Here is a 72,089-nt window from a genome sequence, read left to right on the forward strand (position 1 = left end):
TCTAAGCTCAAATTCTTGAACCCTAAACCAGAAATTCTGGGTTCTTTTCCCCAGCAGAGTCGCCAGAGCTGTCACACCTCCTTTTTTACCTATACCCGTGAGGGGATATAAGGGAGTTTTTTTCAATTTAAGTGACAATCGAAATGAGATTATTTATTTATAATTCAGAGTCGCCACTTAGGATAATTTATGGTGTTCCAAGTCACCGGTTTAGAATCCCGAATCGAGAAAATTTGACTTTATTTACGATCTGCGAACATAGAAATTCGGGTAAGGAATTCTGTTAACCCGGGAGAATATGTTAGGCATTCCCGAATTCCGTGATTCTAGCACGGTCCTTTGATCATACTTGGTTTATCAAAATTGTGTAATTACTCATTAGAACCTATGTGCTTTTACCTTTCACTGCTTTTTAATTAAGAAATTTATCTTGAAGCGGGTCACGCGTACGTGTACCCGTTTGTTTGGCGCGTCAAAAATCATGTCACGCGAACGTGTCCACAATTAGTAACGCTTTATTATTATTAAGAAAATTTGGCCGAAGTTGCACGAACGCATACTCCGATTTTGTTTTTAGAAATCGTAATCATTGTAAGCACGTGATTTTTGCCCTATGAAAGAATTACTCCCAAAAATTCAAAATAAAAACGATTTTCCTTGGTGTGCAATTTTGAGAATTTTTGTGACATTTTGGATAATTATTTGTATTTGTCTGTGCATGTTTATTTGTTAAATTAATAAAAATACAAAAATATGTCGCATTTGCATTTAGGATTTAATTATACAAATTAGGAATAATTAGGTTTGTTTTCAAGAATGAAAATTACAAAAATATGCATCGTTTGCATTTTTAGCATTTAATGTCCAATTGTATAAATTTATGCTTAATTATTACTTAATTGTGTGCTAATTGTTATGGGGAGTTAATTTGCGCTTTTATGAATTAATTTAGTTCTATATGATAATTTTAGGATTTTAGAATTTAGTTTCAGTTTAAGAAAAATAAAAGAAGAAAAGAGAGCAAAAATATAAAGAAAATCGGAATTGGGCTCTTCTTCAAATTCAAGCCACAAGCTCAAAAAATACCCAACCTTCCCCATGACCCGGTCCATCTCAACACGGGTCGACCCGGTCCGCCCCATAACCCAAACACTCCCCTTCTTTCATTTTCATTTTTTACTTCCAAACCCCAAAACCCTAAAACTAAACCATCCGCCCCTCTCTTTCTCTCTTCTCTTTCACCACTCCTTCTCCTCCAATCTCCATCGCAACCAGTCATAAAACCATCCCCAGGTACACGAAAAATAATAGCTCAAACCCCGTCGTACTTCGTCTTCCTCACGTGAACCAGTCCGGCAACCCCCCCCCCCCCATTAAATCCGGCGACCTTCATTTTGTCTCGAAACAGCCCACCTCCACATGCCCCCAGCTGCAGAACACCTTCAGCATCCCTCTCTTCAGCATTCCAACCTAAGAATCCCACCCTTCAGCCATGGCTTCACCATCTTCAACACCCTAAGACATTAGATCCGTTGCTTCATCCAAAAATCCCACCCCTGACTTCGTCTTTTTCATGCTGGACCTAGAGCAGCAACGCCACCAACGACCACCGTTATTCATCTCCTTCAACAGCATAACACCAAGAATAGACGACCCACCCTCCCATCCGTCCTGCTTCATCTCCAAACGACCACCATCTTGCTCACCAAAACAGTCCCCGTCGTTCGTCGTCGTCACATCCAAATGACAACCAACATCTCCATAGCCAACTAGCCACACCAAACGATCATCTTCTTCGTCTCCGTCGAGCTCCCATGGCTGCTGGTTGTTGCGTCTTCTGCTTCACGTCTAGCTGAGTTGTTGCTTTGCTACGTCTTCACGTTCATCATCTTCAACCAAATGACCCTACTGTCCCGTTGCTGCTCCTGCTGCATCCAGCCTCATCGAGCATCTAGTTCCAAACAAATCCTATCGCTACTGCGTCACCCTTTTTCCGTCGCCTCCAGTCCAAAAAACGAGACTCGACCATCTCATTTGTTCGAGCTTTGGTCGGGGTTTGTCGAAGTAGTCCATACATAGTCGAGGACGTCGAGTTGCAGTGCATCGAGGTTGTCATTCGAACCCAATCCCTTTTAATATGGTAGGATTCCGACCTATTTTTGTGTTGTTGTTAGCTTTCGTTCATCTTCTGTTCAATTCTCATTCCGGGTAAAATTAAATGTTTGGTTTATTCTGATTTTTCTCCTTCTTTGTATCGTTGCATATTTCAAGTTAGGAAGTTCAAATGTTTGGTTTAAACTGTGGCTATTCCCATGAGTGTTTATTCTTGTATTGGTTCAAATGGTTTCGTTTTGTGTATTGTTTGGTTTCCTGCTTTTTGTTGTTCATCATATGATTTCAGTTTGCATTTTCGTTTCCGTTAATTGTGATTCACGTTGTTTCAGTTTACTTTTGTTGTTAATATTGTTGTCTCATTGCTCGTTCATTTGTGTCTAAGTTAACCAGGATTGGTTCCCAATATGGTTAACTTATTCCCATTAATTTGATGTTGTTCAATTTGTGTTCATGGGATTTGTTGTTTGAATTTGTTTAGAAATTGGTTATATTTGTTGTATTTTGGTTGGAATTGATTAGGTGAATTGGTTATAGTTGATGGGGTAGATTGGTAAATTGCAGTACGTTCAGGGGTAAAATGGTAATTTCAGTAAGGTCGGAGGGGTATTTTTAGAATTGAACATTTGAACAATTATTTAATCTGAGTGCTCTGTCCACTAGGCTTTAACAATATTAAAATAATACATTGTGGGGGACAAGACATAAGTTTGTGGGGAGGTGATATAATTGTTTAATATAGTGGGGGACAAGACATAATGTAGTGGGGGAATAATATGATTATTTAAGTTAAGCATGGGGGACAAGATATAATGGAGTGGGGTTGATATATTTGTTTAATATATTGGGGGACAAAACATGTAGGCATGGGGGACAAAGGAATTAAATAAGAAAAACATTAAGTAGTGGGGGCAAGACATGCAATTAAAAGAATATTTCGGGTTAGTGGTTCAAGACAAGAGTCTTGCTATAAATAAGAGTCATTTTATATAGAGAGGGGGAGATTTTTGGAGAACATTTTTTGAGGAGGAAAAATTTGGGGGAGAAAATTTTTGAGGAGGACATTTTTTAGGGATAGTTTTTGAGAGAGGATTTTTTGGAAGAGGAAGACATTCTGAAAATCTCAAGAGTGTTGGAGAGTTGAAAAAGAGAAAACAAAAACAAAGTGAGAAACGAGTTTAGTTTCGGGTTTAATACACGTGTGGTTTGTTGCTGTTTAGTTTGTTTTACAAACTTTTGGGTTTATTCTATTGAGCTTGTTTGGCTTTCTTCAAATTTTTCCGGGCCTCGAATCTGTTTCGAATTGTTGTTGTTGGGTTGCTGTTGTCTTGCAGTGTTGTTACTGTTGCTGACTTCTCTTTCATCTTCTTTTATTGCCATTTCCAGGTACATATTTGTACATTCTTAGCTTGAGGCGAAATGAAGTATTGACCAGGCTTTGTTCCTGTTGAATTCCTCCTGTTTAGATTTGTGCTTGAATAGAGTTTTCCTTTCTTTTGTATAAAAATGTAGTTGACTGATTAATGAGTAATGGGGTTGCATATGTATAATAACTCCTTCATTTAATAATGTTAGTTTAAATTAATCAAAGAATAGTCAATTTGTTTTGATATTATTGTGTGTCAATCTCATGTTCTAGTGTTATTAAATAATAGAATATAGAATGAAAGCAATCTCTCTTTGTACATGTAAGCGTGTGATTTTTGCCCAATATGAGAATTACTCCCAAAAAAAAAATTCAAAAATAAAATGATTTTTCTTTGGTGTGCAATTTTGTGATATTTTGAATAATTATTTGTATTTGTCTGTGCATGTTTATTTGCTAAATTAATAAAAAATACGAAAATATGTCGCATTTTGCATGTAGGATTTAATTCTACAATTGTTAGTAATTAAATTTGTTTTACAAAAAATGAAAATTACAAAAATAGGCATCTTTTGCATTTTTAGCACTTAATGTCCAAATATACAATTTTATGCTTAATTATTACTTAATTGTGCGTTAATTGTTATTGGGCGTTAATTTGCGCTTTTATAACTTAATTTAGTTCTTAATAATAAGTTAAGTATTTTTATAATTTAGTTTTAGAGAAATAAAAGAAGAAAAGAAAGCAAAAATATAAAGAAAGTCGGAATTAGGCCTCTTCTTCAATTTCAAGCCACAAGCCCAAAAATTGGCCCAATCTTCCCTACGACCCAGTCCATTTCGAACTGGGTCGACCCACTCCATAACCCAAAAGACCCAAACCCCTTTTGTCTTACATTTTACAAAAAAACAAAACAAAACAAAATGTAGAAAACCCTAAAAAATTTGCAAAATCATCCGCCACCCTCCTATCTTCTTCTTCTTCCTCAAGCTCCAAGTTGCCCTCCCATGTCCGCCCGTCGACCACCGTCCAACAGTTGACGCAGCAACAAAGCTGCTCTCCGACCACCCATGACTACATCGTCTTCATCTTCTTCTTCTTCGTCCGAAATTCCTAACCCTATCCGCCATTGACGAAGCTCATCGAGCTCAAGCTTGAGCTCGACGCTCATGGCTGACCATGCTGCTTCTGTCTCAACCAAACAACCAAATGAACACAGCCCTCGTCGTCCAGCTCATTCCGCCATGGATGAGCTTGAGGCCAGCTGCTTCCGTCGAGCAGTTTGAGGCCAAAACAAGCCTCCGCTGCTCCGTTACTGCTTCGCTTCTCCGAGCTTGGGCATCTACATGGCCATGGCTGTCGCCGAACTGCTGCTGCTCGACATCCAGTTCCTCCGAGCTGCTGCTACTGTCGTCTGCTCGTGTTCGTTGGTCATCTGCTTCATCTCCCAGTTGCTCCTGCTTCCGTTCATCACTTCTATTTCGTTCCAGCTGCTGCCGTTCATCACTTCTCCTTCGTCCAGCTGCTGTATCTTCAGACGAGCTGCCCGGTTGAGTTTGGTCGAGGTTCGTCGAGTTAGTCCATACATATTTCATGTCAGTCCGGTTAGTAGATTTTTGAGTTTTATTTTGTCCGTATTTTGTTTTGATACTTTCGAATCTAAAATCGGCAAATATTTGTTTTGTTTATCGTTTGAATTAATTTTTAGTTCATGTTCATATGTTGTTTGTTAAATTAATTTTCAGATTTTAAAATAGAAGTTTAATTAGTTGTTTTCATATTCATTTCATGTTTGTATTATTGTTTAAGTGAATATTTGTTAGTTTGATGTTTGTTAGATTCAAATTGAAATTTAATTAACTATTTCTTCAATTTGTTTCATGTGTTTATGTATTGTTAGAAATTGTTAATATTGTTAAGTTCAAGCTTAAGTTCATAATTGTTTATTCATCGATCTTGTTATTTGTCTAAAAAGAATTTAGTTGTGTTAAAGGAAATATATTGATTTAATCGTTTAATCCGTCATGTTTGTTGTGTTAGAATAGATTCATTCATGTTCATACTTTGTTTGGATGATCTTGAATCCGAATTTTGTATAGTTTGATTTCTTGTTTATCATTTATGATTATTTCGTGAATTTGTCTCATAATCTTATTTAAGTTTGATATAGGAATTGTTGGTTGTAATGTTGTTATGGTTGATTTTAAGTTCAATATTATTGAATTTAATCTAAATGTACTTGTTTGATTGTTGTTGTTGTTTAAATCCGAAAATAGGTTTGTTGCTAAAATATTGTTCAATCAAATTTTAGTTGTTCTTTGTTGTTCAATTTGTGTTCATGTGATTTGTTGTTGAAATGTTATTAAAATCGTGTTCATGTGATATTGTTGTTATGATGTTCATCCGTGTTCATATTGTTGTTTGAACATTGTTAGAAATTGATCATATTGTCTATATTTTGGTTAAGTTTGATTAATTGATGTGTTATAGCTGATGGGTAGTTTGGTAATTTATAGTACTTTCGGGGGTAAAATAGTAATTTGCAATAGGGTCAGAGGGGTAGTTTAGGAATTGTACATTTTGTAATTGTTTATTTGAAGTATGGGGGACAAAATGAAATGGGGTGGGTTGTGATATAATTGTTTAATATAAAGGGGGGACAGGACAAAATATAATGGGGAGGAATCTTGTACTTGTTTAATATAGGCATGTGGGACAAAATATGATGGGGTGGTGTGATATGTTTATTTAATGTAATGAGGATGAGTGGGAAGATAATGGGTTGGGTAGAGAAAAAATATGGATTTTAATTAATTGAAAGGTTTATGGGATGGGTTATATATATGAAGTCTTGAAATCAGATTTGAAAAGAGACAATACAGAGAGAAAAAATAGAGAGAGATAGAGAAAAATACACAGATACGAGAGAGAGAAACAAATCTGAAAATAAGAGAGAGAAAAGGGCTGAACATTTAAGAGATAGAAAATTCCGAAAAATATTTAAGCTTTCAAATAAAAAAAACTAAGAAAAAACATTCTGCTTTCTTTTGTTGTTTGAAATTAGAATTAATTGTTGTTTCATCAAAGCTGGAAGCTTTTGTTTTTTTGGGATTACTACTCCACCGGTCTGTTACTGGGTTGTTACTGTTGCTGGGCTATTGTTGCTGTGTTGTATTGATTTTACTGCTGCTGCTGATTCTCATATTCATTTTCTTTTGCTTCCAATATCAGGTACACAACTGAAAAGCTGGTTATTGTAATCCGAAATATGAAGCGTGAATACATATGAAGAATGAAAATTTGAAGTTTTTATTTCGTTTTTTTTTTCTTTGTTCCTTTTGTTGATTGTATTTAAGCTATTTCATGAATTACTAAATAATGACTGAAATAAAGAAATAAATCCCGTTTCGATTGTCCTTTAATTGGAAAAACTCCCTTGCACCCTCGGGGGCGCGGAAAAAGGAGGTGCGACAGCTCTGGTGACTCTGCTGGGGATGAAACCCAGAACCACTGGTTCAGGGTTCAAGAATTCGAGCTTAAAATAACTGTTATAGTTGGCTTTATTTATTATCTGATGTTTACATGATATATGCCTAATGCGCTAAATGATGTTTTTACCGCTTTAATATTATTTGAATAATGAATATATACAACTGCTACGAAACCCCCTTCTTTCTGAGTCTTCTAAATTTATGGTGCACACGTGTGCGTGGCCCACCTTTCTGTTAAAGTCATACCAAATAAGACGAAGTTGGGACAAGTAACTAGGCCGGGTAGACTTTCGTGCTCCCGGTACGTTGCCCCCGCTTCGGCTCAAACTGTCCGTTTGGGTAAGCCAGGGCTAGATCAATATGCCTCAGGTTTTTTCACTTAGAATAACTCAGCTTCATGCCGGATCCCTAGTAGGAGCGATTGTTTGCATCACGTGCATTTGACTTTGGAGACTCAACACAGGGGTTGGGTCTGTCTAGGACAGGTGTACCAAAAAAAAATGACCATCCTGTACTTGCTGCTACTTGCGCATTTATTTGATCCGGATTTGTGTGTTGACTGACTTTTGAATATCATGAATAATATTTTAAAATTGAAAAAAAAAAGAAATAGCGGTTAGGGAATTGACTGTTTATTTTTGAAAAAAAAACCAATGCCCAAATACTGTCAAAACTCTGCCGAAATTTTGAGAAAATGAAAAAAAATGTTTTATTAGTTTGTTTTATTAAAACCAAAGAAAAAATAGAAAGAAAAAAAAATCGTTGTTCTGTCTTATTTTTCAAAAAAAAAATAAAAATATAATAATAAATATATATATATATATATATATATATATATATATATATATAAAGGAAAATAGTTTGTCTTCCCCTGAAAATGACAATGAAAAAGAGTCTTACTTTTAAAATAGTTTTTTTTATTCGTTTATGAAAAATTCAAAATAAGAAAATGAAAATAGTCGTGCTTTGAAAGTGGTTTTGTTATTTGTTGCTGAAAAAAAATCCTGTTTTAAAATAGTTCGGTTAATGGCCCGAACTACGCGGGTTTGATTCTCACCGGATGTGAGATACGTAGGCAACCCTCATCGGGTCCAACCCCCATTTTTGCTAAAATAGCCAAAAACCAATAAATAAATAAAAAACATGTCAAAATTTTAATTTTTTTCATAAATAAGTCGGGCAGTGTCCAGCCTCCACTTTTTGCTAAAACAAAATAGCCAAAAAAAATATGTCAAATTTTAGTTTTGTCATAAAGAAGTCGGGTGACGCTGTTTTATCAAGACATAGCCGAATGTTCCCGAAAGGGACGCTGGAAGGCTGACTTTGCATAAACAGCCACCTTTGGGTCATTTTTTAAAATTTGGTTCAGTTGACCCACACAGCCTTAAAAAATCTTCGTCCCCGAGGCGCTGAAGGGCCGTGTTGCACCACATGGTTTTTATTGTAATTTGAAAAAAAAACAAAGAGTCAACGGTCAGGTGATTTTTTTTTTAGTAAAAAATAAGCCGAGCTAGCTTCGACAGTGTCTTAAACCGTTCTTGCCGAAATAGCCTTAGAGTATCTTTCAGTTGTCGAAAGGCTATTTTCGTAAAAGAATGGACAAGTTTTTAAAGTGTCATAAAATAATCCTCTCCGGCCTCAAAATTTGGAAGGGGCCACATTTGCAAAAATAGCCGTTTGATTGCATTTGTCAAACGGGGAAAGGAAGCTGGCCGTTTGTTTTTGAGTTTGTAAATCTTTTGATTAAAATATGTGGGTTGTTTGATTTTCGAGTTTGTAGGTCATCTTCAAACCATTGAAACCCAGTTTATTTTAATATGAAAATTGAAAAAAAATGATTAGTATTGTTCATCTTTTATTGGTCCGAACTACGCAAGGTCTGATTCATGCGGGGTCATGATACGTAGGCAATCTCCATAAGATTCGACCACAACAAAAAAATGAAAAAAAAATGAAAAAGAAAAAATGAAAAAAAAAGAAAAAAAAAATGAAAAAAAAATCGAAAAAAAAAATGAAAAAAAAGATGTTGTTAATAATGGGGACCAACTGAGTCCATTCTAACCTGTTTTGTTTTGAATCGCAAAGAAAGAAGGTGGTTGGTTTGTGGTAAGTGACAATCGAAACAAGATTATTTATTTATAATTCAAAGTCGCCACTTGGGATAATTTAAGGTGTTCCAAGTCACCGGTTTAGAATCCCGAATCGAGGAAATTTGACTCTATTTACGGTCTACGAACACAGAAATCCGGGTAAGGAATTCTGTTAATCTGGGAGAAGGTGTTAGGCATTCCCGAATTCTGTGGTTCTAGCACGGTCGCTTTGATCATACTTGGTTTATCAAAATTGTCTATTTACTCATTAGAACCTATGTGCTTTTACCTTTCACTGCTTTTTAATTAAGAAAATTATCTTGAAACAGGTCACGTGTACGTGTACCCGTTTGTTTGGCGCGTCAAAAATCATGTCACGCGAACGTGTCCACAATTAGTAACGCTTTATTATTATTAAGAAAATTTGGCCGAAGTTGCACAAACACCTACTCCGATTTTGTTTTTAGAAATCGTAATCATGTCACGCGAACGTGTCCACAACCACGATAGTATATTAAACGTGCATAAAGCAAACTACGAACATTTGTCATTTTTTATATCTAAATTAATACGAGGGCTATGTATGATTAAATTGTTGATGGCACACCTCAAACTATATGAATTAAAATTAATTTAGATGCATTGAAAGTTAGATCAAATCTATTCCCAACATTCATTTCTCAATTGTCATAGGCAATGCAAAATAGTCAAGTACAATACAAATCCAGTGGCCGCTTGAATTATCGAAACATGGACGTAACTTAACATATTAATATGAGTTCATTCATCTCTTTCCTTTGAGCACATGAAATCTAGGTGAGACTACAAACAGTCATTCAAACTAGTCCAATTAGAATTATCATGAAAGATTGTACATCTCCAAACCAACTAATGGGAAAAGATCGACAAATGCAGAAAATTAAAGATCCATTATTCAATTTGCAAGAAAACAGTTACACTAGGCCCAAACGATGCACATATATGAATGAATTTCCAATTCTAGCATGACAATCAATATTAACTTACTAATTCAACTAAACATCTTTTTGCAGTTAAGTCATATTGGACAGCTCCAGCTACCCAAGAATCCTAGACTTCTTAAACCCACTAGTTAATTTCTGTCCTTTTTCCTTTTATATTCCCGTTATATGGCTCGTTCATTTTCTTTCTTTACTTAATTCTATTACTTAAAAAGTGTTATATATGACGACACATTATTCTTTAACTATTTTATTCGAGGCAATTCTGTGGAAATGATATTAAACAGAATGACAAAGCGACGAAGCTCCTTTAGGGTAATTTTGGCTCATTTCAGGAATAGTCTTTCGAATTATTGTAGTTGGATGCATGACCTTTCTTTTTCACGTCATAAATACATATTATTAAAGTACCTTATCTTATCATGATAGGGCCATCAAAACACCGGATTTTCATTCATCAAACTCAAGCTCGGGTAATTATAGGGCGTAGAACTTACCAGATATATTCAAGCAATAGCAGCAACAGAATGAACTTGAAAGGAAGAAAACAGCTGCTAAAATTTAAGCTTCAACAGTAACAGTGACCGGAAATGGACGCCTCAAACGGCCAATTTAAACTGCGATAAACTCGAATCAATCAAACTCCATTTTTCTCTTTCTAAAGTTTCTTTAAAATAATTGAAGAAACCAAATATTTGTCAAACTCTCTACTCAATAAAATCTTTTTCTTCCTTTCGTTCTCTTTTAACATGGTCTTACACTAATTATCACTTAAGAAGACAAATGAATGGCAAGGCAGAAAAAGTTTTAATACAACATACTCTAGCTAACATTATTGACACAGAACCTAACTAATGATTCAATTAAGCAGATTTCCATCAAATTTGTGACAGTCCAAAATCAAGTACAGTAATATGAGTTCATTTGTCACAAGCCTGCATCTAGCTATAAGATACTTGATAGAGAAATGAATTCCCACTAGGCTTAAACCACATGCAGCTTTCAGAAGAGTAATACGGAACACCCAGCAAAGGTGCAGTCCATCATACAGTCTTGGGTTAATGTAATTAAAACAGAAATAAAGCTAAACTATGAACAAAAAAAAAAGTTGACACTAAATTCCAAAGCTCCAGGTTTCTATTTCAACTCTGAGCCAAGTTTTACATTAGGTAGAACATGAGAAAACTCGTACCTGGAAATGAAAAAGGAAGATAGAAATAAAGCAACAATAACAGCCACAGACCAGCCATCAGCAGCAATTTAAACCCAGTTCCAAGCCTTGAAAGTGAAGTAAAACAGTCCAGAAATACAATTTCAGTCCAAGTAATGAACCAGAAAACCTCAACCAGACTCGATTTTAATTCATTTCAACTGTCAGCTAGCCAGAAATCGTTTCAGCACTTAGGAAAACTTCAAAAGTCACTAGAAGAACTCATGAAACAGTGTTTTTCTAGAGTTTTCAACCGTTTAGGAATTTTTAGGACTTCTAACTCTTAAAATTTCCTCTGTTTTTTCTATGGATCTCTCAAGCTCTCCTTCTATATCTATACTCTATCTCTCTTAAATAGGCAACGGAAAATGCCTCTTGGATTTACAAAATGACCTTTCAATATTTTAAAATGATTCCACTTACTCAATTAATGCACTTCTAACCCTACCACTATTAGAATCTTCTTAAGTTAGGTGAATACCGCTTTTTATTAAACAATTCTCAAGTTATACTCTGAAATCCTAATTATTTGATCAGAACTACTGAAAGTTTTGATTATTTGCAAACTTGCACAAACAATTCTATAAAACAAAATCATCAAGCAGCCTAAACCAAACAGCATCAATTTCTGAATATATAAGGGTTTAATCATTGAAAATAAATCAGAAAATACCCCATACATGAGTGATTAGAATTGAAACAAGCAAGAACTAACCAACGAATGAACTCATTTGTGATTCGACCTTTAAAACAATTAACACCAAATTAACTAGACTTGTTACTAAACAAACTTAATAAAAAAATCTAATTAAACAGACTAAGTTAGTGGACCAACAACCAGAGAAGTGAAATAAATACTAAAAAAACAATAATCAAGAAAACTTACCGGCTCAATTGGACAACTTGGTACCTAAATTTCTTTTTCGATTTCATCGCCAAATGATTTTAGTCACTTATTCTTTGTTAAAAACAAATGATTAACACCATATCGTGATGAAACCGGCTCTAAAATTATCATCAATTCTCGAGTTTAGGTTTGACTTTAGAATTTAGATCCCTGGATTTAAGATTCGAGCAGATTGGGCCTTATTCAAAGGAAACTGGTTATGGATTAGGGAAGAGGGAGTTGTGGTGGTCAAGGGGTGTTAGTTTGGGGTCGATTGGAGGTGGCGCCGCCACCGGAGAAAGTTAGGGCGGCGCTAGGGTTCATCCTTTGAATCGATATTCGAAGGGCTCCAGGGATGTTCGAAGGTAACATGTTATGGATTTGGGAAGAGGGGAGTGAGGGGGTTCTATAGTGTAATTTTGGGGCTGGTTGGCCACCGTCCGCCACAGTGGGCGATTTACGGCGGGCGGAAGGCGGTGATGTGTTGGTTGGTCTCTGAAGAGAGACGAGAGAGATGAGGGGGGTTCTGAGGGGTTTTGGTATTATTAAAACGGGTGATTTAATTTGAGCCGTTGGATGATTGAAATCCAACAGCTCCGATCAAAGATTTTAAACAAAATGAGGTCGTTTTATTTGACTAGGGATGGACCGGTTCAGGGGCGGGTCAGGGTCGGGTAATGAGGAAGGCTTTGGACCGTTTGATCAGGCTGATTCAACGGTCCAGATTGAAACGCCTGAAACGACGTCGTTTGGTTGAGGCTGGAGACGGATCGGGTTGAAGATGGGTCTGGGCTAGTTTGGGGTGGGTTTGGACGGGTTTTGTTTGGGCTGGGGACCTTTTGGCCAAATTGGCCCAAAACCAGATTTTCTCTCTTATTTTCTTTTTCTTTTCAATTTTCTTTCTAATTTCTTTTTCAAAAATAAAAACTTAAAAATCCTAAATTAAGCTATAAAAACCTAAATTATTTATAAATAATAATTATCACACATAATTAATATCAAATTAAAAGAAAATCGCAAAATTTTGACATTAAACACTAAAACGCAAGAATACGTTATTTTTGTGAATTTTTCATTTTTGTAAAACAACATTTTACTAAATTAACCAAAAAATATAAAATCAAATCCTAAGTGCAGATGCTATATTTTTTGAATTTTTCAATGCATTATAAAATTAAATATGCTCACAAAGATATGCAAACAATCAGGAAAATCGCACAGTAATTCCTAAAATAACACATAATTAAAGAAAAAACCTAATTTTGGGTATTCTTTTGGAGTAATTCATATGAGGCAAATATTCACGTGCTCACAACTGCCCCTCTTTGCCCGGAAACACGAAGAGTTTTCGTGCAAAGATAAAGTGAGTGGATATGAGCGATTTTTGCCCGTTTGAATACTCCGTGGGAAGCATTTTTTGAAAGATTTGACCGAACCTCTGCTTCAAAGGTTTTCTACATATCCTTGGCTATAAAGGAATCAGGTCAATATAGTTCGGGAAGTTTCGGTAGCTGGGACTACCATGAAGATGTGGTTTCACTGTTACTGCTGCTGATACTGCTTACTGACCTCCTTATTACATCATGACAAAATGAAGAAGCTAGACTAAGCTATGATCTATTCTTTACAAAAATTTATTTTCAGTCTTGATCTTGCGACTGATGTTGCCTCGTTGATTTGTATTTCCCTTAGAAGTTCCTTTGTGGCTGACTTGAATGGTATTTTTTGAAATGCTTTCCCTCTCCTCCAGGTGGGCACCTCGTTGCTGAACCTTTAAACGTCTTCCTTTGATCATTGTTGCCTATCTCTTTTCTCCAGGTGGGCCCCTAATTTCTTGGACTTGAATTGCATTGCCTCCCTTGTTTTCCAGACGGGCTCCTGATTACCGAAACTTGAATTGTATTGCCTCCCTTGTTTTCCAGGTAGGCTCCTGATTACCAAAACTTGAACTGCTTTTTATTTCTTTGAAATTAGTGTTGTCCTTCCATGTTCTTCAGATGGGCATCTGAATTCTAAAGCTTAGGTTGTGTTCCCTTGTTCTCCAGGTGGGCTCCTGACTGCTTGACCCAAGTTGTATTCCCTTGCTCTCCAGGTGGGCGCCTGATTGCTGAAACTTTAATTGGTGTTCCTTGTTCTCCAGGTGGATGCCTGATTACTGAATCTTCAACTTCTTTTCCTTGTTCTCCAGGTGGACGCCTGATTGCTGATACTTGAACTGTTTTTCCTTGTTCTCCAAGTGGACGCCTGATTGCTGATACTTCAACTGTTTTTCATTGTTCTCCAGGTGGACGTCTGATTGCTGATACTTTAATTGTTGTTCCTTGTTCTCTAGGTGGATGCCTGATCTTTGAAACTTGGTCCATCTTCTTCTTGCAACTGCCTTTCTTTGACTTGTTCTCCCTTGTTCCTCCAGGTGGGTGCCTGATTACCAATACTTGTGCCAATCTTCCTTGAAACTTGATTTGTTTTTCCTTGTTCTCCAGGTGGGCTCCTGATTACTTGATCCTGAACTATTTTTTGTCCTTAACATTCGTGTTGCTCTTCCCTGTTCTTCAGACGGGTATCTGACTTTCAACAAAATAGACAAAACAAAAGAAAATTTTCTGCCCCAGTTTGGTAGCCGGGCACATCTGTGAGTGTTATTTGAATCATTTTATCAAATATTTCTAATAATCTGCAAGCTAGATCCCGTTATCCAGGAGGGTCCTGAAAATTTCTAGTAAAATGCAAGTTTCAAAGCTACATTATATTCTCTAAAGGTCTGACTACAGTTGAATCTTGTTATCTAATACAGTCTTAAAACTACATCTCATTATCCATGAGGGTCCTGAAAATCAAAAATCAAGTTTTACTTAAGAGTGACTATTTTACGGCTGAATTATACTACCCTACAACAGAACCTATGCTAAATCTTATTATCTAATGGCAATCTTAAAACTAGGTCCCATTATTCAGGAGGGCCTTAAAAACTCCTAATTAAATCCTATCTTGAACATGGAAACTTTGAAACCAACTTATATTCCTTAGGCTAGACTTTGCTACTTACTATTGTTTCGATTTTTAAACTAGGTCTCATTTTCCAGGAGGGTCCTGACAACTCTTAGCTGAATTCTTATATTCTTTTGGGGTACATTTATGCTAGATTTTGCTACTCATGATTGTTTTGAATTTTAAACTAGGTCCCATTTTTCAGGAGGGTCCTGAACACTTAAAACTAAATCCCATTATCCATGAGGGTCCTGAAAATTTCAAAATAAATCTCACCTTAAGAGTGACAACTTCAAAGCCAAATCCTATTTCCTAAAGGTAAAACTTACACTAAATCTTATTTTATATGAAGGTCTTAGAACTAAATCTCATTGTCCAGGAGGGTCCTGAACATTTAAAACTAAATTCCATTATCCATGAGGGTACTGAAGAGCCGAGAATGAACTTACCTGAGCCGTGCTTTCTTTCTAGAGGATCTCTGCAGAACGAACAAAATTCCTTGCCTCTGAACCATGCTTTTCCTCATGGAGGGTTCCTACAGATCGAACAAATTTTCCTTTCCCCTTCTCAAACCGCCTTTGCACTGACAAAATCTGGGCATGACACTTGAAAAAAATTCAAACTTCCAAGCTTTGATTTAGACACAATTTTTGTCCCTGTTTCAAACAAAGAAAACTTATGAGTTTATAAATATGGTGGTTGGTTTGTGGCATTGATTTTGAGGGCCATTGCTCCTTCACTTCCCATGATAACTTTGGTTTCAACTTGAAAGACCTTGCATGTTTACTGACTGACCACTTTCTCGGTCACCCTTATCACAGAAAATACCTCTGATCCGTTCAGACCCAATACCTTCTATTTGTTGCATTGCTCATGAACCGACATCTACCAAACCTTTGTGTTTCACATGATCCCCATGGTATATTGATTATTACCAACTTCAATTCACACGTTGTTCTTTCCTGATTTAAATCACTGGCCTTGGTCTTGAGGTCTATTGCTCCATCGTTTGCCATGATAGCTTTGATTTCTGCATGGAAGATCTTGCTTGTCACTGGTTTACCACCCTTTTTTTTTGTATTTCACATGGATCCCAACGCATGTTGATTGTGACCAACTCAGTGTATATGTTGTTCTTCCTTGACTTAAACCACTGGCCCTGGCCTTGAGGTCTACTGCTCCCTCGCTTGCCATGATAACTTTTGATTTCTGCTTGGAATACCTCGCTTGCCACTGGTTAACCACTTTTATCAATCTTACCACAAAAGATACATTTGATTCGTTCACCTAATACCCTCCATTTGTTGCATTGTCCAAGGACTGATATGTACCAAAGCTTTGTATTTCACAAGGATCCCAAAGCATGTTGATTGTTACCAGCTTAGTGCGCTTGTTGTTCTTTACTGACTTATGACACTTTGATGTGCTAGCTAGATCTCATTTTGTGCACTTGGAAAGCTGGTGGAAAATTTTGAAGTCATTTCTCACTTGTTTTGACCAAACAGACTCAGAAAAAGGAAGTAAACACGACAAAAGAAACAGAGTAAAGGACAAGGGAAAGAGATGATTCCTAACAAGAAAACTACAAAGGAGAAATCTATCAGATTGGATACAAACTCTAACGACCATGACATGCACCTGTGACCTATTCTGTCAAGCAAGTCTGATGTTCAACTATTGTTGTACCCTCTAAGCCATGAAACTGGGCTTCAATGCTCCGATTATCCAATCCGATTTACAATCCTTATTGGACTTGTAGTGCCCAAAGGGTTTTCACCATCAAGCCTCTCTCATTTTGATTCTTTCTCTCAACTTTCAGTCGCCTCAAGGTGCCTGTAAAGGTTTTCACCAATAACACTCTCTCATTTTTAATTCTCTCAACTCTCATCGCCTTACGGTGCCTGTGAGAGTTTTCGCCGATAAGACTCTCTCATTTTCATTATTTTTCCTGCTTGGACCAGAGTGTTGCCCCTGATATGAATCACCTCTATTTGCTCGACTTGGCATCTCTTGAAGACTGATTGGAAGGTCTTTCTTTGGACCGTAATGCGGGCTTTTGGATGGGGTTAGAAAGAAAGGGTATCAAAGGCTCAAAACAGTTCGACAAAACTTATAACTTTTGGAATCAGATTTCTTACAGCAAACACAACTTCTGCCCTAGTTTCTTTGCTTGGGGACTTTTGGATTTTTATTTTGATGGGACCGAACTGTGAGGCGTCCTACGTATCCTTAAAAGGAATCAGGTCGAACGTAGTTCATGTCATAGAAATTACTTTATTGTTGTGATTTTTCTTTCTTTTTTCTTCCTTTTTCTCTTCTTTTTTTTCTTTTTTTTGTTATTTTTTTTTCTTTTCTCTTTCTTTTTCTTCCTTTTTTTCCTTCTTCTTTTTCCTTTACTTATCTTTCACGCTTGCTTTTATGATCTTTACTACTGATCCGAAAGAGGGGTATGAAAGAAAAATAAATAAGGCTTAAAGGGGTAACGAAGGATAAAGTGTTTAGATAGCAGAATAAAATGCATTCGTCATTCCAATCTCCAAAACATGCCAAGTACAAACAACACAATTAGATAAACCAAGGAAAGCATTCGTAACATGTTTTGATTGCGCCAGACTTGATAACCATATCCACACATTCGCCTTCTACATTTGTTACATACAAAGCACCATTGGACAACACTCTCACTTTCATTACCACGAATGACCCCCTACAAATTTGGGGCAAACTTGTCGTTATCTTCACCCTGATGCGGCATGTTGCGTTTCAATAGAGTTTCTCTATGTTCTATCTGTCCCAGTTTCACACAATTCGGGCTTGAAGTGATCTCACAATGCCTTTACTTATTTCCCTCAAATGTCACTATCATCTTCAAAATTGTTTCATTGCTTCCTGACTAAACTGACTTTTAAAGATTAGGCTGAGAATTATGCGTGCATGTCATGTCACTAGGACCAGCATGAAAAGAACTATAAAGGAGAAGAGAACTAAACAAAAAATGATTAGAAATAGCAGAAAATAGAAAATTGTATTAGACAGATGGTGAAAGGGTTTGAATAACAAAACAAGCAAAATAAACTGGGGTACAACCCTAGAACAAACCTAGATAACACTTAATGAGATACTACGACTAAAGGAACTAGACAAGATAAAAGGATAGAAGGGTCTGAATCACAAGACAATATCTGGATTACAATCCTGAAGTAACCCGGACAACAGAAATGACAACAAAATAAACCACCAAGACTCCTCCCTAGCTAGCCAAGAGATGGAGCATCTTTCCAATCGCCAAACTCAATATCTTAGCCACTGACTTCTGCATCAACAATACTAGGACCTTCACAAGTCTCCGTCACATTGTTCTTAACAAGTTGCTTTTGGGTTCCTTTTGCGTGCTCGTTCTTAGGATCAACCTCTGATAGCGTTGAAAATTTCGCAGCACGTGGACCTCCAAGGACCTCAAAAGAATTCTCATATTCCTTTTCAAAACAAATCATACCCACCATATGTGTCTCATTATGCATAGGTGATGGACTTTGGCTAGTGTCTACTGCATCTGGACTTTGCACGACAATGTCACCTGTATCAATATGCTTCTGAATCGCATTCTTCAGATTCCAACACTTATCTATGTCATGCCCAGGGGCATCTGAGCAATAGGCACACCTTTGAGAAAAATCAAACTTCTTTGGAAAAGGGTTTGACATTTTTATCTGGGTCGGCTTCAACATGTCCAATTTCCTTAGTCTCTGGAACAGACTGGCATATGACACTCCCAATGGAGTGAATGTTTTCTTCTTCTATAACCTCTCGTTCTTAAAGGCTTGATTGGGCCGGAAACCTGATCCAGGGGGTTTTCGGTAGGCTCGTGGGGGTAGATAGGCATTTTGTGGAGTTGGGTACTGGGAAAGTGATGTACGACTTTGGGAGTTCTATGGAGAGAAGTAGCATTGGGGAGGGTTATCAGGTGCACAAGGATATCCACGGGGACGATGTCGAGACTGGAAGTGTTGATCGGGAAAGCCCATCGGGTCATCTTTTCTGTTCTCTTTCTTCCACCCAAGCTTATTGGGATATTCTGAATGTCTTTCAAACAACTCATGATTTTGCCTGACTTGATTACCTAGTGTACTAGCTCCCCCATTTTTAACACATTATTGAAAGGCTTTCCCGAGGCCGGGATCAAATGACTGAAGTAGGTGGGCCCCTGGGCTTTTAGGAAAAGCTTAACCATTTCTTCTTTACCAATCGGGGTATTGACTCGAGCAGCCTGCTCCCTCCATCTGAGTCCAAATTCTCTAAAGCTTTCCTCCAGCTTCTTTTCCATTCTAGATAGGGAGGAGCGGTCTGGGGTAATGACTGATCTGTATAGAAAGTATCGAACAAAATCTTGAGCCATGTCACCCAATGTAGGCCACTTACCAACATCTTGACGAATATGCCAGTCCAAAGTTGCCCCAGTCAAGCTCTTACTGAAATATGCTATCAACATGTCATCTTTCTCTCCAACGCTTCTCATTTCACTGCAATAGACCCTCAGGTGGGCTACCGGATCTCCACACCCATCATACAAGTTAAAATTTGGCACTTTGAACCCTGCGGGCAGGCGAACGTCAGGGGACCCAGACAGTTCTTTGTAAGCCATGCTACTCTTGTCTTCCCTTCCTTGTTTGTTCTTCAAGGATTGTTCTATGCCTTTCAGCCTCCTGGGTATCCCATCTTTCTCTTCTCTTCCTGTGAACCTTTCATTTTCAACATGAAGCTTATCCCGAGGGCTCTTCTTGTATGAGTCAGGAACCTTGTAGGCAACCTCTACGGGGTAGTTTTAGTCATGAGCTTTGAGTGGATATTCATTGTTGAGAATAGTGGATATGACAGGAGGGCACTTTTGGGAAAAGATAGTTGGAAGACGAGTGATGGAGCTACTAGGGTGGTTGGGAAAGCTGTGATAAGCAGGTAGATTTGGAGAGTATGGAGGATCATCTGGCGTTGTGTCCGGAGTTTGGGTAAGGGCAGCATCTAGGAAGCTAGGTGGTGGCGGGGGTGGTGCCTTCCCAGTCATCCAAGCCTGATACATGTCCACCATGTGTTGTCTTAACATCTTTACCTCTTCAACCAACCTATTGTCATGTTCAACCAACTGCTTTCGGGCACCAATATCAACCAACTCAGTTCTGTTGTTGTCTGCCATTGCCTTTTGACTTTGTGTTGTAGAGAAGAGTTACCACTTTAAAAACTACAAACCAACCACCCTTCTGCTATGAATATAACAAAATGAGGCCATCACGTTAGCGTTAGGGCATTTAACAACAAAAATATCACATTGCATGCAATGCACCTAGCCACAATTAACGGTTCTAGAATGACTTCTAGGGTCATTAGGTCACTTGGCATCATCCCAATTTGTTCATTTCAACCTCCCTTTTCTTTGCTTTTTTAGCACTTGCTTGATCATTTTCCTTCCTCTCTTTTTTCTTCTAATTATCACTCTTTTCTTTCCTCTCATTTCTCACGTCCCATAATTTCATCCTTTTTTCTTTTTTTCTTTTTTTTTTCTTTTAATAGTAAAAAAATAAAATGATTCGATCGAACCCTATGTAGATTGCCTACGTATCATGACGGCGCATGAATCATATCTTTGCGTAGTTTTGGAAGAACGGGAATAAAGTAAACAAACTGACATTCTCCTTTTTTCTTTTTTTACCTTAACGACTACTCAGAAGAGAAAAGAGAAATAAAAGCAGCAAATCCCCCTTCTTCTTTTTATTTTTATTTTCTAGACTTAACGTTCTATGACCTATTCTAAACTTAAGCTTAACGGGCATGTTTGTTTTTGTTTATTTATTCTTTTGAAACAAATACTCTATTAAGGAAATATCCGAGAAGAGAAAAATATTTTTTGATTATTATTTATTTATTTATTTTTAGGAAGAAAATCTAAAGAATAAACCACATAAAAATGTTTTGAATTTTCATTTGATACCTTGATGCAAGATTTCGAAACAAGCAATATTTTTGGATTTCAATTTTGATTTTCTAAAAGAGAAACTCTGAAAATAAACCAAAGATAAAGTATGTTGTCTTTTTTTTCTTCTATGTACAATATCCTAAAGTTCTAATGAAAAAATAAAAAGAATTTTTTTTTCATTTTTCACTAATTTCCAAAGAAACACCTCAAAAGAAAATCTTTTTGGATTTTGGAATTAACACCTTAAAGAAAACTTTTAAAGAAGTACTAAAAGAAAATATTTGGTCCTAATATACTTAAGGGAAATATAAAAACAACTCATTTTAAGTCCTAAATATTAATTGCCTAAAGGAAGAACTACCTCAAAAAAAAATTCTTTTTTTTTCCATTTCTAGAATTAGTAATCTAAAGAAAACTTATGATGAAAATATAAAATGCAACATCTCTTTTTTTGGATTTTTGAGTTACATCACATTTTTTCAAATATAAAGCAGAAAATACAATAACAAAAGACTTGACATTATTGTACAAAAACTAGAAAGTAAAAGACGACATAAAATGAAGAACAGACTCAAAACATCAAAATAAAACAAATCTCCTTAAGCAACTCCTGACTGAGCGATCCTGACTAGATGGTCACGGGGTGTATGTCATGCTCAAACTCCAATAAATAAATCCACACCTGTATGGGAAAACTTTAAACCAACACTATGTGAGACAATAACACTCCCTACTAGAAACATGCAAGACATGATTGAGGCTATTTTGCAAAATGACTTATTTGGCCAAAATATGGCTAGAAGTGCAAAATTTGGCTAAGACCCCGTAAAGCCAAGAACCTAAGATTTTCTAGGAAGACCGGACCCTATAAGGGTTGCCTACGTATCCCGCCCCAAAAGACGAGAATCAGGTATGCGTAGTTCGGGCAGATTGGATACGGACGATAATTAAAAAAACAACTAATTTAGAGATAACATATTTATTTTTTGCTTTTTCTTGAAAAATGATGAAACATGCAAAATCTTTTTGGATTTTTTTTGTTTTTTTTTTTTTGATTTTTTGATTTTCGGAAAATGATGAAAAAGTGCAAAATCTTTTTTTTTCCCTGAAATTTCAAGCTCTTTTTTTAACAACATAATTGAGCCCAACTTGCTTTATCTCCACACTTCACTCTCTCTTTTCTTTCTTTCTTTTTTTCTTTTTTCTTTTTCATTTTTCATTTGCTCTCGACTATCATTGGTCCACCAAATGACCTTTTTACCCTTAAATAAATGCAACATGTAGCATATAGGATGCATCAAGATGGTCTGTTATTTTGGGTGCACCTGTCCTAGACGGACCCAACCCCTGTGTTGAGTCCCCAAAGTCAAATGCACGTGATGCAAACAAGCGTTCTTACTAGGGATCCGGCATGAGGCTTTGTTATACTAGGTTTAAAACCTGGGTTTATTGTTCTAGACCTGGCTTACCCGAGCGGACAGCTCGAGCCGAAGCGGGGGCAACGTACCGGGAACACGAAAGTCTACCCGATCTAGTTACTTGACCCAACCTCGTTCTACTTGGTATGACTTCTAACAGAAAAGTGGGCCACGCGCACGTGTGCACCATAAATTCAGAAGACTCAGAAAGAAGAAGGTTTCGTAACAGTTTATATATACAGTTCAGATAATATCAAAGCGGTAAAAAACAACATTTACCACATTAACCCCAAACATGTGAATAAACTAGATAATAAATAAAGCCAAATATAACAATTATTCTAAGCTCAAATTCTTGAACCCTAAACCAGAAATTCTGGGTTCTTTTCCCCAGCAGAGTCGCCAGAGCTGTCACACCTCCTTTTTTACCTATACCCGTGAGGGGATATAAGGGAGTTTTTTTCAATTTAAGTGACAATCGAAATAAGATTATTTATTTATAATTCAGAGTCGCCACTTAGGATAATTTATGGTGTTCCAAGTCACCGGTTTAGAATCCCGAATCGAGAAAATTTGACTTTATTTACGATCTGCGAACATAGAAATTCGGGTAAGGAATTCTGTTAACCCGGGAGAATATGTTAGGCATTCCCGAATTCCGTGATTCTAGCACGGTCCTTTGATCATACTTGGTTTATCAAAATTGTGTAATTACTCATTAGAACCTATGTGCTTTTACCTTTTACTGCTTTTTAATTAAGAAATTTATCTTGAAGCGGGTCACGCGTACGTGTACCCGTTTGTTTGGCGCGTCAAAAATCATGTCACGCGAACGTGTCCACAATTAGTAACGCTTTATTATTATTAAGAAAATTTGGCCGAAGTTGCACGAACGCATACTCCGATTTTGTTTTTAAAAATCGTAATCATTGTAAGCACGTGATTTTTGCCCTATGAAAGAATTACTCCCAAAAATTCAAAATAAAAACGATTTTCCTTGGTGTGCAATTTTGAGAATTTTTGTGACATTTTGGATAATTATTTGTATTTGTCTGTGCATGTTTATTTGTTAAATTAATAAAAAATACAAAAATATGTCGCATTTGCATTTAGGATTTAATTATACAAATTAGGAATAATTAGGTTTGTTTTACAAGAATGAAAATTACAAAAATATGCATCGTTTGCATTTTTAGCATTTAATGTCCAATTGTATAAATTTATGCTTAATTATTACTTAATTGTGTGCTAATTGTTATGGGGAGTTAATTTGCGCTTTTATGAATTAATTTAGTTCTATATGATAATTTTAGGATTTTAGAATTTAGTTTCAGTTTAAGAAAAATAAAAGAAGAAAAGAGAGCAAAAATATAAAGAAAATCAGAATTGGGCTCTTCTTCAAATTCAAGCCACAAGCTCAAAAAATACCCAACCTTCCCCATGACCCGGTCCATCTCAACACGGGTCGACCGGGTCCACCCCATAACCCAAACACTCCCCTTCTTTCATTTTCATTTTTTACTTCCAAACCCCAAAACCCTAAAACTAAACCATCCGCCCCTCTCTTTCTCTCTTCTCTTTCACCACTCCTTCTCCTCCAATCTCCATCGCAACCAGTCATAAAACCAGCCCCCGGTACACGAAAAATAATAGCTCAAACCCCGTCGTACTTCGTCTTCCTCACGTGAACCAGTCCGGCAACCCCCCCCCCCCATTAAATCCGGCGACCTTCATTTTGTCTCGAAACAGCCCACCTCCACACGCCCCCAGCTGCAGAACACCTTCAGCATCCCTCTCTTCAGCATTCCAACCTAAGAATCCCACCCTTCAGCCATGGCTTCACCATCTTCAACACCCTAAGACATTAGATCTGTTGCTTCATCCAAAAATCCCACCCCTGACTTCGTCTTTTTCATGCTGGACCTAGAGCAGCAACGCCACCAACGACCACCGTTATTCATCTCCTTCAACAGCATAACACCAAGAATAGACGACCCACCCTCCCATCCGTCCTGCTTCATATCCAAACGACCACCATCCCGCTCACCAAAACAGTCCCCGTCGTTCGTCGTCGTCACGTCCAAATGACAACCAACATATCCATAGCCAACTAGCCACACCAAACGATCATCTTCTTCGTCTCCGTCGAGCTCCCATGGCTGCTGGTTGTTGCGTCTTCTACTTCACGTCTAGCTGAGTTGTTGCTTTGCTGCGTCTTCACGTTCATCATCTTCAACCAAATGACCCTACTGTCCCGTTGCTGCTCCTGCTGCATCCAGCCTCATCGAGCATCTAGTTCCAAACAAATCCCATCGCTACTGCTTCACCCTTTTTTCGTCGCCTCCAGTCCAAAAAACGAGACTCAACCATCTCATTTGTTCGAGCTTTGGTCGGGGTTTGTCGAAGCAGTCCATACATAGTCGAGGACGTCGAGTTGCAGTGCATCGAGGTTGTCATTCGAACCCAATCCCTTTTAATATGGTAGGATTCCGACCTATTTTTGTGTTGTTGTTAGCTTTCGTTCATCTTCTGTTCAATTCTCATTCCGGGTAAAATTAAATGTTTGGTTTATTCTGATTTTTCTCCTTCTTTGTATCGTTGCATATTTCAAGTTAGGAAGTTCAAATGTTTGGTTTAAACTGTGGCTATTCCCATGAGTGTTTATTCTTGTATTGGTTCAAATGGTTTCGTTTTGTGTATTGTTTGGTTTCCTGCTTTTTGTTGTTCATCATATGATTTCAGTTTGCATTTTTGTTTCCGTTAATTGTGATTCACGTTGTTTCAGTTTACTTTTGTTGTTAATATTGTTGTCTCATTGCTCGTTCATTTGTGTCTAAGTTAACCAGGATTGGTTCCCAATATGGTTAACTTATTCCCATTAATTTGATGTTGTTCAATCTGTGTTCATGGGATTTGTTGTTTGAATTTGTTTAGAAATTGGTTATATTTGTTGTATTTTGGTTGGAATTGATTAGGTGAATTGGTTATAGTTGATGGGGTAGATTGGTAAATTGCAGTACGTTCAGGGGTAAAATGGTAATTTCAGTAAGGTCGGAGGGGTATTTTTAGAATTGAACATTTGAACAATTATTTAATCTGAGTGCTCTGTCCACTAGGCTTTAACAATATTAAAATAATACATTGTGGGGGACAAGACATAAGTTTGTGGAGGTGATATAATTGTTTAATATAGTGGGGGACAAGGCATAATGTAGTGGGGGAATAATATGATTATTTAAGTTAAGCATGGGGGACAAGATATAATGGAGTGGGGTTGATATATTTGTTTAATATATTGGGGGACAAAACATGTAGGCATGGGGGACAAAGGAATTAAATAAGAAAAACATTAAGTAGTGGGGGCAAGACATGCAATTAAAAGAATATTTCGGGTTAGTGGTTCAAGATAAGAGTCTTGCTATAAATAAGAGTCATTTTTGACATATAAAGGGGGGGGGCATTTTGGAGAGAACATTTTGAAGAGGACATTTTTTGGGGAGAACATTTTTAAGAGGACATTTTTTAGGGATAGTTTTTTAGAGAGGATTTTTTGGAAGAGGAAGACATTCTGAAAATCTCAAGAGTGTTGGAGAGTTGAAAAAGAGAAAACAAAAACAAAGTGAGAAACGAGTTTAGTTTCGGGTTTAATACACGTGTGGTTTGTTGCTGTTTAGTTTGTTTTACAAACTTTTGGGTTTATTCTATTGAGCTTGTTTGGCTTTCTTCAAATTTTCCCGGGCCTCGAATCTGTTTTGAATTGTTGTTGTTGGGTTGCTGTTGTCTTGCCGTGTTGTTACTGTTGCCGACTTCTCTTTCATCTTCTTTTATTGCCATTTCCAGGTACATATTTGTACACTCTTAGCTTGAGGCGAAATGAAGTATTGACCAGGCTTTGTTCCTGTTGAATTCCTCCTGTTTAGATTTGTGCTTGAATAGAGTTTTCCTTTCTTTTGTATAAAAATGTAGTTGACTGATTAATGAGTAATGGGGTTGCATATGTATAATAACTCCTTCATCTAATAATGTTAGTTTAAATTAATCAAAGAATAGTCAATTTGTTTTGATATTATTGTGTGTCAATCTCATGTTCTAGTGTTATTAAATAATAGAATATAGAATGAAAGCAATCTCTCTTTGTACATGTAAGCGCGTGATTTTTGCCCAATATGAGAATTACTCCCAAAAAAAAATTCAAAAATAAAATGATTTTTCTTTGGTGTGCAATTTTGTGATATTTTGAATAATTATTTGTATTTGTCTGTGCATGTTTATTTGCTAAATTAATAAAAAATACGAAAATATATCGCATTTTGCATGTAGGATTTAATTCTACAATTGTTAGTAATTAAATTTGTTTTACAAAAAATGAAAATTACAAAAATAGGCATCTTTTGCATTTTTAGCATTTAATGTCCAAATATACAATTTTATGCTTAATTATTACTTAATTGTGCGTTAATTATTATTGGGAGTTAATTTGCGCTTTTATAACTTAATTTAGTTCTTAATAATAAGTTAAGTATTTTATAATTTAGTTTTAGAGAAATAAAAGAAGAAAAGAAAGCAAAAATATAAAGAAAGTCGGAATTAGACCTCTTCTTCAATTTCAAGCCACAGGCCCAAAAATTGGCCCAATCTTCCCTACGACCCAGTCCATTTCGAACTGGGTCGACCCAGTCCATAACCCAAAAGACCCAAACCCCTTTTGTCTTACATTTTACAAAAAAACAAAACAAAACAAAATGTAGAAAACCCTTAAAAATTTGCAAAATCATCCGCCACCCTCCTATCTTCTTCTTCTTCCTCAAGCTCCAAGTTGCCCTCCCATGTCCGCCCGTCGACCACCATCCAACAGTTGACGCAGCAACAAAGCTGCTCTCCGACCACCCATGGCTACATCGTCTTCATCTTCTTCTTCTTCGTCCGAAGTTCCTAGCCCTATCCGCCATTGACGAAGCTCGTCGAGCTCAAGCTTGAGCTCGACGCTCATGGCTGACCATGCTGCTTCTGTCTCAACCAAACAACCAAATGAACGCAGCCCTCGTCGTCCAGCTCATTCCGCCATGGATGAGCTTGAGGCCAGCTGCTTCCGTCGAGCAGTTTGAGGCCAAAACAAGCCTCCGCTGCTCCGTTACTGCTTCACTTCTCCGAGCTTGGGCATCACCATGGCCATTGCTGTCGCCGAACTGCTGCTGCTCGACGTCCAGTTCCTCCGAGCTGCTGCTACTGTCGTCTGCTCGTGTTCGTTGGTCGTCTGCTTCATCTCCCAGTTGCTCCTGCTTCCGTTCATCACTTCTATTTCGTTCCAGCTGCTGCCGTTCATCACTTCTCCTTCGTCCAGCTGCTGTATCTTCAGACGAGCTGCTCGGTTGAGTTTGGTCGAGGTTCGTCGAGTTAGTCCATACATATTTCATGTCAGTCCGGTTAGTAGATTTTTGAGTTTTATTTTGTCCGTATTTTGTTTTGATACTTTCGAATATAAAATCGGCAAATATTTGTTTTGCTTATCGTTTGAATTAATTTTTAGTTCATGTTCATATGTTGTTTGTTAAATTAATTTTCAGATTTTAAAATAGAAGTTTAATTAGTTGTTTTCATATTCATTTCATGTTTGTATTATTGTTTAAGTGAATATTTATTAGTTTGATGTTTGTTAGATTCAAATTGAAATTTAATTAACTATTTCTTTAATTTGTTTCATGTGTTTATGTATTGTTAGAAATTGTTAATATTGTTAAGTTCAAGCTTAAGTTCATAATTGTTTATTCAGCGATCTTGTTATTTGTCTAAAAAGAATTTAGTTGTGTTAAAGGAAATATATTGATTTAATCGTTTAATCCGTCATGTTTGTTGTGTTAGAATAGATTCATTCATGTTCATACTTTGTTTGGATGATCTTGAATCCGAATTTTGTATAGTTTGATTTCTTGTTTATCATTTATGATTATTTCGTGAATTTGTCTCATAATCTTATTTAAGTTTGATATAGGAATTGTTGGTTGTAATGTTGTTATGGTTGATTTTAAGTTCAATATTATTGAATTTAATCTATGTACTTGTTTGATTGTTGTTGTTGTTTAAATCCGAAAATAGGTTTGTTGCTAAAATATTGTTCAATCAAATTTTAATTGTTCTTTGTTGTTCAATTTGTGTTCATGTGATTTGTTGTTGAAATGTTGTTAAAATCGTGTTCATGTGATATTGTTGTTATGATGTTCATCCGTGTTCATATTGTTGTTTGAACATTGTTAGAAATTGATTATATTGTCTATATTTTGGTTAAGTTTGATTAATTGATGTGTTATAGCTGACGGGTAGTTTGGTAATTTATAGTACTTTCGGGGGTAAAATAGTAATTTGCAATAGGGTCAGAGGGGTAGTTTAGGAATTGTACATTTTGTAATTGTTTATTTGAAGTATGGGGGACAAAATGAAATGGGGTGGGTTGTGATATAATTGTTTAATATAAAGGGGGGACAGGACAAAATATAATGGGGAGGAATCTTGTACTTGTTTAATATAGGCATGTGGGACAAAATATGATGGGGTGGTGTGATATGTTTATTTAATGTAATGAGGATGAGTGGGAAGATAATGGGTTGGGTAGAGAAAAAATATGGATTTTAATTAATTGAAAGGTTTATGGGATGGGTTATATATATGAAGTCTTGAAATCAGATTTGAAAAGAGACAATACAGAGAGAAAAAATAGAGAGAGATAGAGAAAAATACACAGATACGAGAGAGAGAAACAAATTTGAAAATAAGAGAGAGAAAAGGGCTGAACATTTAAGAGATAGAAAATTCCGAAAAATATTTAAGCTTTCAAATAAAAAAAACTAAGAAAAAACATTCTGCTTTCTTTTGTTGTTTGAAATTAGAATTAATTGTTGTTTCATCAAAGCTGGAAGCTTTTGTTTTTTTGGGATTACTACTCCACCGGTCTGTTACTGGGTTGTTACTGTTGCTGGGCTATTGTTGCTGTGTTGTATTGATTTTACTGCTGCTGCTGATTCTCATATTCATTTTCTTTTGCTTCCAATATCAGGTACACAACTGAAAAGCTGGTTATTGTAATCCGAAATATGAAGCGTGAATACATATGAAGAATGAAAATTTGAAGTTTTTATTTCGTTTTTTTTCTTTGTTCCTTTTGTTGATTGTATTTAAGCTATTTCATGAATTACTAAATAATGACTGAAATAAAGAAATAAATCCCGTTTCGACTGTCCTTTAATTGGAAAAACTCCCTTGCACCCTCGCGGGCGCGGAAAAAGGAGGTGCGACAGCTCTGGCGACTCTGCTGGGGATGAAACCCAGAACCACTGGTTCAGGGTTCAAGAATTCGAGCTTAAAATAACTGTTATAGTTGGCTTTATTTATTATCTGATGTTTACATGATATATGCCCAATGTGCTAAATGACACTTTTACCGCTTTAATATTATTTGAATTATGAATATATACAACTGCTACGAAACCCCCTTCTTTCTGAGTCTTCTAAATTTATGGTGCACACGTGCGCGTGACCCACCTTTCTGTTAAAGTCATACCAAATAAGACGAAGTTGGGACAAGTAACTAGGCCGGGTAGACTTTCGTGCTCCCGGTACGTTGCCCCCGCTTCGGCTCAAACTGTCCGTTTGGGTAAGCCAGGGCTAGATCAATATGCCTCAGGTTTTTTCACTTAGAATAACTCAACTTCATGCCGGATCCCTAGTAGGAGCGATTGTTTGCATCACGTGCATTTGACTTTGGAGACTCAACACAGGGGTTGGGTCTATCTAGGACAGGTATACCAAAAAAAAATGACCATCCTGATGCATCTTACTTGCTGCTACTTGCGCATTTATTTGATCCGGATTTGTGTGTTGACTGACTTTTGAATATCATGAATAATATTTTAAAATTGAAAAAAAAAAGAAATAGCGGTTAGGGAATTGACTGTTTATTTTTGAAAAAAAAAACAATGCCCAAATACTGTCAACACTTTGCCGAAATTTTGAGAAAATGAAAAAAAATGTTTTATTAGTTTGTTTTATTAAAACCAAAGAAAAAATAGAAAGAAAAAAAATCGTTGTTCTGTCTTATTTTTCAAAAAAAAATATATATATATATATATATATATATATATATATAAAGGAAAATAGTTTGTCTTCCCCTGAAAATGACAATGAAAAAGAGTCTTACTTTTAAAATAGTTTTTTTTATTCGTTTCTGAAAAATTCAAAATAAGAAAATGAAAATAGTCGTGCTTTGAAAGTGGTTTTGTTATTTGTTGCTGAAAAAAATCCTGTTTTAAAATAGTTCGGTTAATGGCCCGAACTACGCGGGTTTGATTCTCACCGGATGTGAGATACGTAGGCAACCCTCATCGGGTCCAACCCCCATTTTTGCTAAAATAGCCAAAAACCAATAAATAAATAAAAAACATGTCAAAATTTTAATTTTTTTCATAAATAAGTCGGGCAGTGTCCATCCTCCACTTTTTGCTAAAACAAAATAGCCAAAAAAAATATGTCAAATTTTAGTTTTGTCATAAAGAAGTCGGGTGACGCTGTTTTATCAAGACATAGCCGAATGTTCCCGAAAGGGACGCTGGAAGGCTGACTTTGCATAAACAGCCACCTTTGGGTCATTTTTTAAAATTTGGTTCAGTTGACCCACACAGCCTTAAAAAATCTTCGTCCCCGAGGCGCTGAAGGGCCGTGTTGCACCACCTGGTTTTTATTGTAATTTGAAAAAAAAAACAAAGAGTCAACGGTCAGGTGAATTTTTTTTTAGTAAAAAATAAGCCGAGCTAGCTTCGACAGTGTCTTAAACCGTTCTTGCCGAAATAGCCTTAGAGTATCTTTCAGTTGTCGAAAGGCTATTTTCGTAAAAGAATGGACAAGTTTTTAAAGTGTCATAAAATAATCCTCTCCGGCCTCAAAATTTGGAAGGGGCCACATTTGCAAAAATAGCCGTTTGATTGCATTTGTCAAACGGGGAAAGGAAGCTGGCCGTTTGTTTTTGAGTTTGTAAATCTTTTGATTAAAATATGTGGGTTGTTTGATTTTCGAGTTTGTAGGTCATCTTCAAACCATTGAAACCCAGTTTATTTTAATATGAAAATTGAAAAAAAATGATTAGTATTGTTCATCTTTTATTGGTCCGAACTACGCAAGGTCTGATTCATGCGGGGTCATGATACGTAGGCAATCTCCATAAGATTCGACCACAACAAAAAAATGAAAAAAAAATGAAAAAGAAAAAATGAAAAAAAAATCGAAAAAAAAAGAAAGAAAATGAAAAAAAAGATATTGTTAATAATGGGGACCAACTGAGTCCATTCTAACCTGTTTTGTTTTGAATCGCAAAGAAAGAAGGTGGTTGGTTTGTGGTAAGCCGGAAATGCAAGACCCAGAAGCACACTTTGCGGGGATCAGGCATGATAACAGAAGCACTCGAATCCTATTAGGACTTGTTGACTAAGGTTGATGATATCGAAGTTGGAAATGGGCTGGACAATACTGATGCAAAGCTCCGTGGCTAAAGATGTCAATTTCGATAAAGTGGGAGGACGCTTCGTTCCTTGGTTAGCAAAAGAGAAGCTTGTGGTGGCTTATTTTGTTGTCATTTCTGTTGTCCGGATTATTCTTAGGGTTGTAATCCAAATATTGTCTTGTGTCAAACCTTCTTATCTTTCCAGTTTGTCATATCAGTTTGTTTAAGTTTTGTCGAGGTTGTGTTAGGATTTTATTCTGGTTGTTTTGTTTGTTTTATTATTCAAACCATTTCACCGGTAGTCTAATACAAAAGCCGGTCTTTTATTGTTTCGAGTCATCTTTTGTTTTTCTTTTGTTCAATGCCGATTCTAGGGACATGACATGCGCACACAGTTTGGGCCTAGTCTTAAAAGTTAATTATAAAACTCCGGAAAGGTGATCAGACCATTTAAAGGAAATAAGAACGGTGTGAGATTATTTGAAGCCCGAGTCAGGTGGAATTAGGGCAAGTAAAACACAAAGAAAACCGTTAAATGCAAGATTCGCCGAATTGGCATGAGGGTCGTGCATGAGAGTGAGAGTGTCGCCCAGCAGTGCTTTATAAAGGACAAATGAAAAGTAAGTGTTTAACATAATTGTCAAGGCCAGCACCGTCGGAAGAGACTATAAATCTATGTTCAATTGTGTTGTTTGCACTTGGCATGTTTTGAAGACTGGAATGACGAAGACATTTTGTTCTGCTACCTAAACACTTTATCCTTCGTTACCCCTTTTGAGCCTTATTTTATTTTCTTTCATACCCCTCATTCGGAATCAATAGCAACGACTAGGAAATACGAGCCTGGAAGGTAAAGAAAAAATCAACAAAAAAAATAATAATAAAAAAACGAAAAATGAGAGAAAAATGATAACAAAAAACAAAAGAAAGTCAGAAGAAAACAGAGGAATTGGGAACTACGTTTGACCTGATTCCTCAAAGAGGATACGTAGGCGCTTCACGGCTCGGTCATAGGGTGCATAGTGCGCATAATGTGCGTAATATGCATAGTGTAACAAAAAATTTAAAAAATATATATAATAAATAAATAATCCCCAAGCAAGAAACTGGGGCAAGGGTTGCGCTTGTTGTAAACAAATATGATTTCGAAGGTTGTAATTTTGAACCCCAAATTTGATTTGTTTTTGAGCCTTTAATACCCTTTTCTTTCTAGCCTATCCAAAAACCCACATTACGGTCCAAAGAAAGACCTTCTGACCAGTCTGCAAAAGATGCCAAGTCAGACAAATGAGAGTCTTACCGGCGAACATAACATTCTGTTCCACAGCAGAAAGAACTCTAATCTCCAGCAGATAGAGTCATACCGGCAACACTCCAAATCCCCAGCTGGAAAGTGATATAAATGAGAGAGTCTTATCGGAAAATCTTCACGTACACCATAAGGCGATGAAAGCTGAGAGAAAAACCCAAAATGAGAGAGGCTTGATAGTGAAAACCCTTCGGGCACTACAAGTCGAATAAGATTGGGAATCAGATGGGGGATAGTCAAGGGAAGACCTTGAAAGACGATTGATGACGAAGGATAGGCCACATATGCATGTCATGACCATTAGAGTCGGTGTTTGATAGGTTTTTATTTATAGTTTCTTTTGTTAAAGAGTCATCTTTTTCCGTTGTCTTTTATTCTGTTTCCTTTTATCTCTTCCTTTCTTAGAAATTTCCCCAGTAGAGTCTGTTTGGTCAGAACCAGTGGGAAATGACTTCAAAATAGGCCATCAGCTTTCCAAGATAAGATCTGACTAGTACATACAAATGGTATAGTCAGCAAGGAACAAGCGCAAGGCCAGTGTCAAGAAAGATATCTCCAGCAAAAGGAGATTGACAAAAGGATTGACGAGTTTCAAGAAGGATATCCTTGCCGAAATCAAAGGTTATTAAACCTCAAGACCAGAGCCCGTGGACAAACAAGGAGAGCAATAAGCATGACTTGGAAAATTCATGCGAGACTAAAAGGTCAGGAAAATGCAAGTCTCCGAGCCATGCCACGAAAGAAGAGGGATATCCCCAGCAGAAAAGGATTATCCCCAGGAAATAATATCGTCCCTTGTGGAATGCAGAGCAAAGAAGGACAAAGGAAAAAGCCATCCCAGTGGAGTATCACAACCAACTACCACGCTTTAAGCTAACGAATTTTGTTTGATTTAAAACAGGTAAAGGAAATGGCATTGATGTCGGAAATGCATGCCACAAGAAAGATTGTCAAACTGGGGCAGAAAATTTTCTTTTCAGTTAGAAAATTTTCTGGAAAATCAGGTACCCATTTGGGGAAGAATAAAGATAGCACCAAGGAAGTGGTCTTTGAACCAGGGTTGCCCCCAACATAATAAGTTTCAATGGAGGAAGTTGTTCCCCAGCAGACAGAACAAAGGGATGACATTTGTGCTCAGAAAAGCAAAGAGCCATTATCCTCCCCAGCAGCTTCCAGAAGAATGAAGCATCGATTTGAAGGGATAAAATTCCCCAGCAGCATTATCCTCAACAACGTTATCCCAAAAGATAACTCTTTTATCCCCAGCAGTGTTGAGAGAATATAAAAAAAAAAAAAAAATATATATATAAAGAATGGAGGAGGGGAAGAAAGGAGACTCCCACAGCGGTATTATCCCCAGCAAGCAAGAACAAAGCAGCGCAAAGGAAAAAGAAAAGAAAAGAAGAAATTGCAAAGGTAAGTTTCTCAAATCATTGATCTTTACATTTTTCTCCTAGGATAAAAAGTCCTAGTCTGATGAATTTACCTCCCGATACAATCGTGGTCCGATGAAATTTTTCTCCCAAGATAAGATATCAAATCATAGTCGGATGAATCTTTCTCCTAAGATCACAACAAAATGGACCTAGTCTGACGATTTATCTCCTAGAGTCAAAATCTTGGTCTGATGAAATTTTTCTCCCAAGATAAAATCTTAGTCGGATGAATCTTTCTCCTAAGATCACAACAAATGGACCTAGTCTGACGATTTGTCTCCTAGAGTCAAAATCTTGGTCTGATGAAATTTTTCTCCCAAGATAAAATTTTAGTCGGATGAATCTTTCTCCTAAGGTCACAACAAAATGGACCTAGTCTGACGATTTATCTCCTAGAGTCAAAATCTTGGTCTGATGAAATTTTTCTCCCAAGATAAAATCTTAGTTGGATGAATCTTTTTCCTAAGATCACAACAAATGGACCTAGTCTGACGATTTATCTCCTAGAGTCAAAATCTTGGTCTGATGAAATTGTTCTCCCAAGATAAAATCTTAGTCGGATGAATCTTTCTCCTAAGATCACAACAAAATGGACCTAGTCTGACGATTTATCTCCTAGAGTCAAAATCTTGGTCTGATGAAATTGTTCTCCCAAGATAAAATCTTAGTCGGATGAATCTTTCTCCTAAGATCACAACAAATGGACCTAGTCTGACGATTTATCTCCTAGAGTCAAAATCTTGGTCTGATGAAATTGTTCTCCCAAGATAAAATCTTAGTCGGATGAATCTTTCTCCTAAGATCACAACAAATGGACCTAGTCTGACGATTTATCTCCTAGAGTCAAAATCTTGGTCTGATGAAATTTTTCTCCCAAGATAAAATCTTAGTCGGATGAATCCTTCTCCTAAGATCACAACAAATGGACCTAGTCTGACGATTTATCTCCTAGAGTCAAAATCTTGGTCTGATGAAATTTTTCTCCCAAGATAAAATCTTAGTCGGATGAATCTTTCTCCTAAGATCACAACAAAATGGACCTAGTCTGATGATTTATCTCCTAGAGTCAAAATCTTGGTCTGATGAAATTGTTCTCCCAAGATAAAATCTTAGTCGGATGAATCTTTCTCCTAAGATCACAACAAATGGACCTAGTCTGACGATTTATCTCCTAGAGTCAAAATCTTGGTCTGATGAAATTTTTCTCCCAAGATAAAATCTTAGTCAGATGAATCTTTCTCCTAAGATAAGATATCAAATCCTAGTCTGATGAATTTTCTCCTAGGATAATAATTAAAAAAAAAGTTTGAATTGAAAAAAAAAATGGTTGAAGTCAGGAGCCCCCCTGAAGAATAGAATGGCGATTTATTGGTTGAAATCAGGAGCCCGCCTGAAGAGAGGAATGATGATTATTTTCAAAGTTGTTGTTGAAGTCAGGAGCCCGCCTGAAGAGAGGAAAGATGTTTTTTTAAAAAAAAAAAGTTGTTGAAATCTTGCCAACCTAAAGAAAGGAATCACTTTTGAAAAAATGGTTGAAGTCAGGAGCCCCCCTGAAGAATAGAATGGCGATTCATTGGTGGAAATCAGGAGCCCCCCTGAAGAATAGAATGGCGATGTATTGGTTGAAGTCAGGAGCCCCCCTGGAGAACGAGGATGAAGAATTTAAGAAGAAGTCAGGAGCCCACCTGAAGAACAGAATGACGATATATTGGTTGAAGTCAGGAGCCCGCCTGAAGAGAGGAATGGCGATTATTTTCAAAGTTGTTGTCAGGAGCCCGCCTGAAGAGAGGAAAGGCATTTTTAAAAGTTGTTGAAATCTTGCCAACCTAAAGAAAGGAATGGCGATGTATTGTTTGAAGTCAGGAGCCCGCCTGAAGAGAGGAATGGCGATTATTTTCAAAGTTGTTGTCAGGAGCCCGCCTGAAGAGAGGAAAGGCGTTTTTAAAAGTTGTTGAAATCTTGCCAACCTAAAGAAAGGAATGGCGATGTATTGTTTGAAGTCAGGAGCCCGCCTGAAGAGAGGAATGACGATTATTTTCAAAGTTGTTGTCAGGAGCCCGCCTGAAGAGAGGAAAGACATTTTTAAAAGTTGTTGAAATCTTGCCAACCTAAAGAAAGGAATGGCGATGTATTGTTTGAAGTCAGGAGCCCGCCTGAAGAGAGGAATGACGATTATTTTCAAAGTTGTTGTCAGGAGATCGCCTGAAGAGAGGAAAGGCATTTTTAAAAGTTGTTGAAATCTTGCCAACCTAAAGAAAGGAATGGCGATGTGTTGTTTGAAGTCAGGAGCCCGCCTGAAGAGAGGAATGACGATTATTTTCAAAGTTGTTGTCAGGAGCCCGCCTGAAGAGAGGAAAGGCATTTTTCAAAGTTGTTGAAATCTTGCCAACCTAAAGAAAGGAATGGCGATGTATTGGTTGAAGTCAGGAGCCCGCCTGAAGAGAGGAATGGCGATTATTTTCAAAGTTGTTGTTGAAGTCAGGAGCCCGCCTGAAGAGAGGAATGGCGCTTATTTTTAAAAGTTGTTGTTGATGTGGGGATCCCGCCCAGATAACAGAGGCATACATTTCAGTCTTTACATTTTAGTTGTTGAAGTTGGGAGCCCTCCCATAGAACAGAGGCATACATTCAGTCTTTACATTTCAAGCATTGAAGTTGGGAGCCCGCCCAGATAACAGAGGCATACATTTCAGTCTTTATATTTCAAGCGTTGAAGTTGGGAGCCCGCCCAGACAACAGAGGCATACATTTCAAGTCTTTAATTTTCAAGTATTGAAGTTGGGAGCCCGCCCAGATAACAGAGGCATACATTTCAAGATCAAGTCAGAGGACAATAAAACAGAGGGTTACAATAGGAATCCCTAGTAGGAAACAATGAAATTCCCCAGCACCGGGAAGCAGAAGGTTGCAACAAGAGGTCACAGTACAAACTCAAGTACATGTGTCAAAAGAAGAAAAGCACCGGAAGAAATGCAAGCAGACAAGGAAGCAAGGCAACAAAAACAAATTGTACTCTAGCCTAGCTTCTTGTTCTTTTTAAGCACGGTGTAACAAGGAGATCGGTAAGCAGTAGTAATAACATGCAACAACAGTGACAATGCAGTCCCACGGTAGTCCCAGCTACCAAAATTTTCCGAACTACATTGACCTGATTCCTGTTTAGCCCAGGATATGTAGGAAACCTTTGCAGCAAAGGTTCGGTCAAATCTTTTTCAAAAAAATGCTTCAACGGAGTACTCGGATGGGCAAAAATCGCTCGCTTTATCTTTGCACGAAAACCCTTCGTGTCTTCGGGCAAAGAGGGGCAGCTGTAAGCGCGTGATTTTTGCCCAATATGAGAATTACTCCCAAAAAATTCAAAAATAAAATGATTTTTCTTTGGTGTGCAATTTTGTGATATTTTGAATAATTATTTGTATTTGTCTATGCATGTTTATTTGTTAAATTAATAAAAAATACAAAAATATGTCGCATTTTGCATGTAGGATTTAATTCTACAATTGTTAGTAATTAAATTTGTTTTACAAAAAATGAAAATTACAAAAATAGGCATCTTTTGCATTTTTAGCATTTAATGTCCAAATATACAATTTTATGCTTAATTATTACTTAATTGTGCGTTAATTGTTATTGGGAGTTAATTTGCGCTTTTATAACTTAATTTAGTTCTTAATAATAAGTTAAGTATTTTTATAATTTAGTTTTAGAGAAATAAAAGAAGAAAAGAAAGCAAAAATATAAAGAAAGTCGGAATTAGGCCTCTTCTTCAATTTCAAGCCACAGGCCCAAAAATTGGCCCAATCTTCCCTACGACCCAGTCCATTTCGAACTGGGTCGACCCAGTCCATAACCCAAAAGACCCAAACCCCTTTTGTCTTACATTTTACAAAAAAACAAAACAAAACAAAATGTAGAAAACCCTAAAAAATTGCAAAATCATCCGCCACCCTCCTATCTTCTTCTTCTTCCTCAAGTTCCAAGTTGCCCTCCCATGTCCGCCCGTCGACCACCGTCCAACAGTTGACGCAGCAACAAAGCTGCTCTCCGACCACCCATGGCTACATCGTCTTCATCTTCTTCTTCTTCGTCCGAAATTCCTAGCCCTATCCGCCATTGACGAAGCTCGTCGAGCTCAAGCTTGAGCTCGACGCTCATGGCTGACCATGCTGCTTCTGTCTCAACCAAACAACCAAATGAACACAGCCCTCGTCGTCCAGCTCATTCCGCCATGGATGAGCTTGAGGCCAGCTGCTTCCGTCGAGCAGTTTGAGGCCAAAACAAGCCTTCGCTGCTCCGTTACTGCTTCGCTTCTCCGAGCTTGGGCATCACCATGGCCATGGCTGTCGCCGGACTGCTGCTGCTCGACGTCCAGTTCCTCCGAGCTGCTGCTACTGTCGTCTGCTCGTGTTCGTTGGTCGTCTGCTTCATCTCCCAGTTGCTCCTGCTTCCGTTCATCACTTCTATTTCGTTCCAGCTGCTGCCGTTCATCACTTCTCCTTCGTCCAGCTGCTGTATCTTCAGACGAGCTGCTCGGTTGAGTTTGGTCGAGGTTCGTCGAGTTAGTCCATACATATTTCATGTCAGTCCGGTTAGTAGATTTTTGAGTTTTATTTTGTCCATATTTTGTTTTGATACTTTCGAATCTAAAATCGGCAAATATTTGTTTTGTTTATCGTTTGAATTAATTTTTAGTTCATGTTCATATGTTGTTTGTTAAATTAATTTTCAGATTTCAAAATAGAAGTTTAATTAGTTGTTTTCATATTCATTTCATGTTTGTATTATTGTTTAAGTGAATATTTGTTAGTTTGATGTTTGTTAGATTCAAATTGAAATTTAATTAACTATTTCTTCAATTTGTTTCATGTGTTTATGTATTGTTAGAAATTGTTAATATTGTTAAGTTCAAGCTTAAGTTCATAATTGTTTATTCATCGATCTTGTTATTTGTCTAAAAAGAATTTAGTTGTGTTAAAGGAAATATATTGATTTAATCGTTTAATCCGTCATGTTTGTTGTGTTAGAATAGATTCATTCATGTTCATACTTTGTTTGGATGATCTTAAATCCGAATTTTGTATAGTTTGATTTCTTGTTTATCATTTATGATTATTTCGTGAATTTGTCTCATAATCTTGTTTAAGTTTGATATAGGAATTGTTGGTTGTAATGTTGTTATGGTTGATTTTAAGTTCAATATTATTGAATTTAATCTAAATGTACTTGTTTGATTGTTGTTGTTGTTTAAATCCGAAAATAGGTTTGTTGCTAAAATATTGTTCAATCAAATTTTAGTTGTTCTTTGTTGTTCAATTTGTGTTCATGTGATTTGTTGTTGAAATGTTGTTAAAATCGTGTTCATATGATATTGTTGTTATGATATTCATCCGTGTTCATATTGTTGTTTGAACATTGTTAGAAATTGATCATATTGTCTATATTTTGGTTAAGTTTGATTAATTGATGTGTTATAGCTGATGGGTAGTTTGGTAATTTATAGTACTTTCGGGGGTAAAATAGTAATTTGCAATAGGGTCAGAGGGGTAGTTTAGGAATTGTACATTTTGTAATTGTTTATTTGAAGCATGGGGGACAAAATGAAATGGGGTGGGTTGTGATATAATTGTTTAATATAAAGGGGGGACAAGACAAAATATAATGGGGAAGAATCTTGTACTTGTTTAATATAGGCATGGGGGACAAAATATAATGGGGTGGTGTGATATGTTTATTTAATGTAATGGGGATGGGTGGGAAGATAATGGGTTGGGTAGAGAAAAAATATGGATTTTAATTAATTGAAAGGTTTATGGGATGGGTTATATATATGAAGTCTTGAAATCAGATTTGAAAAGAGACAATACAGAGAGAAAAAATAGAGAGAGATAGAGAAAAAATACACAGATACGAGAGAGAGAAACAAATCTGAAAATAAGAGAGAGAAAAGGGCTGAACATTTAAGAGATAGAAAATTCCGAAAAATATTTAAGCTTTCAAATAAAAAAAACCTAAGAAAAAACATTCTGCTTTCTTTTGTTGTTTGAAATTAGAATTAATTGTTGTTTCATCAAAGCTGGAAGCTTTTGTTTTTTTGGGATTACTACTCCACCGGTCTGTTACTGGGTTGTTACTGTTGCTGGGCTATTGTTGATGTGCTGTATTGATTTTACTGCTGCTGCTGATTCTCATATTCATTTTCTTTTGCTTCCAATATCAGGTACACAACTGAAAAGCTGGTTATTGTAATCCGAAATATGAAGCGTGAATACATATGAAGAATGAAAATTTGAAGTTTTAATTTCATTTTTTTTCTTTGTTCCTTTTGTTGATTGTATTTAAGCTATTTCATGAATTACTAAATAATGACTGAAATAAAGAAATAAATCCCGTTTCGACTGTCCTTTAATTGGAAAAACTGCCTTGCACCCTCGCGGGCGCGGAAAAAGGAGGTGCGACAGTACAAACTCGATTGCAATTTTCTATTTGCATTAGCCGTAAATTAATAACTAATAAGTTATGTCCTTTTTTTTAGCATGTAATTAACTGGGAGATTTTCTTTTATTTTAGAGACGAACTTAATAGAAAATGTAGTCACTGTAGGTTTATCCCTTTAAATAAAAACGAGACGAGCCTCGCCAAATAAAATGCACAGATTGCGGGGCCCTCAAAAATATGTATGTGTTAATTACTTAGAACTCGGGATAGGCCGCTTAGCGAACTCCACGGCCTTACCCAAAATAATAATACGCTAATCGCTTTAGGCGCGCATTTTAATAATCTTACCTTCTTAAACTCGGGTGCACATTTATGTGACCCAAATCCAAATCTCAACGGAGTCGAAATGTGTCTCTAATCACGGGTACATTGATTGTGATGTGGTTCGAGATGCATGTCCATGACGTTCCAAATTCCTTTAAAAAAATAATGAATGAGACGAGCCTCGACAAACAAGAATACATAAATTGCGGCACCCTCAACGGATAGTTATTTTGAATGCATAGATTTCGAGACAGGCCGCATAGCGAACTTTACGGCTTTTCTCAAAATAACAACGCTGTCACGACCCAAAATCCCAACCCGGTCGTGATGGCGCCTCTCGTGAGGACAAGGCCAACCAATCAATAAAACAGTACATCTCTTTATAATTACTTAGCAGGAATAAGTCTAAATCATGGGCAATATAATCTTAAATGCGAAATAAACGTGATAGAACAAGGAAAACCATCCCAACTCAGCCCGAAATCGGGGTGTCACAAGTCATGAGCTACTACAGAGTTTACTAATATTTTACAAAGTCTGGAATTATCATAAATAACAAAGATAAGGGATAAAACGGGGTTGCGGACGTCAACAGCTACCTCGTTACTCCTAGTCACCGCCTGGCCAGGAAAGAATCAGCGCTCATGAGCGAACTCAGCTCTGCATGTATCTGCACACATGGTGCAGGGAGTAATGTGAGTACTCCGACTCAGTAAGTAATAAAAGTAACTACAGTCTGAAGATAAGAAAACCCAGTAAATACACAAAGTAAGCTAAAATCCAAATATGCAGCAACATATGGAACTGAGCAGCTAAACAACAGTATAGATACAAACACATGAATACAACGCAATGCATATGATGGTACATTCCCGTACCCACTACGGCGTGCAGCCCGAGCCATCCCTATTTATTTATCGTCGACGGCGCTCACTGGGGGGTGTGTACAGACTCCGGTGGGGCTCCTACAGCCCAAGCGCAATATCTTGGTCAGTCATTGTTACCTGACCGGTCAGCCATTGTTACCTGACCAATTATATCATACAGTGCCATTGTTACCACTGTTCAAGTATATCATCCAGTGTCATTGTTACCACTATTTCAAGTATATCACACAGTGTCATTGTTACCACTGTTTCAAGTCACTTTATAATCAGTCCAAAAAATAATATAATAAGCCCCTTGGGCATTTACAAAACAGAAGTTCCCAGCCCAGAATACATTTAAAAATATCATTTAAGTTTTTCAACACTTAGAATTATGGCTGAGTTTACAAAACAGCATTTAAAACCTTGGACTAAAATTAAATGATATGCAAATCATGTTAAGCAGTAATATCAATCCTTCGAAGGATTTTACAAATCGGCACAAGGCCCCAAACATGGCATCAAGCCCAGTAATATCAATGAAGTATGTGTATCAATCACCAGTATAGTATAAACATCACACGGGGTGGACCAAGTCACAATCCCCAGTAGTATCCGACCCCGCACTCGCCATGGAGTGCGTGTCACGCCTCAATATAGCGTTACGATGTGAAAGTCCGGGGTTTCAAACCCTCAGAACAGCATTTACATCTATTACTCACCTCTAGCTCGCTATGCCTTGCCTCTCTAATTGGCCTCCTCGTGTGACGAATCTGCCAAAAATCACACAAACCTCGATGAGTTCGATTTCTAAAAGACGGGGTTTTAACCATACATATCTGAAATTAGCCCCTTAATGATACTATAATGATCCCATACATTTATGTAACTTCAATCTACAATATAACACTCAATATGGCCAATATTAGTACTAGATCCCATAAATTATGCCATTTAGGCATATTATCAAACAACTTGTAGGTATAAATATTTACACCTCTTAACTATAGCATTGGTTCCTCCAACTATCACCATTAACCAACAATTCATCACACTATTATTCTTTAACAATTTATACTCCTAACATCACATATGTGATCAACCGTTCACACCCAAACCAACAAAAATTCCATCAAATAAACACCTCTAAATCCCTACCATGTTCATGTAATTAAATTGGGAATTTATGGCTTCCAACCACCATACAATAAGTTGTAATACTTGACTCATACTCATATTTCCATAATATATCCATATATGTGAGTCTAAGGTGTAGGATTTACCTTTTGGAAGAAATCTTGCAAAACCCTTCTTTGAGTTCTTGAAGGAATTTCTTGAAAATCTAAGGATTTTTAAGATCAATCCATGTTAATATAAGTGTTTGGGAGTAGTAATCAACTCAAAATACTCCAAAAATCTTACCTTAGGAGTGCAATTGGGTCCCTTGGTCGAATTGGGGGTGTTGGGGAAGCCCCAGGCTTGAGAATTACTCAATTCCTCTCATTTCCGGTCTTTAGAGTACTTAAAAACCTTCAGTCGCGTAGTTCGCGCGTTGTTCGCGCGTTTGTTCGCGCGTTTTGCTGAGCAATCTGCCTCAGACGCGCGAAATGCGCGACTTCGCGCGATACTTCGCGCGCTCTGACACCTGACCAGTGAAATGGTCATAACTTCCTGTATACACTTCCAAATGACGAACGGTTTGTTGCGTTGGAAACTAGACTCAAAGCGCTTTAATATAATAGGTTGTAGCTCACACAAATCCTTATATAACAAGAGATATTATCGTTCAAAGTGAGGCCTTGTGCGCACTCATTTACAACTTTCGTCTATTATGAAATTTCCAACTTCAAAAGTTCCCGTTAGCCATCCGAAATCATCCCGAGGTCTTCGGGACCTCAACCAAAAATACCAATACATCTTATAATATTATTCAAACTTGTTCCAATTATCAAAACACCTCGACTAATACCAAAATTATCGAATTACACCGAATTCAAGTCTAAGTTCCTTTAAAACTTCCAAAACGCTCTTTCGATCAAAACTCGACCAAAATATGTCCGAATGACTTGAAATTTTGCACACATATCCAAAAATGGCATAACTAAGCTACAGAAATTCTCGGAACTCCATTCCGACCGTCGGATCAAAATCACCTATCAACCAGAAATCGCCAAAATACTAACTTCGCCAAAATGAGCTAATTTCTTCACCGGACCTCCAAAATTAATCCCGATTGCGCTCCTAGGACTTAAATCATCCCCCGAAACTAACCGAATCATCGGAATTCAATTCCGATCCTTCTAACTCACAAGTCAATGTCCGGTTGACTTTTCCAAACTAATTCTTCCTTAAAAAGACTAATTGTCCCATTTCATACCAAACTCGATCCGCATTAACTCAAATTCACCAAGTACACATATTGAAACATGAATAAGCATTTAACGGGGAATACGAGATGAAAATTCAGGAAACAACGGTTCGGGTCGTTACATTCTCCCCAACTAAAACAAATGTTCGTCCTCGAACGTGCCCAGACTTATTCCAAAAGCCCAACAATTGCTGAATAACCTTACCATGTATATCCGGGGATGAACTCACGTCATCCTATCTCACGTAGGTCTGATAATACAATAAAACTGAAATTTCATAGCCATTTAGACCATAAACCATAGACCCACATTGTACTTTCCGAAGTCATACCCAGAATTAACACGAACCAACTGTAATAACCCACAATCCAACACTCGGAACGATAGTCTCTATTCACAGCAGTTGCCCACAATACCCAAATACCGATAGGAAACCTCTTGTTTTGCTAAAGTATTATTCCAACACATTCATATACTGCCAACTATAAATAAAACACGCGATAAAACGTAACCATTTCTCAGATCAACCATTTATAAAGTCATTTCCTCTTTTACTAATATCGCAACAGATCTCCGAGCCGAACCTCGATATTATCCTCCTAACAAGTCGGAATCGATTTTTTTGTTCGTATTCATCACTGCCCCTAATGATCACCTCGAATCCAACACACCACTCTGGTGTTATAACACCCCAATACATGCCTAAGCCACAACTTGCATAATACGCGCACCCATAAGAAACGGTCCGAACATACTCAAATCATGAGTATGACTCAACTGAGAGAGTTGTACCTCAAACTCTAGTACTGTCACAACACAAGGCTGAGACCCGGTCTCACATCATAGAAATAGGACACACAATTTGACCAGCAAGGTCATGTTTCCACACATCTTTGCTGCAATGCGCGATCTTATCCAAATACTACTCCACATGAAACACCTCAAGTCACAATGCTTGAAATCGACAACCATGCTCAATTTATGGCTGGAACCAGAGCAAATCATTACACCCACGGTGATACAAATAACACCTACTACGCACACCTGATAGAACAAAATCCAACTCACCTCGCCACTCAACTCGTGGCATTCTCGGCATAGCCCATGGCACAATAGTTCAGAATTGCCTGACGCTAAGACAACCAGTCTAAATTCTGACATCACATATAAAATCTAACATACCAGCAAGTAAAGATCTACTCGAACCTCCAAATTTTGATAGCCGTTAAATAGTACCGACGCACACGATCCACAACCACAATATAGCCTGTACATGAGAACTCCCAGTCTCTAACTCCATGTAGCACACGCATCATCATACCTTACCCCAATATTATTGAAGTGCCATCAACTTAATCACATTGGCCTTTTCTGAAACATGTAACCTCTACAAATCACTATGATTAGAAGTAAAATTTCCTTAATCATCTGAAAATCATTCACCCTAATCATCTGAAGCTCATTTCTCTAATCACCCAAAGTTGCTTGTACTGCCTAAGAATGTTATGAATTTCCATTCAGGACTGAACCATGACCTTACATACGCAATTCTCAATCCTTCACAACATATCGCATATACCATATCATCCTAAGGTAACATGAGGACTTCACCTCCCCTTCCAAACCAGGAATGTTTACGTACTCAATTAGTCAAGAGCTTTCATTGATCCCCTCTAGAAGAAAAACCATTACACATCACATACTCTGCATGACACATATAGGTCTTGTTCAAATTCTTACAATACCGACACGACGGATAAAATCTGTATAAATTCATAACACTGCCGAATCAATAATTCATTGGGTCTATACTTCTGGCAAAAACTATCACCTCATTCTGAACCAGACAATAGTCTTAGCCCCTTAATTTACTTTATATACTCAGATCGCACTGATCTCGAATTCAATGATCTTGTCTCACCCATTACGAACTTCCCAGGCAATAAGCTACCTCAGATATAATCAAAAGCTGCATATGATGCCCCAGTATACCAATAGGATACTAATTCGAACGTGTCACAAAAGGAAAACGAATTCTGGAAGGAATTACCAATCCCAACTCTGGAAGCATCACACTATACCGTGTATGAACCTGTAGCTAATGGTAACACCAACACTGGAGCTGTGGTCAGAAGTGCTTTGAGCTTCTGAAAGCTCTCCTCACACTCGCCAGACTATACAAATGGGGCACCTTTCTGAGTCAACTTGGTCAAAGGTGATGCAATAGAAGAAAACCCCTAAACAAATCGGCGATAATAGCCTGCTAGCCCAAGGAAACTCCGAATCTCTATGACTGAGGACGGTCTAGACCAACTCTACACTGCTTCTATCTTCCTTGGATCAACCTGTATACCCTCGCTGGACACTATGTGTCCCAAAAATGCCACAGAACTTAGCCAAAATTCACATTTGGAGAATTTTGCATAAAGCTTCTTCTCTCTCAATCTCTGTAACACTACACGCAAATGTTGGGCATGCTCCTCCTGGATACGCGAATACACCAGGATATCATCAACGAATACAATAACAAATACATCCAGATAAGGCTGAAATACACTGTTCATCAAATGCATGAACGTTGCTGGGGCATTTGTCAGCCCGAAAGACATAACCAAAAATTCATAGTGACCATATCTAGTCCTGAAAGCAGTCTTGGGAATATCCGACTCCCTGATTTTTAACTGGTGATAGCCCGAACGGAGATCAATCTTAGAAAATACCCTCGCTCCCTGAAGTTAATCAAATAAGTCATCAATGTGAGGCAAAGGATACTTGTTCTTCACTGTTACCTTATTCAACTGCCTATAATCAATGCACATTCTCATTGTGCCATCTTTCTTCTTCACAAATAAAATAGGTGCACCCCACGGGGACACGCTAGGCCGAATGAACCCCTTATCTAAGAGTTCCTGAAGTTGTTCCTTCAATTCTTTCAGCTCTACTGGTGCCATATGATATGATGGAATAGAAATGGGCTGAGTGCCCGACACTAAGTCAATGCCAAAATCAATGTCCCTGTCCGGTGGCATGCCCGGCAGGTCTGCAGGAAATACATTAGGAAAGTCCCTCACAACTGGGACAGAATCAATATTAGGAGTCTCAGCTCCAACATCCCGCACAAAAGCCAGATATGATAGATAACCCTCCCCAACCATACGCTGGGCTTTCAAGAAAGAAATTACTCTACTAGAGTCATAATCAGTCATGCCACGCCACTCGATCCTCGGAACACCCGGAATAGCCAAAGTAACTGTCTTAGCATGACAGTCTAGAATAGCATGATATGGAGATAACCAATCCATGCCCAGAATAATATCAAAATCTACCATGCTTAACAGCAGTAGATACACTCGGGTCTCTAGACCCCCAATAATCACAGCACATGACCGATACACACGGTCCCTAACAATAGTATCGCCCACCGGGGTAGACACATGAACAGGTAAAGTAAGAGACTCCCGGGGCATACTCAAATGACGGGCAAAATATAAAGACACATAAGAATAGGTGGATTCCGGATCAAATAAGACAGAGGCATCTGTGTGGCAGACTGAGATAATACCATAGTGAGATTAAACTCACTCTTTCATAAGCTTGTGCAAACACAATTCATCTGAAATTTTAACTCTTCCGCGTTTTCTTGCATTCACTCACATAATAGTTAAGCCTAATCTCTAGGGGACCAAATTTTTACTAAGTCCCAAATTTTTCAAAAATTTCGGCAGAGTCTCCTTTGTAATTGGGCTTATCCACCTGCCAGAGAATCACCAAAACTATCCTAACAACACGTCCACAACTTGACAAAGCATCACAATGTATATCAACAACATTAATCTCAATATTACATGTATTATATTATCAAAATTGATACATGGACATGCGTTGCACCTATTTGAATCATAACACATAGAAAATACTTTTCAATCCTCCATTATTGGGCTATTCAACAGAGTAAGAACATATTCTTTCTTTAATGTTTTCGACCCTCAAGGTGGTCTCCTTGACTCAATGATTTCGTCATAATACATTTACAGAAGCGATCTCAGCTCCCAGACTTATCTAACTAGTATGACAAATAGATTCCCCTCATAAGACAATTACCCACTAGCTTTACCTTTAGTTAATATTTTTTGTATACCTTCCACTGCCATACACATTACACAATCACTTAATCTTCCTGAGTCTAAACTCATACTGTAACATGAAATTTACTTCACTCCAAATAGGAGACATAAAAAGATCTTTCACGCACCCATAACTTGGGACTACACATCCTATCATAATGGAAATCATACACTCAATAGTTCATCTCTCATCCAGTAGACCTTCCTCGTCACTTCCAAGTCATATAGATACATATCACAGTACTATCATACTCCTCACGTAGTTATCCAGCCATGATTCCCACTAATAGAGGCAATACCGAACATATAAGTGCAAAATACTTGCTCACACAATAAGCACCTCGGTGCTAAAGCCATTGGCAAAGATCCGGCCTCAAGTCCTTCAGACTGGCCTAACATCAAACTCAAAACGACCACGTCTCGCCCTTCAATCGGGGAATTACAAGCCATCAAGGCACATCTAATACTGAGCATTCGTTCGCGTATATGAATACGTGGAAGGAATTGTAAAAGTTACTTTTTCAAGCTGAATCAAGGACGCACGATAAGAATTCAAGAATATGAAGTTTTTCCTAAAGGTTCTGCAGCCTCTCGAGGATAAATACAGACGTCTCCGTACCGATCCGCGAGACTCTACTAAACCGGCTCATGACTCGTGAGACCAAGTAACCTAGGCTCTGATACCAACTTGTCACGACCCAAAATCCCAACCCGGTCGTGATGGCGCCTCTCGTGAGGACAAGGCCAGCCAATCAACAAAACAGTACATCTCTTTATAATTACTTAGCAGGAATAAGTCTAAATCATGGGCAATATAATCTTAAATGCGAAATAAACGTGATAGAACAAGGAAAACCATCCCAACTCAGCCCGAAATCGGGGTGTCACAAGTCATGAGCTACTACAGAGTTTACTAATATTTTACAAAGTTTGGAATTATCATAAATAACAAAGATAAGGGAGAAAACGGGGCTGCGGACGTCAACAGCTACCTCGTTACTCCTAGTCACCGCCTGGCCTAGAAAGAATCAGCGCTCATGAGTGAACTCAGCTCTGCCTGTATCTGCACACATGGTGCAGGGAGTAATGTGAGTACTCCGACCCAGTGAGTAATAAAAGTAACTACAGTCTGAAGATAAGAAAACCCAGTAAATACACAAAGTAAGCTAAAATCCAAATATGCAGCAACATATGGAACTGAGCAGCTAAATAACAGTATAGATACAAATACATGAATACAATGCGATGCATATGATGGTACATTCCCGTACCCACTGCGGCGTGCAGCCCGAGCCATCCCTAATTATTTATCGTCGACGATGCTCACTGGGGGTGTGTACAGACTTCGGTGGGGCTCCTACAGCCCAAGCGCAATATCTTGGTCAGTCATTGTTACCTGACCGGTCAGCCATTGTTACCTGACCAATTATATCATACAGTGCCATTGTTACCACTGTTCAAGTATATCATCCAGTGTCATTGTTACCACTATTTCAAGTATATCACACAGTGTCATTGTTACCACTATTTCAAGTCACTTTATAATCAGTCCAGAAAATAATATAATAAGCCCCTTGGGCATTTACAAAACAGAAGTTCCCAGCCCGGAATACATTTAAAAATATCATTTAAGTTTTCAACACTTAGAATTATGGCTGAGTTTACAAAACAGCATTTAAAACCTTGGACTGAAATTAAATGATATGCAAATCATGCTAAGCAGTAATATCAATCCTCGAAGGATTTTACAAATCGGCACAAGGCCCCAAACATGGCATCAAGCCCAGTAATATCAATGAAGTATGTGTATCAATCACCAGTATAGTATAAACATCACACGGGGTGGACCAAGTCACAATCCCCAGTAGTATCCGACCCCGCACTCGCCATGGAGTGCGTGTCACGCCTCAATATAGCGTTACGATGTGAAAGTCCGGGGTTTCAAACCCTCAGAACAACATTTACATCTATTACTCACCTCTAGCTCGCTATGCCCTTGCCTCTCTAATTGGCCTCCTCGTGTGACGAATCTGCCAAAAATCACACAAACCTCGATGAAGTTCGATTTCTAAATACTGTCGAACCTCGATGAAGTTCGATTTCTAAATCACACAAACCTCGTTGGAAAAAACCCAATGCCCAAATACTATCGAAACTCTGTTGAAATTTTGAGAAAATAAAAAAAATGTTTTATTAGTTTGTTTTACTAAAAGCAAAGGAAAAATTGAAAAAAAAGTCGTTGTTCTGTCTTGATTTCAAAAATAGAAAAGGAAAATAGTTTGTCTTCCCATGAAAAATGAAAATGAAAAAGCGACTTGTTTTTTTTAAAAAAAATATCGTTTGTTTTATACCCGAACTACGCGAGTTTGATTCTCACTGGATGTGAGATACGTAGGCAAACCTCTTCGGTTCCGGCCCACCATATTCCAAAAAAAAATCCAAAAAAATATTTTCCACTACTCAGTCTTTTAGACCTCAATTAGAAAATAATACAAAAATATTTCCTTTTAAGCTCTCTCAAAATCCAAAATATTTGTTTAAAAATTCAAAAGAAAATTCAAAATTCAAAAATATTTTTTCTTTTTGTAGTATTTCTTTCAAAAATTCAGAGTAATAGTCCAAAAATATTTTCTTTTTATTTAGAAGATTTTTTGAACTTTCCAAAAAGAAAAAAAAAGAAGTTAAAATCAAAAAAAAAAAATCTTTAGTCGTCGTTTCTTTTCAAAAATAAAAATAAAAAAAATAAAAAAAAATAAAAAAACAAAAATAAATTCAAAAATATTTTCTCTCTTCTTTGTAAGTATTTTTATTCGAAAAAAAAGAGTTAGTTTATTTCATTTATTTCTGATCCCGAACTACGGGGGTTTGATTCTCACCGGATGTGAGATACGTAGGCAACCCTCATCGGGTCCAACCTCCCCTTTTGCTAAAATTGCCAAAAAAAAATAAAATAAAAAAAAATATGTCAAAATTTTAATTTTGTCATAAATAAGTCGGGCGATGTCCAACCTCCCCTTTTGCAAAAAATAGCAAAAAAAAATATATGTAAATAAATATGTGTCAAATTTTAATTTCATCATAAAGAAGTCGGGTGACGTTGTTTTGTCAAGACATAGCCGAATGTTCCCGAAAAGGACGCTGGAAGGCTGACTTTGCATAAACAGCCACCTTTTGGGTCATGTTTAAGATTTGGTCCAGTTGACCCACAAAGCCTTAAAAATCTTCGTCCCCGAGGCGTTGAAAGGCCGTGTTTGCAATATTGAGTTTTCTATTTTGAAAAACGATAAAAAGAGTCATAAATAAGTCAGGTGATACTGTTTTTGTCAAAAATAGCCGAATGTTCCCGAAAGGGACGCCGGAGGGCTGACTTTGCATAAACAGCCACCTTTGGGTCATTGTTTTAGATTTGGTCCAGTTGACCCACACAGCCTTAAAAATCTTCGTCCCCGAGGCGCTGAAGGGCCGTGTTTGCAACACCAGGTTTTATTGTAATTTGAAAAAAAAACAAAGAGTCAGCGGTCAGGTGAATACCGTTTGGGCTTTTGGTAAGCCGAGCCAGCTTTGGCAGTGTCTTAAACCGTTCTTGCCGAAATAGCCTTAGAGTATCTTTCAGTTGTCGAAAGGCTATTTTCGTAAAAGAACAGACAAGTTTGTAAAGTGTCATAAAATAATCCTCCCCGGTTTCAAAATTCATGTGAAATTTGGAAGGGGCCGCATTTGTAAAAAATAACCGTTTGGTTGCATTTGTCAAACGGAGAATGGAAGCTGGCCGTTTGTTTTTGAGTTTGTAAATTTTTTGATTAGAATATGTGGGTTGTTTGATTTTCGAGTTTGTAGGTCATCTTTAAAACCTTTGAAACCCAGTTTGTTTTAATATGAAAATTCAAAAAAAATGTTTATTATTATTTATCTTTTATTGGGCCGAACTACGCAAGGTCTGATTCATGCGGGGTCATGATACGTAGGCAATCTCCATAAGATTCGACCACAACAAAAAAAAGAGAAAAAAAATGCAAAAAAAAAAATCGAAAAAAGAAGAAAAATGAAAAAAGAAAAAAAAGAAAAAAAGGGAAAAAGATGTTGTTAATAATGAGGACCAACTGAGTCCATTCTAACCTGTTTTGTTTTGAATCACAAAGAAAGTTAAGGTGGTTGGTTTGTGGTAAGCCGGAAATACAAGATCCAGAAGCACACTTTGCGGGGATCAGGCCTGATGACAGAAGCACTCGAATCCTATTAGGGACTTGTTGACTAAGGTTGATGATATTGAAGTTGGCAATAGTCTTGGCAATACTGATGCGAGGCTCAGTGGTTAATATGCTAGTTTTGACAAAGTGGGAGGACGCTTCGTTCCTTGGTTAGCAAGAGAGAATCTTTTGGTGGCTTATTTTGTTGTCATTTCTGTTGTCCGGATTATTCTTAGGGTTGTAATATGGATGTTGTCTTGTGTCAAACTTTCTTATCTTTCCATTTTTGTCATAACGGTTTGTGTAGTTTTGTCCAGGTTTGTTTTAGGATTTTATTCTGGTTTTTTTTTTTTTGTTATTCAAACCATTTCACCGGTAGTCTAATGCAAAGTCCGGTCTTTTATTATTTCCAGTCATCTTTTTGTATAGTCCTTTTATCACTTTTATTCAGCGCCGATTCTAGTGACATGACATGCGCACACAGTTTGGGCCTAATCTTAAAAGTTAATCATAAAACCCCGGAAAGGTGATCAGAACATTTAAAGGAAATAAGGACGGTTTGAGATTATTCGGAGATCGAGTCATCTGGAACTAGGGCAAGTAAAACACAAAGCAAACCGTTAAAAGCAGGATTCGCCAAATTGACATGAGGGTCGGTTCATGATAATGAGAGTGAGAGTGTTGTCAAACGGTGCTTTAGAGAGGACAAATGAAAAAGCAAATGTGTGAATATAATTGTCAAATCCAGCACCATCAGAAGAGACTACAAATCTTTGTTTAATTGTGTTGTTTGCACTTAGCGTATTTTGAAGACTGGAATGACGAAGACATTTTGTTCTGCTACCTAAACACTTTATCCTCTGTTACCCCTTTTGAGCCTTATTTATTTTTCTTTTCATACCCCTCATTCGGAATCGGTAACAACAGGTTAAAAACACAAACGTGGAAGAAACAAAAGAAAAAAAAAGGGAAAAGAAAAAAAAACAAAAGAAAGTCAGAAGAAAATAAAGGAATTGGGAACTACGTTTGACCTGATTCCTCAAAGAGGATACTTAGGCGCTTAACGGCTCGGTCATAGGGTGCATAATGGCCATAATGGTCATAGTGTGCATAGTGTAACATAGTGTAACAAAAAATTAGAAAAAAAAATCCCCAAACAAGAAACTGGGGCAAGGGTTGCGCTTGTTGTAAACAAATATGGTTCCGAAGGTTGTAATTTTGAACCCCAAATTGATTTGTTTTTTGAGCCTTTAATACCCTTTCTTTCTAGCCTATCCAAAACCCCACATTACGGTCCAAAGAAAGACCTTCTGATCAGTCTTCAAAAGATGCCAAGTCAGACAAATGAGAGTCTTTCCGGTGAACATAACACTTTATTCCACAGCAGAAAGGACTCTAATCCCCAGCAGAGAGAATCATACTGGCAACACTCCAAATCTCCAGCTGGAAAGTGATATGAATGAGAGAGTCTTATCGGTGAAAATCTTCACAGGAACCATAAGGCGATGAAAGCTGAGAGAAAAACCAAAATGAGAGAGGCTTGATAGTGAAAACCCTTCGGGCACTACAGGTCGAATAAGATTAAGAATCAGATGGGGAATCACCAAATGAAGTCTTGAAAGACGATTGACGGCAGAGGATAGGCCACATATGCATGTCATGACCATTAGAGTCGGTATCTGCGTTTGATAGGTTTTTATTTATAGTTTCTTTTGTTAAAGAGTCATCTTTTTCCTTTGTCTTTTATTCTGTTCCTTTTTATCTTTCTCCTTTCATAGAAAAATTCCCCAGTAGAGTATGTTTGGTCAGAACAAGTGAGAAATGACTTCAAAATATGTCATCAGCTTTCCAATTATGCAAGATGAGATCTGACTAGTACATCTAAATGGTATAGAACAAGCACGAGGCCAGTGTCAAGAAAGATATCCCCAGCAAAAGGGAAATGACAAAAGGATTGACGAGTGTCAAGAGGGATATCCTTGCCAAAATCAAAGGTTATAAACCTCAAGGCCAAGGCCCGTGGACAAATCAAGGAGAGCAATGAGCATGATTTGGGAAATTCATACGAGACTAAAAGTCGGGGAAATGCCAGTTTCCGAGCTATACCACAAAAGAAGAGGGATATCCCCAGCAGAAAGGGATCATCCCCAGCAAATAATATCATCCCCAGCAAGTTTTTTGGAATGCAGAGCAGGGAAGGAGAAAGGGAAAAGCCATACCAGTAGGAGTATCACAACCAACCACCGCGTTTTAAACTAATAAATTTTGTTTGATTTGAAACAGGTAAAGGAAATGGCATTGATGACGGAAATGCATGCCACAAGAGAGATTATCAGACTGGGGCAGAAAATTTTCCTTTCATTTAGAAAATTTTCTGGAAGTCAGGTACCTATTTGGGGAAGAATAAAGATAGCACCAGTCTCAAGGGAAGTGGTCTTTGAACCAGTGTTACCTCCAGCATAATAAGTTTTAATGAAGGAAGTTGTTCCCCAACGGACGGAACAAAAGGATGAAACTTGTGCTCGGAAAAAGCAAAAGGCCAGCAGCCTTCCGAAGAGTGAAGCACTAGTTTTGAAGGAATCAAAATCCCCCAGCAGTGTTATCCTCGACAGCGTTATCCCCAGCTGATAACATTTTATCCCCCAACAGGTAAATAAATAATTCCCCAACAGTGTTATCCCCAGCAGTTTTGAGGGAAGACAACACAGGTAAGTAAATAATTCAGGAAGAAGGAAATGGTTCACGCATAGGAGACGCACTTCCTAAATTAAGATTTCATTCATAGGAGACACACTTCCTAGTTTAAAATCATTAAAATTTTACCCATAGGAGACGCACTTCCTAAGTTTATTTTACCCATATGAGACGCACTTCCTAAGTTGAATTTCATGCATAGGAGACGCACTTCCTAAATTATTTTCATTCATAGGAGACGCACTTCCTAGTTCAAAATCATTAAAGTTCCACCCATAGGAGACGCACTTCCTAAGTTTATTTTTACCCCTAGGAGACGCACTTCCTAAGTTTAATTTCATGCATAGGAGATGCACTTCCTAAATTATTTTCATTCATAGGAGACGCACTTCCTAGTTCAAAATCATTAAAGTTTCACCCATAGAAGACGCACTTCCTAAGTTTATTTTACCCATAGGAGAGGCACTTCCTAAGTTTAATTTCATGCATAGGAGATGCACTTCCTAAATTATTTTCATTCATAGGAGACGCACTTCCTAGTTCAAAATCATTAAAGTTTCACCCATAGGAGACGCACTTCCTAAGTTTATTTTACCCATAGGAGACGCACTTCCTAAGTTTAATTTTACCCCTAGGAGACGCACTTCCTAAGTTTAATTTCATGCATAGGAGACGCACTTCCTTAATTATTTTCATTCATAGGAGACACACTTCCTAGTTCAAAATCATTAAAGTTTCACCCATTGGAGACGCACTTCCTAAGTTTATTTTTACCCTTAGGAGACGCACTTCCTAAGTTTAATTTCATGCATAGGAGACGCACTTCCTAAATTATTTTCATTCATAGGAGACGCACTTCCTAGTTTAAAATCATTAAAATTTCACCCATAAGAGACGCACTTCCTAAGTTTATTTTACCCATAGGAGACGCACTTCCTAAGTTTAATTTCATCCATAGGAGACGCACTTCCTAAATTATTTTCATTCATAAGAGACGCACTTCCTAGTTCAAAATCATTAAAGTTCCACCCATAGGAGACGCACTTCCTAAAATAAGATTTCATGCATAGGAGACACACTTCCTAAATTAAGTTTTCATTAATAGGAGACGCACTTCCTAGTTTAAAATCATTAAAGTTTTACCCATAGGAGACACACTTCCTAAGTTATTTCCACCCATAGGAGACGCACTTCCTAAGTTTATTTTACTCATAGGAGACGCACTTCCTAAGTTTAATTTCATGCATAGGAGACGCACTTCCTAAATTATTTTCATTCATAGGAGACGCACTTCCTAGTTCAAAATCATTAAAGTTTCACCCATAGGAGACGCAGTTCCTAAGTTTATTTTACCCATAGGAGATGCACATCCTAAATTATTTTCATTCATAGGAGACGCACTTCCTAAATTATTTTCATTCATAGGAGACGCACTTCCTAGTTTAAAATCATTAAAGTTTTACCCATAGGAGACGCACTTCCTAAGTTATTTTTACCCCTAGGAGACGCACTTCCTAAGTTTAATTTCATGCATAGGAGACGCACTTCCTAAATTATTTTCATTCATAGGAGACGCACTTCCTAGTTCAAAATCATTAAAGTTCCACCCATAGGAGACGCACTTCCTAAGTTTATTTTTACCCCTAGGAGACGCACTTCCTAAGTTTAATTTCATGCATAGGAGACACACTTTCTAAATTATTTTCATTCATAGGAGACGCACTTCCTAGTTTAAAATCATTAAAATTTCACCCATAGGAGACGCACTTCCTAAGTTTATTTTACCCATAGGAGACGCACTTCCTAAGTTTAATTTCATGCATAAGAGACGCACTTCCTAAGTTTAATTTCATGCATAGGAGACGCACTTCCTAAATTAAGATTTCATGCATAGGAGACGCACTTCCTAAATTAAGATTTCATGCATAGGAGACGCACTTCCTAAATTAAGTTTTCATTAATAGGAGACGCACTTCCTAGTTTAAAATCATTAAAGTTTTACCCATAGGAGACACACTTCCTAAAGTTTATTTTTACCCCAGGAGACACACTTCCTAAGTTTATTTTTACCCATAGGAGACGCACTTCCTAAATTAAGATTTCATGCATAGGAGACGCACTTCCTAAATTAAGTTTTCATTAATAGGAGACACACTTCCTAGTTTAAAATCATTAAAGTTTTACCCATAGGAGACGCACTTCCTAAGTTATATTTATCCCTAGGAGACGCACTTCCTAAGTTTAATTTCATGCATAGGAGTGTCACGACCCGGATTTCCCACCATTGGGTGTCGTGATGGCGCCTACTATCGGAGCTAGGCAAGCCAAATATTTAAAACACCTTTCCTGCTTTCTTTCAAACAATATAATAAACGAGACAAAATCTAAGCGGAAGACTTTAAATCTAAAGCAACTGAAAACCAAAAGTGCGGAAGTTTGAACCAAAATGCTACCCAGAGTCTGGTGTCACTAGCTCACGAACTACCACAGAATACTATAATCAATTTCTGAAGGGAAAATACATCTTGTTTGTCTGATACCAGATAAACAAACAAAAAAAACATGGAAAGGGACTTCGGCCTGCGAACGCCAGCTAGGCTACCTCGAGAGTCCCTGGACTGAAGATAGCTCCCAGAAGTCCTACTGCTGCGGTCCGTAAGCTGCTCCCTGATCTGTGCACCAAAAATGCATAGAGTGTAGCATCAGCACAACCGACCCCATGTGCTGGTAAGTGCCTGGCCTAACCCCGGCGAAGTAGTGACGAGGCTAGACAGTACCTACCACAATTAACCTGTACAGATATATATACAACAAGTGCAAGAAAACAATAACAAGATAATACAAAGTAAAACTGGGAGGGGACATGCTATCGGGGAGTAACAGATAAAAATGAAATATCGGAAATAAATAGAAGAAACTCCGGTTTCCATGATATATATATATATAGTGGACATATATAAGTGGACGGCGTGCCACACGATCCCATAATATCATATATAAGTGGACGGCGTGCCACACGATCCCATAATATCATATATAAGTGGACGGCGTGCCACACGATCCCATAATATCATATATAAGTGGACGGCGTGCCACACGATCCCATAATATCATATATAAGTGGACGGCGTGCCACACGATCCCATAATATCATATATAAGTGGACGGCGTGCCACACGATCCCATAATATCATATATAAGTGGACGGCGTGCCACACGATCCCATAATATCATATATAAGTGGACGGCATGCCACACGATCCCATAATATCATATATAAGTGGACGGCGTGCCACACGATCCCATAATATCATATATAAGTGGACGGCGTGCCACACGATCCCATATTATAGTTCATAATATCTGACTTCATATAGTAGACCCCTTCAGGGGAGAATAACAACTCAATACCTTTAACCCGGCAAGGGTACAGCTAACAACCCAAAATATCCCGACAAGGGAGAATATATATATCAGTCTACACATCCCGGCAAGGGAGTATTCACAACACATTCTCCTTTTAAATCATTCTTCCTCAACCGTTCACATTATATGAAACTTATCAAATAAACAAGGAGCTTGTGTCACATTATTCGAATTAAAAGCAATCAAGACTCACGGTCATGCTAGACTCCAGTGCATAGATAACTGTCACCATGCCTATACACCGTACTCCACATTAGCAAGTAGAAAATATCATCCTAATCCTATTCCCTCAAGCCAAAGTTAGAACAAACACTTACCTCGAATGCTCCAAACTCAACTTACGCTTCTAGTATAGCTTTACCTCTTGATTCCACCACCAATCCGCTCGAATCTAGTCATAAGTTACTTAATCACATTAATAATTACTAAATGAATCACTCCCCATGCATGAAAATAAATTTTACAAGGTTTTTTTCCAAAATGGTCAGAAACACCCCCGGACCCACGTGGTCGAAACTCGAGGTTCGGACCAAAACCCGGTTACCCATTCTCCCACGAATCCAAATATATGATTTGTTTTGAAATCGGACCTCAAATTGAGGTCCAACTTCTCAATTTGTAGAAAACCTAGGTTCTACCCAAAACACCTAATTTCCCCCATGAAAATCTTTGATTTGAATTTTAAATCATGTTAAAAGATGTCAAAGAATAAAGAAATTAAGTTAGAAATCACTTACCAATCGTTTTGGAGAAGAAAAGTTGTTTGAAAAATCGCATCTTAGGTTTTGGGTTTTTGAAAAGTGGAAAAATGACTGAAAATCCCGAGTTTATATACTTTGCTGGGGGCTGGCGCGGACCGCACAGAAATGTACCGCGGTCACGCTGATGGAGGGAAGAAATGGGCTTTCTCTGAACCCACCCAGCGCGGACCGCACTGATTTGGTGCGCGGCTGCGCTAGTCGACCCTCTGAACCCCACCACGCGGACCGCACAGAAAAGCACCGCGGCCGCGTGGCTGCCAGCGCGGAAATGGCCGCGGTCGCACTAGGGCCTGCAATATCTGAACCTGCATATTTAATGTCTAAGACCTCCCGGGCCCCACTCAAAACTCACTCGAGCCCTCGGGGCTCCAAATCTAACATTCATATGATCTCGAAAACACCTTACGGACTTACTCGTGCGATCAAATCGCCAAAACGACATCATATACATAAGATCAAGCCTCGAAACACATGATTTTCTTTCAACTTTCATAAAACTCAAATTCCCCATTTTAAGTCTGAAACACGTAATATGACGTCCGTTTTTAGCCAAACTTTACAAATAGTGCTTAAAATATATTTAAGACTCGTACAGGGCGTCGAAACCAAATACGAGCCCGATACCACAGTTTTCTGATCAATTTTCTTCTTTCGTTTCCATAATTAATTTCAGAGAACAATTTCACACAAAAATTCATTTCTCGGGCTTGAGACCTCAGAATTTGATTCCGGGCACACGCCCAAGTCCCATATTTTTCTACGAACCCTCCGGGATCGTCGAATCACAGGTCCGGGTCCGTTTACCCAAAATGTTGACTGAAGTCAACATTATGCATATTAATACCAAAATTCATCAAATGTTTCACATAATTCACATATTCTAACATAAAAACTTTCCGGCTACGCGCTCGAACTGCGCACGCCAATCGAGGCAACTAAAAACAAGGTTTTCAAGGCCTCGAAAGCGCGGAACAAGGAAGAACTATGGTGATGACCCTTCGGGTCGTCACATTCTCCACCTCTAAAACAACCGTTCGTCCTCGAACGGACAAAAGAAAGAAGTACCTGAGTCGGGAAATAAATGAGGATAACGGCTCCGCATATCGGACTCGGACTCCCAGGTCGATGCCTTAGGAGGCTGACCTCTCCACTGAACACGCACCGAAGGAAAACTCTTCGATCTCAGCTATCGAACCTGCCGGTCTAGAATAGCCACCGGCTCCTCCTCATATGACAGATCCTTGTCCAATTGGACACTGCTGAAATCTAACACGTGCGATGGATCTCCGCGATACTTCCGGAGTATAGACACATGAAACACGGGATGCACAACTGACAAGCTAGGTGGCAAGGCAAGTCTATAAGCCACCTCTCCCACACGATCAAGAATCTCAAATGGAACGATGAACCTAGGGCTGAGCTTGCCCTTCTTCCCAAATCTCATCACGCCCTTCATAGGCGATACACGGAGAAATACCCGCTCACCAACCATGAAGGCAACATCTCTGAACTTGCGGTCTGCGTAACTCTTCTGTCTGGACTGAGCTGTACGAAGTCTATCCTGAATAATCCTGACCTTGTCCAAGGCTTCCTGAACCAGATCCGTACCAAATAATCTAGCCTCTCCCGGCTCAAACCATCCAACTAGAGACCGACATCGCCTACCATACAATGCCTCATATGGAGCCATCTGAATGCTGGACTGGTAGCTGTTTTTGTAGGCGAACTCTGCTAAAGGCAAAAACTGGTCCCACGAGCCTCCAAAATCAATGACACAGGCTCGGAGCATGTCCTCAAGAATTTGAATAGTCCTCTCGGACTGACCGTCCGTCTGGGGATGAAATGATGTACTCAACTCAACCTGGGTGCCCAACTCTCGCTGAACCGCTCTTCAGAAATGCGAGGTAAACTGCGTACCCCGATCCGAAATGATAGATAGCAGCACCCCATGAAGGCGAACAATCTCCCTAATATAAATCTCGGCTAACCTTTCGGACGAATAGGTGGCTGCAACAAGAACAAAATGCGCTGACTTGGTCAGCCTATCAACAATGACCCAAACTGCATCAAACGTTTTCTGAGTCATCGAGAGTCCAGTAACGAAATCCATCGTAATCCTCTCCCACTTCCACTCGGGAAGTGCAATCCACTGAAATAAACCACCGGGTCTTTGATGCTCGTACTTAACCTGCTGACAATTCAAACACCGAGTTACGTGCGCAACGATGTCTTTCTTCATCTTACGCCACCAATAGTGCTGCCTCAGATCCTGATACATCTTCGCGGCACCCGAGTGAATAGAATACCGAGAACTGTGGGCCTCCGCTAAGATCAACTCTCGAATCCCATCAACATTGGGCACACAAACTCGCCCCTGCAATCTCAATACACCATCCTCATCTAAGGTTACTTTCTTGGCATCTCCACGCTGCACCGTGTCTCTCAAGACACACAAATGGGGATCCTCAAACTGCCGCTCACGGATACGCTCTAATAGTGAGGAACGAGCAACCGTGCAAGCTAACACTCTGCTAGGCTCAGAAATATCCAACCTCACAAGACGATTGGCCAAGGCCTGAACATCCAAAGTAAGCGATCTTTGGCTAACTGGAATATAAGCAAGACTACCCATGATGGCGGACTTCCTGCTCAATGCATCAGCCACCACATTGTCCTTCCCCGGGTGGTATAAGATAGTAACATCATAATCCTTTAGCAACTCTAACCACCTCCTCTGCCTCAATTTCAACTCTTTTTGCTTGAACAGATACTGAAGACTCTTGTGATCAGTGTAAACCTCACACGTCACGCCATATAACTAATGCCTCCAGATCTTCAAGGCATGAACAATGGCTGCTAACTCGAGATCATGAATCGGATAATTCTTCTCGTGGATCTTCAACTGCCTCGAAGCATAAGCAATGACCTTGCCTTCCTGCATCAACACTACACCAAGCCCAATACGAGACGCATCACAATAGACCGTATATGGCCCTGAACCTGTGGGCAAAACCAATACCGGTGCCGTAGTTAGAGCCGTCTTGAGCTTCTGAAAGCTCGCCTCACACTCGTCCGACCACCTGAACTGGACACCCTTCTGGGTTAATTTGGTCATAGGGGCTGCAATGGATGAAAACCCCTTCACGAACCGACGATAGTAACCTGCTAACCCCAGGAAACTCCGAATATCCATAGCTGAAGCTGGTCGAGGCCAGTTCTTGACTGCCTCTATCTTCTTCGGGTCTACCTGAATACCTGCTGCTGATACGACATGACCCAGGAATGCGACCGAACTCAACCAAAACTCGCACTTTGAGAACTTAGCATACAACTGACTATCTTTTAGGGTCTGAAGGACCACTCTGAGGTGCTTCTCATGCTCCTCCTGACTGCGGGAGTATATAAGAATATCGTCAATGAAGACTATCACGAACAAGCCCAAATAAGGTTTGAACACTCGGTTCATCAACTCCATGAACGCTGCTAGGTCATTAGTCAATCCAAATGACATGACCAAAAACTCATAGTGCCCATACCGAGTGCGAAATGCTGTCTTAGGGACATCAGACGCCCTAATCCTCAGCTGGTGGTAGCCAGATCTCAAATCTATCTTTGAAAACACCCTCGCACCCTAAAGCTGGTCGAATAAATCGTCGATCCTCGGCAGTGGATACTTATTCTTAATTGTAACCTTGTTCAATTGTCGGTAACTGATGCACATTCTCATCGAACCATTCTTTTTCTTCACAAACAACACCGGCGCACCCCAAGGCGAAACACTGGGTCTAATGAAACCTTTCTCAAGCAAATCCTGCAGCTAGTCCTTTAAATCTTTCAACTTGGGCGGCGCCATACGATACGACGGAATGGAAATAGGCTGAGTGCCCGGAGCCAGATCAATACAAAAATCGATATCCTTGTCGGGCAGCATGCCCGGCAGGTCTGAAGGAAAAACCTCAGGAAACTCCCAAACAATAGGAACAGAATCAATAGACGGGACCTCAGTGCTAGAGTCGCGAACATAAGCCAGATAAGCTAGACACCCCTTCTCGACCATGCGTCGAGCCTTCACAGAAGAAATAACGCTGCGAGTGGTATGACCTAGGGTCCCTCTCCACTCTAGTCGGGGTAAATCTGGCAACGTCAAGGTCACGGTCTTGGCATGGCAATCCAAGATCACATGATACGGGGACAACCAATCCATCCCTAATATGACGTCGAAATCTACCATATCTAAGAGCAACAAGTCAACACGGGTCTCAAGACCCCTGAATACCACAACACAGGAACGATGAACCTGGTCCACCACTATAGAATCCCCCACTGGTGTAGACACATATACAGGAATACTCAAGGTCTCACTAGGCATAACCAAATAGGGTGAAAAATAGGACGACACATATGAATACATAGATCCGGGATCAAATAGCACAGAAGCATCCCTATCACAGACCAGAATGGTACCTGTAATCACAGCATCTGATGACTCAGCTTCTGGCCTGGCTGGAAAAGCATAACAACGGGGCTGGGCCCCACCTCCCTGAATCATATCCCTGGGACGATCTGCTGCTGGTTGACCCCTACCTCTAGCGGTCTGAGCTCCACCTCTAAAACCTCTACCTCCACCTCTATGTCCTCTACCCCCGCCTCTAGCTGGCTGGGCAGGCTGTGGGGTAACTGGTGCCTGGATCATCGGGCGAGAACCCTACTGTTGCGAGCTGCTGGAAACTCGAGGGCAATATCTGGCAATGTGACTCACATCGCCGCAAGTATAACAAGCCCTCGGCTACTAAGAATAACGAAGTGGTGGTGCACTGATAGGTGTTGATGGTGAACTGAAGAGCTGCTGGTCAGAATACTGCGGCTGAGAACCACGACCACCTGGTGTACCATGAGAAGCCTGGAGAGCTGACTGAAAGGGCCTCGAAGGATGGCCTCTACCATAAGAATCCCTACCTCCAGACGAGGTACCACTGAATCTACCAGAATGACGGGGCCTCTTATCAGACCCATGACCACCTCCCTGAGCAAGTGCCATCTCTATCCGGCGGGCACCATCTGCCGCCTCCTGAAATGAAATCTCACTACCGGCACTCATGGCCATCTGAACACGGATCGGCTGGGCCAACCCATCAACAAACCTCCGCACCCTCTCTCTCTCTCTCGGTGGGGAGTATCACAATGGCATGACGAGCGAGATCAATGAATCGGGTCTCATACTGGGTGACCGTCATAGGACCCTACTAGAGATGCTCAAACTGCCTGCAAAGAGCATCTCGCTGAGTAACTGGAAGGAACTTCCCCAGAAATAACTCTGAAAACTGATCCCAGGTCAATGATGGTGACCCAGCTAGCCTGGCTAAACAGAAATCCCTCCACCAAGTCTTGGCGTATCCTGCCAGGTGAAAAGTGGCAAAGTCGACCCCATTGGTCTCTACAATGCCCATAGTCCGTAGAACCTCATGACAGCTGAATATGAAATCCTGAGCATCCTATGAAGGAGTGCCACTATATGTAGTAGTGAAGAGCTTGGTGAAATGATCAAGCCTCCACAAAGCATCTGCGGACATAGCCGCACCATCACTGGACTGAGCCGCAATACCTGGCTGGGCTGCCACAGCTGGCTGAACTGCTGGAACCTGAGCCTGAGGAGCTACCGGCTCTGGAGTACGAGTATCGGGAGTCTGAACTCCTCCCCCAGCCTGAGATGTGGCTGGAGCTGCGGGAAGCAAACCCGCTCTAGAAATGCCCTCCATAAAGCCTACCAATCGGACCAAAGTGTCCTGAAGCACTGGAGTGGCTATGAAACTCTCTAGGACCTGAGCTGGGCCCACTGGAATAGTTGGGGCCGGAACCTCCTCCTCAAAATCGACTTGAGGCTCCATCGCTGGAAATGCTGCTCAGGGCTGAGCCCTGCCCCGGCCTCGACCTCACCCTCTGCCCCTAATAGGGGCTGCTGCTGGGGGCTCAGGCTGTTGCGCAGTAGAAGAGGAAGCACGTGTCCTCGCCATCTGCGAAAGAACAGAGTGGAAAGACAATCAGTACTTGAGAAACAGAATCGCACGATAAGAATGAACAAGGTGAAGTTTTCCTAACTCGGTAGCCTCTGCGGGATAAATACAGACGTCTCCATACCGATCCCTCAGACTCTACTGAGCTTGTCCGTGAGTTGTGAGACCTAAGTAACCTAGGGCTCTGATACCAACTTGTCACGACCAGGATTTCTCACCATCGGGGGTCGTGATGGCGCCTACTATCGGAGCTAGGCAAGCCAAATATTTAAAACACCTTTCCTGCTTTCTTTCAAACAATATAATAAACGAGACAAAATCTAAGCGGAAGACTTTAAATCTAAAGCAACTGAAAACCAAAAGTGCAGAAGTTTGAACCAAAATGCTACCCAGAGTCTGGTGTCACTAGCTCACGGACTAATACAGAATACTACAATCAATGTCTGAAGGGAAAATACATCATGTTTGTCTGATACCAGATAAACAAACAAAAAAACATGGAAAGGGACTTCGGCCTGCGAACGCCAGCTAGGCTACCTCGAGAGTCCCTGGACTGAAGATAGCTCCCAGAAATCCTACTGCTGCGGTCCGCAAGTTGCTCCCTGATCTGTGCACCAAAAATGCATAGAGTGTAGCATCAGCACAACCGACCCCATGTGCTGGTAAGTGTCTGGCCTAACCCCGGCGAAGTAGTGACGAGGCTAGATAGTACCTACCACAATTAACCTGTACAGATATATTTGCAACAAGTGCAAGAAAACAATAACAAGATAATACAAAGTAAAACTGGGAGGGGACATGCTATCGGGGAGTAACAGATAAAAATGAAATATCGGAACTAAATAGAAGAAACTCCGGTTTCCATGATATATATATATAGTGGACGGCGTGCCACACGATCCCATAATATCATATATAAGTGGACAGCGTGCCACACGATCCCATAATATCATATATAAGTGGACGGCGTGCCACACGATCCCATAATATCATATATAAGTGGACGGCGTGCCACACGATCCCATAATATCATATATAAGTGGACGGCATGCCACACGATCCCATAATATCATATATAAGTGGACGGCGTGCCACACGATCCCATAATATCATATATAAGTGGACGGCGTGCCACACGATCCCATAATATCATATATAAGTGGACGGCGTGCCACACGATCCCATAATATCATATATAAGTGGACGGCGTGCCACACGATCCCATAATATCATATATAAGTGGACGGCATGCCACACGATCCCATAATATCATATATAAGTGGACGGCGTGCCACACGATCCCATAATATCATATATAAGTGGACGGCGTGCCACACGATCCCATATTATAGTTCATAATATCTGACTTCATATAGTAGACCCCTTCAGGGGAGAATAACAACTCAATACCTTTAACCCGGCAAGGGTACAACTAACAGCCCAAAATATCCCGACAAGGGAGAATATATATATCAGTCTACACATCCCGACAAGGGAGTATTCACAACACATTCTCCTTTTAAATCATTCTTCCTCAACCGTTCACATTATATGAAACTTATCAAATAAACAAGGAGCTTGTGTCACATTATTCGAATTAAAAACAATCAAGACTCACGGTCATGCTAGACTCTGGTGCATAGATAACCGTCACCATGCCTATACACCGTACTCCACATTATCAAGTAGCAAATATCATCCTAATCCTATTCCCTCAAGCCAAAGTTAGAACAAACACTTACCTCGAATGCTCCAAACTCAACTCACGCTTCTAGTATAGCTTTACCTCTTGATTCCACCACCAATCCGCTCGAATCTAGTCATAAGTTACTTAATCACATTAATAATTACTAAATGAATCACTCCCCATGCATGAAAATAAATTTTACAAGGTTTTTTTTTTCAAAATGGTCAGAAACACCCCCAGACCTACGTGGTCGAAACTCGAGGTTCGGACCAAAACCCGGTTACCCATTCTCCCACTAATCCAAATATATGATTTGTTTTGAAATCGGACCTCAAATTGAGGTCCAACTTCTCAATTTGTAGAAAACCTAGGTTCTACCCAAAACACCTAATTTCCCCAATGAAAATCTTTGATTTGAATTTTAAATCATGTTAAAAGATGTCAAAGAATAAAGAAATTAAGTTAGAAATTACTTACCAATCGTTTTGGAGAAGAAAAGTTGTTTGAAAAATCGCCTCTTAGGTTTTGGGTTTTTGAAAAGTGGAAAAATGACTGAAAATCCCGAGTTTATATACTTTGCTGGGGGCTGGCGCGGACCGCACAGAAATGTACCGCGGCCGCGCCGAGGGAGGGAAGAAGTGGGCTTTCTCTGAACCCACCCAGCGCGGACCGCACTGATTTGGTGCGCGGCCGCGCTGGTCGACCCTCTGAACCCCACCACGCGGACCGCACAGAAAAGCACCACGGCCGCGTGGCTGCCAGCGCGGACCGCACGGAAATGGTCGCGGCCGTACTGGGGCCTGCAATATCTGAACCTGCATATTTAATGTCTAAGACCTCCCGGGCCCCACTCAAAACTCACTCGAGCCCCAAACCTAACATTTATATGATCTCAAAAACACCTTACGGACTTACTCGTGCGATCAAATCGCCAAAACGACATCATATACATAGGATCAAGCCTCGAAACACATGATTTTCTTTCAACTTTCATAAAACTCAAATTCCCCATTTTAAGTCCAAAACATGTAATATGACGTCCGTTTTTAGCCATACTTTACAGATAGTGCTTAAAACATATTTAAGACTCGTACCGGGCGTCGAAACCAAATACGAGCCCGATACCACAGTTTTCTGATCAATTTTCTTCTTTCGTTTCCTTAATTAATTTCAGAGAACAATTTCACACAAAATTTCATTTCTCGGGCTTGGGACCTCAGAATTTGATTCCGGGCACACGCCCAAGTCCCATATTTTTCTACGAACCCTCCGGGACCGTCGAATCACAGGTCCGGGTCCGTTTACCCAAAATGTTGACCGAAGTCAACATTATGCATATTAATACCAAAATTCATCAAATGTTTCACATAATTCACATATTCTAATATAAAAACTTTCCGGCTACGTGCCCAAACTGTGCACGCCAATCGAGGCAACTAAAAGCGAGGTTTTCAAGGCCTCGAAAGCGCGGAACAAGGAAGAACTACGGTGATGACCCTTCGAGTCGTCACAAGGAGACACACTTCCTAAAATTAAGATTTCGTGCATAGGAGACGCACTTCCTAAATTAAGTTTTCATTAATAGGAGACGCACTTCCTAGTTTAAAATCATTAAAGTTTTACCCATAGGAGACGCACTTCCTAAGTTATTTTTACCCCTAGGAGACGCACTTCCTAAGTTTAATTTCATGCATAGGAGACGCACTTCCTAAAATTAAGATTTCGTGCATAGGAGACGCACTTCCTAAGTTTATTTTTACCCCTAGGAGACGCACTTCCTAGGTTTAATTTCATGCATAGGAGACGCACTTCCTAGTCTAGTTCGTTTAAGTTCATTCGTAGGAGACACACTTCCTAGGTTAAATCATTGAAGTTTCACCCCTAGGAGACGCACTTCCTAGGCTGGGTCTTTCGGGTTATATTTTTGCTTTAGGAAACGCACTTCCTAAAAATGAGAGTTTACCACTAGAAGACACACTTCCTGATTTTGGTTCACACAAGTTTTACTCGTAGGAGATGCACTTCCTAGTTGGGTTCATCCGCCCTCAAATAGGATATGTTGGGTTCATCCGCCCTCAAATAGGATATGTTGGGTTCATCCACCCTCAAATAGGATATTTTGGGTTCATCCACCCTCAAATAGGATATGTTGGGTTCATCCGCCCTCAAATAGGATATTTTGGGTTCATCCGGCCTCAAATAGGATTTTATTTTCAAAGTTGTTGTTGAAATCAGAAGCCCGCCTGAAGAGAGGAAAGGCGTTTTATTTTTAAAGTTGTTTAAATCTCGCCAACCTAAAGAAAGGAATGACATTTTATTTTCAAAGTTATTGTTGAAGTCAGGAGCCCGCCTGAAGAGAGGAAATGCGTTTTATTTTTAAAGTTGTTTAAATCTCGCCAACCTAAAGAAAGGAATGACATTTTATTTTCAAAGTTGTTGTTGAAGTCAGGAGCTCGCCTGAAGAGAGGAAAGGCATTTTATTTTTAAAGTTGTTTAAATCTCGCCAACCTAAAGAAAGGAATGGCATTTTATTTTCAAAGTTATTGTTGAAGTCAGGAGCCCGCCTAAAGAGAGGAAAGGCATTTTATTTTTCAAAGTTGTTGTTGAAGTCAGGCGCCCACCTGTATAACGAGAGGAATACTTTTCAGTCTTTACATTTCATGTCCTAGGCGCCCACCAGTATAACGAGGGAATACATTTCTGTTTTTTCATTTCATGTCAGGCGCCCACCTATATAACGAGAGGAATACTTTCTAGTCCTTACATTTCATGTCCTAGGCGCCCACCAGTATAACGAGGGAATACATTTATGTTTTTTCATTTCATGTCCTAGGCGCCCACCAGTATAACGAGGGAATACATTTCATATTTTTGCATTCAGGCGCCCACCTATATAACGAGAGGAATATTTTTCAGTCTTATACTTCAGGTCTTGAAATCAGTAACCCACCGGAAGGCAGAAGGTTACAACAAAAATCCCCGGCATAACAAATTTTGATGAAGAAAGTCGTATCCCCAGTGGAATCGCCAAAAAGTTTAATGAAGGAAGACATATCCCCAGCGGACCGAACAAAATGATGAAAACTGGTATTCAGAAAAGCAAAAGGCCAGTGTCATCCCCAAGTTCTCGGAAGAAAAGCACCGGAAGAAACACAAGCCGACAAGAAAGCAAGGCAACAAGAACAAGTTGAAGATAGACGAGATCTTATGATCCGTAGTCTAGCCTAGCTTCTTGTTTTCTTTTTAGCACGGTGTAATAAAGAGATCGGTAAAGCAGTGGTAACAGTAGTAACAGCAAAATCACAGTCCCACGGTAGTCCCGGCTACCAAAACTTCCCGAACTACATTAACCTGATTCCCCTTTAGCTAGGGATATGTAGGAAACCTTTGAAGCAAAAGTTTGGTTAAATCTTTTTCAAAAAATGCTTCACACGGAGTACTCAGATGGGCAAAATCGCTTACTTTATCTTTGCACGAAAACCCTTCGTGTCTTCGGGCAAAGAGGGGCAGCTGTAAGCACGTGATTTTTGCCCTATGAAAGAATTACTCCCAAAAATTCAAAATAAAAACTATTTTCCTTGGTGTGCAATTTTGAGAATTTTTGTGACATTTTGGATAATTATTTGTATTTGTCTGTGCATGTTTATTTGTTAAATTAATAAAAATAACAAAAATATGTCGCATTTGCATTTAGGATTTAATTATACAATTAGGAATAATTAGGTTTGTTTTACAAGAATGAAAATTACAAAAATATGCATCGTTTGCATTTTTAGCATTTAATGTCCAATTGTACAAATTTATGCTTAATTATTACTTAATTGTGTGCTAATTGTTATGGGGAGTTAATTTGCGATTTTATGAATTAATTTAGTTCTATATGATAATTTTAGGATTTTAGCATTTAGTTTCAGTTTAAGAAAAATAAAAGAAGAAAAGAGAGCAAAAATATAAAGAAAATCGGAATTGGGCTCTTCTTCAAATTCAAGCCACAGGCCCAAAAAATACCCAACCTTCCCCATGACCCGGTCCATCTCAACACGGGTCGACCCGGTCCGCCCCATAACCCAAACACTCCCCTTCTTTCATTTTCATTTTTCAATTCCAAACCCCAAAACCCTAAAACTAAACCATCCACCCCTCTCTTTCTCTCTTCTCCTTCACCACTCCTTCTCCTCCAATCTCCATCGCAACCAGTCGTAAAACCAGCCCCAGGTACACGAAAAACAGTAGCTTAAACCCCGTCGTACTTCTTCTTCCTCACGTGAACCGGTCCGGCACCCCCCCCCTCCCATTAAATCCGACGACCTTCATTTTGTCTCGAAACAGCCCACCTCCACAAGACCCCAGCTGCAGAACACCTTCAGCACCCCTCTCTTCAGCATTCCAACCTAAGAATCCCACCCTTCAGCCATGGCTTCACCATCTTCAACACCCTAAGACATTAGATCCGTCGCTTCATCCAAAAA

General features: G+C 38.8%; 1 long non-coding RNA gene across 1 annotated transcript; it reads right to left on the reverse strand.

Moving 5' to 3' along the window:
• Window positions 1-41,894: 41,894 nt before the first annotated feature.
• On the reverse strand, window positions 41,895-43,840 carry LOC142174905 (uncharacterized). Its single transcript, XR_012703985.1, has 4 exons — window positions 43,784-43,840; window positions 43,645-43,703; window positions 43,084-43,134; window positions 41,895-42,165 (listed from the first exon to the last, which is right to left on the reverse strand). It is a non-coding gene; the product is annotated as an uncharacterized LOC142174905 (long non-coding RNA).
• Window positions 43,841-72,089: the final 28,249 nt, after the last annotated feature.

This window comes from Nicotiana tabacum, chromosome 3 (genome assembly GCF_000715075.1).
Source record: "Nicotiana tabacum cultivar K326 chromosome 3, ASM71507v2, whole genome shotgun sequence".
Lineage (NCBI taxonomy): Eukaryota > Viridiplantae > Streptophyta > Magnoliopsida > Solanales > Solanaceae > Nicotiana > Nicotiana tabacum.